Consider the following 72089-nt stretch of genomic DNA (forward strand, 5'->3'; position numbering starts at 1 on the left):
TATTTTCAAGGGGTTTACTGTTAACGGTCTTTTCTTTCTTTGTTAGTTCTTTTATTCAAGGCTTTCTTTACTCACTTCATAGATAAACCAGTTCTAGAGTACCTATTATAGATTATTACATTTTTCTTGCGGAGTTATTTGTGTCTTTAATCTATGTATTCATATCAAAGTTTGTTTACTATTTTTACTGATATAATATACATATGATTTTCAAATTTTCTGAGACATATTTTCGAATTAATATTTTTACAGTTTAGTGCATTTATATTGTTTTTTTATTGGTTCCTATTTAACGAAATAACTGTGGTATTGCATTCTTTACTATTCGTTCTTCTACATTAGTACTGCTTTCTTTTAAAGGCGGGTTGACATTACTAGTGAATAACGAACGTGGCTCACGCTTACGTAGTTGGCCCGTGCTACACAACTAATGTAAATAGATCTTCGTGAAGCACGATTGTCTCACGAATGGTCTACGCCACGCCACGATAGACAAAACAGACATGTTAAATATTTCACGCTCTAAAGACAGTCGTAGAGAGTTTGTATTTGATTAAGCACGTGCTTTTACCCTCAACAAGGAGCATCTGAATAAACGGGAGACCGTTATATTATGTTAGATTTGTAGAATTGTACGAAAATGATCCTGTACTCTGGAATTGTTGCTCAGCTTGAAATTGAAAATTTTACAGCAAAATCTATACTAGAGAAATAATAGCTATTATTCCGCAGGTTCAGGTTGTAATAGTAGCCTCTAATACAAATAATGATGATGCCATGTCCACTAACACATAAAACTCTCGTGCCCAGTGACAACACAATAACGTTTCTCACTAAACGTATAGCACAGAATAGCACAGAAGCGTGGATGACGCTTGTTTTTTAGTGAGAACCACGTTCGTTATTCACTAGTAATGTAAACCCGCCTTTAGAGATTTTTGTATAGGTAGAGCGTGGAAGGCACTTATGGAATAAAATTATTTGTGTCTTTGTTAATAATAATATAATAGTTAATTAAATTAATAAAATTATAAAAAACGCTTAGACACGTTGATTTTTATCTATACACCTTGCGCTTTTTAAACATAAATTTAAATGTACAGGATGATTCACTCAAGACTAGCATAGTAGTTCATAACCATTATTTTTGATAGAACACGCTGTATATTTTTAAATTTTTAAAAAACTCCGTAACAAGCTGACAACGAAATATATCATGTAGGATCTACTACGAATATTAAAGGGTGAAATTTTGAAATCATACACTGTGAAAACCACTTATGAAATAAAATTGTTTTGAGCCCTTATTTTAGAAAATAATAAAAAACGTAGGCACACGTCCACATTTAAATTTAAATTTGCACTTTTTAAACATAAATTTAAATGTACAGGACGATTCATGCAAGTCTAGTACCCTCCATCATCATTATTTTTAGTGAAATACCCCGTATGTGTATTTATGTTTTTAAAAGCTCCTTCACAGCTTGATCTTAAGAAACTATTATTACGTAGGGTCTATTATGAATATACAAAGTGAAATTTTGATATTATTTATAAATTTCTTTAAGATATTAAACACAAAACCCAATATTCAGAACAATTAGTTTAGAAAGTAATTATTGGTGTCGTTATTTAGCTCATTTAAAAATTTAATTATTTTATTTAAAGTGCGATAAATTATTAATTTAAAAATTTGTATTATTCATAATAGACCCTATGTAATACACCTTTTTGAGATGAAGATAAGTAGCTCCTAAAAATATAAAAAAATATACAGGGTGTTTCATTAAAACTAAAGATCGTGTACTATGGTATACTTGCATGAATCACCCTGTATATTCAAATTTATGTTTATAAAGCGCACATTTATATTATTTAAAAGTTGACGTGTGCCTACGTTTTTTATTATTTTCTAAAATAAGAACTGATCGGGATCTGTCACGATTTATAGGGTTTTTCATCGATTGTCATTTGTTTCGAGCTTCTGTCATATCTTGTATAATCTGTGTATAATATTAATATACACGGATTATACGACATTTGACAGAAGCTCGAAGCAAATGACTGTGAATGAAAAGCCCTATTGATTACGGTCAGATAGACGATTACTTTCTGAGATAAATGATAGGATGAAATGGATCAGTGTGATGGCCATTTACTTACTCCTCTAGAACCCATCGTAGATCTTGGCCGACTGTACTATCTCCTCTATTTCATTCAGTTCATCTCTAAGCTCATATTGTATTGAGATTTTTGGTCGTCCTAATGGTCTTCTTCCTTATGGATTAGACTACGTGCTAGTTTCGACTATGGGTTTTTCTGGTTCTCGTTGGATGTGACCTGCCCATCTTTTCTGCGCCTTTGCCTTGTGTGCCTTTATCAATAGTTGACGGGTCACATATTTTTTTGAATACTTTTTGTTCAAGCACCGTATATTTTTATGTGGCTTTTATTAGTGTGCAGGTTTCGCAACCTCACTTTACTATCGGCCTTATGACACTATGGTCACCCAAATCACAATTTCTAGAGAACTTTTACTTCTTTCTTTGAAATCATATAAAAAAATACTTACTTACTTACTCAAGCCGTCGTCTTATACCTTACGGTGTCGAGGAGATCATATGATAAAATGAAGTGTATAAAATACTTACAGTTACAAATAAAAGTTTGAAACAAATATAAATATTGGGTGATTTAAATGATTACAAAAAAATATAAGCGAGAGGGTATCCCTGCCATTTCGTTCGTTCTGATCCGAGAGTGGAGGCCGGGGATTATTTTGGTTCAGTCAGAGAACCCTGCATATGCACTCCCTGACGAAAGACTGATAAGTTTCGAAATCGGTAGGGGTGCTTGCGGCCTCTCGGAATGAATTAAAGTATAATACTGTTTTGGTTTCGTTTTGCAATGAAATGAAAATGGTTATTCATTTTTATTTGTATTAGTTTTACTCCTACTGAGTGCGGGGGATCCATCTTTCGTTGGAACTTTTAGCGCTGAGCAGATGGGACGTGAATTGCAAATTTTAGAATTCCCTCATCTTCTTTAGTCTCAGCATCCGTTTTGGCTTGCATTTTTAGAAGCCTCGGAGGTGTAACCAGAAAGATGGTCCCAGTAGGTTCTAATCTGGTGGATTCTTCTTCTTCTTCTTAGCCTTCTATCGTCCACGTTTGGACATAGGCCTCTCCCAACTCCTTCCATCGGTCTCTATCCTGAGCAACATATTTCCAATTCGTTCCGGCTACTCTTTTAATATCATCAACCCATCTCATCTGTGGTCTTCCTCTCGGTCGTTTACTTTGGTAAGGTCTCCAATATATTGGTGGATTATAAAATAATATTTTTTCTCAAAATTTCACGACAAAATGGCTGTTGATTGGACTATTAATATTATTAAAAGAAGTATCCGAGCAAATAATTTACGAGTAAAAATATGTTTTTGTCGATAAAAAACATAAAAGTGTAGCTCACGTAATTGAAATAGTACGGAATTTTATAATATACTGAAGACAGATGGGCGGCGTTATAGAAAGGATTTTATTATTAAGAACCGACAAAATACCCCGTATGTAATCACCCATAATTATCATAAGTACTTAAAGTAATAAAACGAACAAAAATAAACCCTTTTAAAGCGAATGATCTTGCAAAATATTTTATTAAAGTAAGATAACAACTAAGTGAGATAGTTATTACAATCAATAAAGACAGTTTCGAACCGTCCAAAGCTACATAATACTAAATTCGTCCAATTTTGGAACAAAGCAAATCTCCAAAGGAAATCTCGTGAATTTACGGAGTCAGTTAAATTTAAAATTTTGATTTCTAAGAGGACCAACGAAACCTTAAGAAGTATACTGCAGTGTGTAGATGCACCTTGGGCATCAGATAGCTCAAGGACCATTCGTCGTTAACATATTCGTGTTCAGTGACCCCAAAATTTTTGGAATAATGACTATCGACTTATTTAGATTAAAATTAACATGAAACTACAGGAGACGAGGTCCACCTTAGGTACCAGATAGATCAGGCACCATCCTTGGTATCGTATTTGTGTTCAGCGATCTCGAACACCCTCCCAGTGATGACTGTCGACTAATTTAAAATGAAATTAACATAAAACTCCAGGAGACGAGGTACACCTTGTGTACCGGGTTGCTCGAGCACCATCATCATTATCATATTTGCGTTCAGGGACCTCGAAAACCCCAAGTAATCAAATTGAACTCATTCCTGTCGATATTTTTCGAGTGGCAAATTTTCCATTTTCTATGTATGCACTTTAGAAATGTATTTTCCTTACTTTAAATTTCATTATTTTCCTTTAATTTTCGTTTTACCACCCTGAATTTTGTTCACAAACTTTCGTGACACTTTCCTGAATCGAATGCAAAAAGTTGCATTGAGATTCATCTTGCTGCAGAAAATTAGGAGGTTTAGTGCTTTAGTGCTTCAATGCCTCGCCTATTAGTCTACAAATCTCTATAATGTTTATTTGAATAAGTTACAGGGTGAAAAAAAGAGAAAATTGAGTGTAATTTTTAATTTCAAATATCTTATTAAAAAAAAACCTTTTGTTTATTCTAAGGGACTTTTGGCCCCTCGGTAATAATGTAATCTTTCAATCTGCGTTTAAATTTTTCAAAAATATTTATTAGTTTTTTAAGATTTGAAAAAAGGTGAATGCATTTAAAAAGCATTGCAAGCAAATTTTGCGCCTATGCTCTTTTTTTTATTTAGAAATAACCGCATTAACCACGAAGGTCATCAGCGGGGTAACGTGAATACAATTAATAAGTTTACAAAAGTATGAAATTGTGTACAATTAAATCTTACTTGCTAGGTTACATTTATTAAGGAATTGGAAAAGAGGTTTACAGTCGGTTTGCAGGTTAAGAATGTCTTTCATATTGTTTGAATAGCCAGATATAGATTGTTTGTAAGCGGCAAATTCGTCACATTCTGTTAGCACATGTTTTACTGATACTGGTATATTACACCTTCTGCATTTTGGTGCTTCGGTATGGGTAATGAGATGCTCATGAGTAAGTTTACAGTGTCCTAACCGAAGACGGGATAAGATGACTTGGTTCGATCTGTTGATTGTATGTGGATTCCATGGACCAGTATCTTCTTTAACGTCTCTTAACTTGCTCGTAGATGTTTTCCATTTTTCATTCCATAAATTGAGAGTCATTGATTTTAGTAATTGATTTGTATCTGCGGCTGGAATTGATTGTTCTGCCAATGATGGTAATTGCGCAGCTGTGTAAGCCAAACGATCAGCGTTTTCATTTCCCTCGATTCCAGAATGAGAGGGAACCCATAGAAAAACTATTTTTGAGTCTGTTTGATGCAGACTGTGCAATATTTCTTTGATTAATATGACTATAGGATTTTTCGTAAAGGTTTGTTGTATGAGTCTCAGTGAATTGAGTGAGTCAGATATTATTAAGGAGTGTTTGGTTTGTGCATTGGAAATGTGCTTTAACGCTTGTAATATGGCATAAAGTTCACCATTTAAGGTACTGTAGGAGCTGGAAAGCTTAAATAAATATTTGGTTTCATTGTTTATGTATACTGCTGCTCCTACGCCTTGTGAAGACTTAGACGAGTCAGTGAATAAGTGGGTGTAATTTTTATATTTTGCGACTATTTGTTTATAATTTTGATATATAAGACGTGGATTGGTATCGTATTTATTATATTTCGTCAACTGGGTGTTTACATGTGGGGTTTCGATAATCCATGGAGGAATGCTGTGTTCATTCATTAACCACCTTCTGGGAAAATTTTGGAGATTTAACGTTGATATATACCGGTGAATTCTAACATAAAAGGGTGGTGGAAATGTGCCTATGCTGTTAAATAACATTTACAAAAGTTATAATTTTACCCTTCTGACTTTAATTTAGGCAAACTCGTCAGTCAGATTGGTGTAGTCTAGTGGAGATAGATAGGTGTAGCAGCTAGTGACAACTGTATTGAAATAAGTGCTAAATTTTTTAGTTTTGTTTGTCTCACGGAGCTTCGTAAATAGTTTTTAATTTTGAAAAACTCCCCACTAGCTACCAAGATAATGAGTGTTAATAAAATTCTTAGTTTACAACTACATTTGGGTATAAAGAAATTAGGTCATTTTGGCACAAATAGTTCAAAACCTCTAAAGATTTCATGGAGTATGGTATCATTTGAACTATATCACGCAATTTTTCTAGAAGATCATCAGATTTTTTTTCTTTTTCTATTGAATGTATTGAATGAAGATTAGGTTTGTTTCATCACCTATTTCCCTCAATTTAAAAATATCATAAAATATAAAAATTTAAAATTTTTATTGAGTTTCTAGAAGCGAAAATCGACTAATCAAAGAATTAACGGCAATGTCTAAAAAATAGATGAACAAATTTATTTTAAATTTAGGTTAATCTGTTAAGAGCTCGTCCATAGATTTTTCGTAGTCAAATAAACGCTTTTTTCTCCTGGTTCGAATTTAATTTTCAGCTGTAAATTCGGAACTTCTATCAAAAATTTCTGCAATTTCATTAAATTTGCATTTGGTCATTAGCCATATTTTCTGTAACTTTTTATTTTTTTTTTTCTATAGTTTCTGACACCTTTACACAATCTGACAATTTTTTTTATTTTACCGATTATGCCGCCCCCTTGTGATGCCGCCTGATGCGACTGCCTCGCCGCATCATAGCACGGCACGGCCCTGGATCTAAATATATATTTTATGATATTTTATTATTAAATTTAGTTCCCTTTATTCGTTGATATTGCATTCCAGCACGCCATTCGTTGCTAATTATCATATTTTTATTTTTGACAATGCAGCATCAAAACAGGTTGGTTGAGCTGCAATTACACAACCGTCGTAAACGATTCAATCAGGAAGTACATCTGCTTTCGTTGCTTCTTCTGCCTTCTTTTTAGTTGTTGCGATTCTTACCAACGAACAGATATTATGTAATTATAAGATACTGTAATTTTCCGGTGATACAGTATGTGATAATATTATTGTTATTGAAAGCTCTTTAACTTTTGTTAGTTTATGAGTAATGAGGTTACATGTTATTCAAAATTTCTAAAAAGGCATGAAACAGGAGAGCTAATTTATAGATTGTTTTCACCCATTTTGAAAAAATGTGAAAACGTTGAATTATTTATGTCTGTGTGCCTCAGAGACCTTCGTAAAGACAACTCTTCCGTCATTAGACCAGACGACCAAACCAGACCAGAATGACAAATGAGGTGTCGAATGAAAATTATAGCTTAAGGATGATATTAAAGGTGAGAAATTTGAGCTTGGACTTCCGGTTTTAGAGTTGTAACCGGAAGTACTATTTTAAAGTCGCCAAAAGCCTACAAGCGATATACTATTCGACGCGTCCTAACAAAACGAGGGCAGGCATGAAACTCCCGGTTTCATGCCTGCCTGTCTGTCCCATCCGCGAATATAACTTCTCTGTTAAAGCAGATATAATGACAAATGAAGTGTCCAATGAGAGCTTATAACCAAGAAAAAATATTAGAAATTTGAACTTAAACTTCCGGTTTTACAGTTGCAATTGGAAGTACTGTTTTAAATAGTACAAGCAGAAATAGTACAAGCGATATATTTTTCGACACGCCTTAGCAAGGTGAAAACAAAAATATATACTTCCGGTTTCATGTATATCTGTCCGCCCGTCTCTCTGTCCGCGAATATAATTCCTACGTTACTAGAACTGATAGAATAACAAATAAGGCGTCGAGTGAGAGCTTATAACTACTCAAGGATGGTATTAAAGCTTAGAAATTTAACCTCCGACTTCCGGTTCCAACCTTAAAGTCGCCGAAATAGTTCAAGCGATATATTACTCGATGCGCTTTACCAAGACGAGAACAAATAATATATACTTCCGGTTTATATATCGGTTCCGGTTAAAAACGTGTAACTTGGAAGTGCCACATTATAGTAGCCGAAATAGTAGGTACTCCTCCTCAGTCGTTTCCTCATTGCTGAGTGTCGTGATTCCCTATAATACGAGCAACTATCTCTTTCTATCGGCTTCTGTCCTGAGTTTACCTCAAAAATTCAGAGAAGGTTTTTCCACTGGCTTTCTGTACTTGATCCGTCCATCGAGTAGGTGAGCGACCTCTACTTCTGCGCCCTTCAACGTTTCCCGAAATTATTAGTCTCTCAAGATTATCATCACTTCTTCTTGCAATATGGCCGAAAAATTTTAAGACGGTGGAGAGGCAAATAGAGGAAAGTCGAGTCTGAATATTAAGCTCTTGGAGGATTGAGTGATTTGTTCTGTGTTCCGTCCATGAGATCCGAAGCATTCTTCTCCAGCACCACATTTCAAAGGCGTCAATCCTTTTTCTGTCGTCCGATTTCATTGTCCATGTTTCGGATCCGTAATTAAATATGGGAAAAATTAAGGCACGTACTAATCTTATTTTGGTGTTCTTCGACAAGGAGCGATCTTTCCAGATTTTCGATAATCGACTCATAGCGTTTTTGGCCATGCCTATTCTCCTACGTATTTCTGTTTTACAAGATCCTGTATTACTGATGTAGGATCCTAGATAATTGAACTCGTTAACCACTTCAAACTGGTCTAAGGCTCCTGTTGTCTGAAGTGAATTTGAATAATCTACTATCATAATTTTTGTTTTTTGTTTATTGATCTTGAGACCACATCTATTGCTTTCGGCTTCCACTAGCTGCAGCAGGCTGGACATTTCTTCTTCGGATGCAGTTATTAATGTTGTATCATCTGCATATCTGAGATTTGAAATCTTCTTTCCTGCGATAGAAATACCGCCATTCCATTTGTCGAGTGCTTTTCTCATTATATATTCACCATAGAAATTAAAAAGACTTGGGGATAGAATACATCCTTGTCGGACTCCTCTACCTATTTTAAAAGGATCGGACTTACGGTTTTCAATTCTTATTCTGGTTTCACTGTTCTCATATAGACTTTTCGCCAGAGCTGACAGATGATCAGGAACCCCCATCTCATAGAACTTTCCACAAAACTGTCCAGTTTACACAGTCAAATGCCTTCTGATAATCCAGAAAGCAAATGATCATCGGAATTTTGAAATCTCGTGCTTTCTCAATGAGTTGTCGCATATTAAGAATTTGCTCCCTTGTGCCTTTACCCTTCACGAAGCCTGCCTGTTCTTGTGGTATTTGTCTATCCAGGTATGTCTGCATGCGATACTTGATGATTCTCAACAGAATTTTACTTGGGTGTGAAATTAGTGAAATGGTTCGGTAGTTACTACATTTTATGGTTACGCCTTTCTTATGAATGGGAGTAAATAGTGCGGTACACCAATCACTGGGCCATTTGCCGATTCTCCATACATGATTGCACAGTCTCCACATTAATTGGAGACCATGTTCACCCATGTTCTGTAAAAGTTCTGCCGTGATATCATCGCAACCAGGTGATTTATTTCTTTTAAGGGGTTTTATGGCTTCATCGACTTCAGACCTTAGAATATCTGGTTCTAGGGTTGTTGTTGAGACTTGCAGTTGTGTTATATGATTAATGTTAGAGGTTTCAGCTTTATAGAGTTCTGTGCAGTATTTCTTCCAAGTCTCCAGAACCGCATCTATATCGCTTACCATATTACCTGTCTCATCCTCTATACCGTAATTTCTGGGTTTGAATTCCCTAGCCAGTAACTTTACTTTCTGAAAGAGATCTCTTGTTTCATTTCGATGTAAGTGGATTTCTACTTCCTGGCAAATGTTAGACACATATTTTTCTTTATCTTTTCGGCAATTTCTTTGGATTTACCTTGATAAGCTTCGATAGTCGTTTAAATCAAAACTGCAAACTTTAAGTTGCCTTCTTTGTTCTATAATTTTCCATGTTTGGCCATTGATCCATGGTTTACGACTGTTGTTTTTTATGAGTTGGGGACTTTGCTTAGCTGTATCTAATATATCTCTTTTAAAACCTCCCCAGAAAGTCTCGATATCATCTATGGGTCTACTTGTCTCAGTTAACACTGGGTTTATTCTTTCTTTTAAAGTTAAAAGTTCAGTCTCTGTAAACCTGAGAGTTCTAGGAGTGGGCTTGTATTTGTTTCTAAAACGTATTCAGAATACAGCTACAAGGAGTTGGTGGTCACTTCCACAATCTGTACCTGGATAAGTTTTTGCGTTAGTAACTGAGGACTTCCACCTTGAATTGATCATTATGAAATCTATCTGATTTCTTGTTCTGTCGCCCGGGGATTTCCAAGTGTAGAGTCTTCGTGGGTGGTTGTACAATAAATATATTATACACGGCTCACTAAAATAATTAGTTACGCCCCTGTACTACTGATTACTTAAAATTCAAGTAGTATTTATGTAACCTTTCTGGAAACTCCAGGTTATTGTTGAGACTCGCATTTGAACCCCTCGCCGGGGCAGATCGTCAAAAGCTTCCTAACGAGAATCATCTCTAATCTATCGACGCTCCCGCTATTCGTAAAAAGGCCGCATTTTACCGGCTTTTTTTGCTATCGTTTTATACCGCTCAGATAATTCAATCTGCTCAGTATTATCGACGATGATTTATTTAGCGTATTAGTGAGTGCCTTACAAATGAACCAAATGGATTATGGAATTCAATCAGAGCTCTGATGTGACACGTCATCAAGGAATAAAACTGTAAGTACTCTACATGTATGTGAACATAACTTATTAGTCGTGATACTGTATGCATTTTGAACCATATACCTCTCGTAGCAAATATTCTTTGTGCCATTTATGCAGATAATACTTTAAATTACATATGAAAAATCGTTATCTACTCTTAACCAGCTTACCTATGGGAATATACTCTATAACCGTACAATAAGTATAGGTTACTATTGTTAAGGATACTTTACGTATTGCCTAAACATTTCTGTTCCATCGAGCCGTATCATATTAATTATTTATTAATTAAATCCTCAAGGTCCTTCGTATTTGCATATTTTGATAATCTCTATTCTGAGAATAACGGTTTTTCATTTATAGTGTCTTTCTGTTGCATTTGGAAATTTCCAAGCCACGCCGCCCCGGCACAAAAATAAAATATTCCTCTCTTTCTGCACTCAAATTCTCAGTATTTAACCCAGCACGTCTCTACAATAGCTGGTAGGTTGTTAAGCCCGGTCTACACGTGCAATTTCAGAAACTACTTGCTTTGTTCAAATAAAGGAGTCGTTTTGTTTGTATGAAAAAATATTTGCATATATTACATTATTTTATTTTCGTAAATATATTTTTCTGTTTATAGTATACAAAAAGTGTACTCATTTCTTGGCTGATAGTACGGGTGTTATAATTTTAACATTGTTTGTTCAACCTTTTGATTTAAATTAAATTTATAATTTTGAATCCGATTAAGCCTGGTTCACAGGTTACAAAAATTATTAAAAATAATTTTGTTTTCTTGCATAAATTGTAAGTTTTTGCTACATTTAGCTTCGCTTAAGCTCATTTTACACTTCTAGAAAACTATAGAAAATAAATAATTGTTTTTTCCTTCAATTTAATTAATTTAAATACTTGTTAAGGGTGTCTCACACTTGCTGAAAAATACCCATTTTGGAAAATTGCATATATTTTGAAATTTTATAGTTTTGCATTTCATATACTAATCTGCGCTCATACAGGGTGATACTATTAAGCCAATCTCACACTATTAAACGTGTAATATATAATATATTGTACATATTCTCTCATTTTCGCATCGATTTATAGGTTTAGACATTTGCAAATAATCTATCTAATCTCACATTCTCGCAACATGGCTGACCGATCAAAATATAACCGACAGAGGCTCACCGCAAAACTTGATATAACCAAGTTGGCTGATTCGGTTCCCACAACTCTTAATTCTCTAAACAAATATAAAATTCGTGAAATAATTTCACAACTCAAACATTCTTACGGACTTTTCCGCGATGCTCAAAATGTGCTGGAGACGATCCCCGAGGAACCTACCCCCTCTACTGATTCCTCTGTGGTTTTTGATAAATATTTGGATACAATTTCTCTATTGGAAGAAAGGTTAGAGGTCATTGAAAGTTCTAATGTGACTGCTACCCCCTCCCTCCAATTTGACCCTAATTCTTCTCTAACCTCACAGTCTATGGCTAGGCAACGAACAGTAAACCTCCCTCGTATTCAGTTAAAACCATTTAGTGGCTTAGTTACTGAATACAATTCATTCATTGAGACCTTTGATACAATAATAGGATCTGATACTACATTAAGTGATCTGGAAAAACTCATTTACCTCAAAAGTTTTCTAACTTCCGAGCCTTTGACGCTTCTCGAGCATATCCCACTCACAGGTGACAATTACAAAATAGCCCGGGATAACCTGACACAAAGGTACGCCAACTCTAAATCGCTTATCAAAACTCTCATCTCTCAAATTCTTGATGCGCCTCCTATTTCTGGAAACGCAAATCACTCACAATTAAGAAATTTTCATACGGTCATGTCAAATAATTTCAAGGCCCTATTGAACTTGAATAGGCCCCCTTCAGATCTCTTGCATTTACTTCTCATACATATCGCTACTCAGAAACTCGACGCACCTACCATTAGGGCTCTTGAGTTCCAATCCGGTGGTAGCCAAGCTACCCCTGATTTTGTCCATTTTCTAGGGGAAATCGAGACACGCGTTGTTCATCTTGAGAATATTCAATCTCAATCAAAACCAAAATCGACTACTACTTCCAGACACTCTTTACACCTAGCCTCAGACACTTCTACCAGTAACCTTTCGCCTCGCTTAGGTCCTAAGAAATGTTCCTATTGCAACGACTCTCACTCGATCTACTCTTGTCCTCAGTTCAAGCAGTTGAATTCTAAAGAACGTTTTAGTTTTGTCAAACAAAATAAATTTTGTATTAATTGTCTTGGGTCTCACATGCTCGATCAGTGTAAATCCAAATTCTCTTGCATAGTTTGTAAATCTCGTCATCACACGTTGCTCCATTTCGACAAAACGGGTCATAGTAACCCTTCCGCGGCTGTTGGCCAACACAACTCAAATAATCATAATAAAACCGCTATCTCAAATAACTCCCATACACAGGGTAATTCACAACAGGGGCCCTCACATGTTAGAGCTCCTGAAACGGAAGTTAATCTTCAAAATTCGACTCCACATTCAATGGCTCTATCTGCAGCCTCGCTTGATAATCATTTGGTGTTATTAAGCACACTCCAGGTCTATCTTGTCGCTCCTAGCGGCAAGAGGGTCTTCGCAAAGGCACTCTTAGACTCGGCCTCACAGGTTTCATTTATTAGTGCTGACCTCGTAAAGGAACTGTCACTCACCACTAGAGATGGAAAATTACGGATCAATGGAATTAACTCCACCTCATCCTCGTCTCAATCTATTGTAGATACAACAATTTTCGCTGTCGCTAACGACGTTCCTTTTGACATCTCGTGCTCTGTACTCCCAAAGATAACAAATCCGCTTCCTCAAATTTCTATTTCGGCGAGCAAACTAAACATACCCTCAGAGATACCATTAGGTGATCCGATGTTCCATGTAACATCCCCAATTGGTATCCTGCTCGGTGCAGACCTGTATAACGATATCATTCAACCTGAAATAATTCGTTTGGGAAAAGGTCTTCCCGTTCTTCAACGCACTCTACTCGGGTACACGATATCAGGGTCAGTTCCAGACTTTGCTCTTAAGTCGAAAAATACTAAAAAGGCTTTGGAATTTTATTCAAACTCTCTCGTTACTTGTTGTTCTCATAACACTCCTTCCGCCGTAAATGAGCCGGTAGTGTCCAACGAGGAACTATCCGATCATTTACAAAAATTCTGGGAGCTGGAAGAAGCCGCTCCTCAGAACACCGATCTCATTAATGATCACCCCGCTGAAATTAATTTTGTAAAACATGTTAATGTTCTCCCCAATGGACGATATGAGTCCACACTCAATCTCAAACTCCCTATCGAAGATATAGACATGGGAAATTCGTTTCTCTCGGCAAAAAGACGTTTTCTCAGTCTCGAGAAACGTTTTCAACTCAACCCTGATTTATTGGAAAAATATCAGGACATTATATCGGAATATCTCAATAACGGACAAATAATTCAAGTGCCGTTAAAAATGCTAAATGACTCAGGTAAACCTAATTACTTTCTCCCTCACTTTCCCGTTTTCAAATCCAACTCTACTACTTCCACTCGTATAGTTTTCGATCCAAACAATAAATCGTCTACGGGAATCTCCCTCAGTGACGTCATAGACAAAGGTTATGTCGTCCAACATGAACTTTTTGACATTCTCGCTAAGTTTCGTCAGTTTAAATTCGCACTAGTAGGCGACATCAAGGCTATGTTCCTACAAATCGCCATTTGTCCCACTGAAACATTTCTGTTAAATTTTCTCTTTAGGGACAATATTCAGCAGCCTTTACGGTGCTATCAATTTCAAAGATTACCCTTCGGGCTCCCAAGTAGCCCATTTATCGCTCAAAGAGTTATCAAGCACATCGCTGACAACAACAAACATACCCACGAACTTGCTACTAGTGTTCTGCAAGAATCTATCTATATGGATGACCTGATCAGCGGTGCTGACAGTCTTCATGAATTAAGTTGTCTTTTCGAACAATTAACTTCTTTGCTAGAAACCCATGGTTTCCTCCTCCACAAGTGGAACTGCAGTTCTTCAGAATTTCTGTCTCAACACAATTTAAATCCCGTCTCTGAAGTCAGTCTTAACTTCACGGGATCTGATAAAGTCTTAGGCATATTCTGGGATTCAGAACGCGACCACTTTTCGTTTAAAACTCCTATCTTCAAATTGGCTAATGTTGTTACTAAACGTACTATTCTCTCCTACATTGCTACTTTGTATGACCCGCTAGGATGGTTATCCCCTGTCCTTGTGAACGCTAAGCTCTTGATACAGGAAATATGGTCCCAGAAACTGGACTGGGATCAACCCATTGACTCACCCATCATTATGAAAAATTGGCAAAACCTCTTATCGACATTCAAAACTATAGAAGAGGTCAAGGTACCTCGATGCTTACTTTTACAAAAGAAAGTTGTTGATGTTCAATTAATTATTTTCACCGACGCATCGGAAAAAATATACAGCACTTGTGTGTATCTCAAAGCGACATACTCAGACTTTTCTGTATCGTCGCGGCTTATCGCTTCTAAAAACAAAATTTCTCCGCTAAAAAATAAACTCACCATCCCCAAATTGGAACTTTGTGGAATAGTGTTGGGAGTCACTCTGGCTCATAGACTTTTTCACATCTTCAAGAAAAATTTGAGTATATCTTCATCTCATCTCTTTGCTGACTCTACAATTGCCTTGTCTTGGATACTTTCTAAAAAACACATTTGGAACATTTTTGTACAAAACAGAATTCAAAAGGTCAATTCCTTGTTGGAAACTTTTCCTTGTGATTTCCATTTCGTCAGAAGTCACGAAAACATCGCTGACCCCGCTTCCAGAGGGATAAATGTCTTTGATAATCCCCAGACCACCGAAGACTGGTTATGCGGACCTAGCTTTATTAGAGACAATCCCATCGATTTTTCTCTTCATCAAATTCCTCATTTTCAGGATGATCTTCCTGAATTAAGGAAGTTAGTTGTCTCAAACATAGCAACAAATCACGAACTCAACGACACCTTTGAAAATCTATTCGCTAAATCTTCTTCTTTTCGTAAAATTCAAAGAATTGTCGCTTATCTTTTTAGATTCATCAGTAATATTAAAAAGAAAATAAATAACTCTCCACGAGATACGGATATATTGACGCCACCCGAAATGGAGATCGCTGATCACGCGATCATCAGGTATATCCAAAGTATCTACTTTAAAAAAGAGATTCTTGAATTGAAAAATGCTAAACTCGTGACCAATAAAGCCATTCGTAAACTCAACCCCTTCCTACAACATAATGATGGGCTGATTCGTGTGGGAGGACGTCTCCGACACGCCCCCATATCGTATAATCAAAAACACCCCATTCTACTTCCTTCTAAATGTCGAGTTGTAGAACTAATCTTGACTCAAGCTCATCATAAGTTATTACATTCAGGCGCGCAAACAGTACTTTCGTATGTCAAAATGAAGTACTGGCCAATTGACGGATTAAGACAGATTAAACGCTTAATTCGTAAGTGTGTAAACTGTTTCCGATTCATGACACCCAATTCTGTTCAACAGATGGCAGATATGCATCCCGATCGTGTACTCCCCACTAGACCCTTCCAAGTCGTCTCAGTGGACTATGGGGGGTTCTTCTTAATTAAGTCCTCACATTTGAGGAAGGCACCGCTTTACAAAGCATACGTAGCCTATTTCATTTGCATGAGCACTAAATGTGTTCATATCGAACTCGTCACAGGATTAAGCGCAGAAGCCTATATTCTTACTCTGAAAAGGTTTATTGCCAGAAGATCCACGCCCAGTATTATTTGGAGCGACAATGCCACAAATTTCCATGGGGCAAAAAATGAAATGCGCGAATTCTATGATTTTTTCTTAAATCAAAATAATTCGGAACAGATTAAGGAATTCTGTACTCAAAACTCCATAACTTTCAAGATGGGTGTTCCCCGCAACCCCCATCAATTCGGCCTCCATGAGGTAGGAATAAAGAGTGTGAAGTATCACCTCTATCGAATTATAGGAAATTCCCACTTCACCTTTGAAGTGTTTAACACAGTATTATGCCAAATCGAGGCTATTCTAAATTCGAGACCCATCACTAGGATGTCGTCTGACGCCAATGACTTCGCTTTCCTATCTCCAGCTCACTTCTTAGTTCAAAGAAGTTTAACCGCGCCCCCTGAACCAAGTGTTTCAGAGATACCTGAAAATAGGTTGAATCTTTTTCAGCGTATTAGTAAAATTCAACAGCAATTTTGGAAATTGTGGAAAAAAGACTATCTCTGCCTCCTGCAGCAAAGAAATAAATGGACCGACCCTACTGACCCTGTCAAGATCGGGGATTTGGTTCTGTTGAAGGAGGATGGTACTCCTCCACTCTTATGGCCAACTGCCAGGGTAATAGATGTATTGCCTGGTAAGGATGGTCTAGTTCGTACTGTCAAGATTCACACTACTCACGGTGATTTTCTTCGTGGTATTACGAAAATCGCTGTGATTCCCCTGGAAGATTAAAATCTATCCCTAGGGGGAAAACTTATCGTTTTCCTCCATTTTATCGTTGTTACCCCTTGTGTATATAAACTCTAATTTCTTCAAACATTTCTTATCGTTGTGCACATCTTTGCCAATCCCCTCTCTTCGAGGTGATATAGGCCATCTCTCTCGCCTGTCGCCCCCGGCAATATGTACAATAAATATATTATACACGGCTCACTAAAATAATTAGTTACGCCCCTGTACTACTGATTACTTAAAATTCAAGTAGTATTTATGTAACCTTTCTGGAAACTCCAGGTTATTGTTGAGACTCGCATTTGAACCCCTCGCCGGGGCAGATCGTCAAAAGCTTCCTAACGAGAATCATCTCTAATCTATCGACGCTCCCGCTATTCGTAAAAAGGCCGCATTTTACCGGCTTTTTTTGCTATCGTTTTATACCGCTCAGATAATTCAATCTGCTCAGTATTATCGACGATGATTTATTTAGCGTATTAGTGAGTGCCTTACAAATGAACCAAATGGATTATGGAATTCAATCAGAGCTCTGATGTGACACGTCATCAAGGAATAAAACTGTAAGTACTCTACATGTATGTGAACATAACTTATTAGTCGTGATACTGTATGCATTTTGAACCATATACCTCTCGTAGCAAATATTCTTTGTGCCATTTATGCAGATAATACTTTAAATTACATATGAAAAATCGTTATCTACTCTTAACCAGCTTACCTATGGGAATATACTCTATAACCGTACAATAAGTATAGGTTACTATTGTTAAGGATACTTTACGTATTGCCTAAACAGTGGTATTAAAAGTAGGTATTCATTACAGACAATTTTCTTTGACCACAGAACTCTATTAATCTATCGCCTCGTTTATTTCTTTCCCCACGACCAAAAGGACCCAAGGTGAATCTCATATGATGATCAAGCTGAGTTCTAGTAGGTACATGTGATACTTATATCAATCATCGTGTATTGAAAAGTCGAGCTCGAATATTTAGTTCTAATTTTGGTGACGCAAAATTAGTGAAATCCTGTATCAATCGACGAAGAGTTCAAATACCGACTTCTAACTTCCGGTTCTACTTTCGATCAGGTTGGAGGAAAACCTAGGACTTACGAAGTGCAATTGCTTGTTAAATTCATCAAAAAATATGTATGAAAAATGCCAGATATAATTGATCACACAAGGAGAACTTTTGTTGTTCTTACATCAATATAATATACTCTTTTAATATTTTCATTGATTATTTTGTTGTGATAACAATTTTCCCTATTGCGGTTTTTTTCGGATGGCTCTAGTATGCAGTGTATAGATGTTTTTGTGATTTTCTACTATTTATACTCTGACAGATCTGATTGTTTTTGAGCTAGTAGGTTTAAGAGCTGTTAGTAATAAGTACTATGTATTTCAAGAAATTAAATTTTTTAGTATTTTCTAGGTGAGAGTGAGGATTTTATTACGACTATTAAAATTTAAATATATAAAACATGCAGTAGCGATTAGATCTCAACTTTTAGTAGATATATCTCGACTTTCTATTTTCTCTATCGCTCGATAATTTCTGATGGGTCATTGGATATTTAGAATGTATTTTTTGCTAATAATCATTAGTTTGTGTTTACGATATATAAACCGGAAGTATATATTATTTGTTCTCGTCTTGGTAAAGCGCATCGAGTAATATATCGCTTGAACTATTTCGGCGACTTTAAGGTTGGAACCGGAAGTTGGAGGTTAAATTTCTAACCTTTAATACCATCCTTGAGTAGTTATAAGCTCTCACTCGACGCCTTATTTGTTATTCTATCAGTTCTAGTAACGTAGGAATTATATTCGCGGACAGACAGACGGGCGGACAGATATACATGAAACCGGAAGTATATATTTTTGTTTTCACCTTGCTAAGGCGTGTCGAAAAATATATCGCTTGTACTATTTCTGCTTGTACTATTTAAAACAGTACTTCCAATTGCAACTGTAAAACCGGAAGTCCAAGTTCAAATTTCTAATATTTTTTCTTGGTTATAAGCTCTCATTGGACACTTCATTTGTCATTATATCTGCTTTAACAGAGAAGTTATATTCGCGGATGGGACAGACAGACAGGCAGGCATGAAACCGGGAGTTTCATGCCTGACCTTGTTGTGTTAGGACGCGTCGAATAGTAAATCGATATTGGTTAATAAAACTTTTAAGTTAAATATTTGTAATTCGCGATGTTAAGTCACAATAACGACCTCTCGTGGATTTCCGCTGAACTAATATCGAGGGTGTTTTTCTTTTTTTTTCTTTTTATTGGTCTGATATAATGGGGGTTTTAACGTCAAATCGTTGTCAAATTTTGAAATCTCAAACGCGCGAAAAAATATTCATTGTTTACATTAAGGGCCGGTTGTTCGAACGCTAATCAAAAATGATCATTATCAAATATTTAATTACTGTCACAACTGTCAATGTCAACTTTGATTGGGTTGCTGAAAACATAATTATTGATTACAATTATGAAATTAGTTAATCAATTATGTTAATAATTGTTATGTTATTTGATTAACTAATCTCATAATTATAATCAATTATGTTTTCAGCAACCCAATCAAAGTTGACATTGACAGTTGGTGACAGTAATTAAATATTTGATAGTGATCATTGTTGATTAGCGTTCGAACAACCCTAAGGGCCGGTTCCTACTAAAAGATAGTTCATTCGATTACATGGAAAATAACAATACCATATATAAAAGGACTATCCGAGAAACTTATAACAATAGGAAATACATTCAACATTTCAACAACATTCAAAACAACAAACACATTGAGATCTATTCTATCTAAAACTAAACCTAACAATGAACAAGAAAGAACAAAGAATTGCTTTTATAAAATACCTTGTGAATGCGAACAATTTTATTTAGGTGAAACATCAAGACCATTAAACGTTAGAATAAGTGAACATCAGTCTTATATTAAAAATAGAGAATTTGATAGATCTCAAATATGTCAACACGCATGGGATAATGAACATAGAGTTCAGTGGAGAGATTCCTGAGATACCTAGAGATCTGAAAGAATCAGATAGTAAAAAGAGAAAAATCAAAGAAGCGGCTCTAATTATGCTAAATGAAACCAATTGTGTCGCAAATTCCTCGGTAGAATGCAGTAGGATGTGGTTACCCATACTGAAAGAGGAAGTCAATAGAAAGAAAATACCACGATTAGTAAGTCAATAACATATCGAATTAGTACAAATTTTATATTTTAGTGTTACTTATTGTATATCTATGTATTATTAATATTATTTATAATTTAAACATATTAAAGTCAGAATTTGGTATTAGTTTTTTGAAAGAAAATTAAATGTAAAACCAAATACTTACGATGTCGGGATAGTATCACGAGGTTTTTTCCTGGTTTTCCCTCGTGATTTACTATGGAATCTCTAACGCGAGAATTTTACTGTCATCGTTGCATTTGGTTGTCTTTTTAAAGACAGATCACATGCTATGATTTTTTGTGACGGATATTCTTGAATTGGGATTGATTTCATGTAATCGAATGAACTATCTTTTAGTAAAGTCGTCCCAGTAACGCAACTCATAAATATTGGCGATATCATTTTAAAGTCTTCTACTTTAAAATGTATAATATACGTCTGAATTGCCAATATAAATGAGTCAGATTAAATAAATTATTAGAAGATTTTTTTTTACTTAGCAACAACATTTTTGTTTATATTAATAGTATTTTGTATTTTGACAACGGCACCCGATTTGGGCTTCGAAACGTTAATAAAATCATTTTTTTGGTAAAATTGTGGCTTATTTCCCATTAAAAATAGTTGATTATAAAAATGCCACAAGGAAATAGCTTCAGAACAACAGCAGATAATATAATAATAATAAGGTAGATAATATAATCATAAGGTAGATAATATTACACCATTAAAAGATTTTTTTATTTCCAAGCAACAAAATGAAATCGTTTCTAAAATTTAGTAAAAAGTAGATAGAACATTGTAAATATAAAAATGCCAAAAAAACTTATTATATTCTTAATATAATTTTCTTATTTTGTGGAAAATAAAACACTACAAAATTAATTTTTTGAACGCTTAAAAACGCATGGCGTTAAATATAAAAATGCAAAGTGTTTTTTCTTTAGGTATTTAAACATAGATAAAATAATACCAGAACAACCATGGGTAAATTCTGCCATATGTACTGAAAGTTTGTTAATAACCACAAGAAATAAGATATAACTCAGAAATGTACTTTGAAGTACCTTGTCCTGAGTTTCACTATTTGTCTTATTTAAATATATTGTCTGTGGCTTCTTAAAAATGCCTTGAACTAATAGGATCCAATCGAATCTAGCCCTTAACTACTGACGTGGATGTTACTGGACGTAGACTCTGGCATGCGGCATGTCATACCGTTGCCTATTCTTCATTAATGAACTTAATGGCAAACAAAAATCTCACAAAAATATCTGTCTAAAAATAGAGGATACTAAAATCACAGATTCGGATATAATATCAAATAAATTTAATAATTATTTTATAAATGCACCAGAAGATTTAATTAGTAAAATAATTAAACCAAATTTTAATTTTCAGTTATCCAATGATTTTGTTCAAAATAGTTTATTCCTATCTTATATAACAGAGGAAGAAATCTTAGACATAATTAAATATAAAATTAAAATAAAGCATCGTGTGGTTTTGATGAAATATCAGGTATAGTAATAAAGAAAAGTGCTTTTCACATTTTGACTCCACTTGCTCACATTATAAATGCTTCTTTCAGTACTGATGTTTTTCCTAGTATGCTGAAAACGTCCATTATTTCACCGGTATTAAAACAAGGGGATTCTGAGTTAATGTCAAATTATCGACCATTATCTGTTCCATCAGTGCTATCTAAGATTATGGAATATGCAATGCTAAACCAACTTTTGTCGTTTTTAGATATCAACCAAGTTATCACAAAACATCAACATGGATTTCGAAATAAATTTTCTACTTCCACGGCCATTAACAATTTCTATGAGGAAGTTTTAATTTCAATTGAAAATAGTGAAAATCCGACTGCCATTTTTTGTGACCTCAGTCGTGCTTTTGATTGTGTACAACACGATGTACTCCTCGATAAATTGTACAGATACGGCGTTAGGGGAGTTGCCCATAGTTGGTTTGAATCCTATCTGAAAGACATACACCAAATAGTTAAAATAAAACATGACTCCAAAATTTCAATGTCTGATCCGATTGTCAATAAGAATGGAGTACCACAGATCTCCATATTGGGCCCGATATTATTTATCTTGTATATTAATGAACTACCATATGTAATGTCTGATGCATTTGTATCACTTTATGCGGATGACTCTACAATGCTATATCGTAATAAGGACATAAATTTTTTGCAACATAAAATAACAAATTCACTGAAGACATTCTCTGACTGGTCCAGTAATCAGTCGCTTCTGTTTAATGTTCAAAAAAATAAATTTGTATCATTTACATGCCGTGCAAACTCTACTAAACCTGATCTAAGTGTTGCCATCAATGGTGAGAGTATTTTAAGTTGTAGTGATGTGAAGTTTTTGGAAGTGACCTTTGACTCTCATTTATCGTTTAAGACTCATTGTTGGAATGTATGTAAAAAACTCAGCTCTAAGTGTTATCAATTGAGAAACTTGAGTAGAACACTTAGTCAGCACCATCTTCGTCTTTTTTATTTTGCTGAAATACAGTCCACAATGAGTTATGGTATTACTGTCTGGGGTGGCTCTCCTAGTATAAAGGATGTTTTCAAAGTCCAAAAGCGTATTGTGAGATGTCTTGCGGGTGTTTCGTATGGTTGTTCATGCAGAGGCCTATTTAAGGAGTTAAATATATTAACAGTGTATGGAATCTACATTTTCGAGTTACTGCTGCTGATTCATAAGAATAAAACAACTTTTTTATGTAACAGCGATATTCATTCACATAATACACGAAATAAGAGACAATATGTTGTACCATACCGACATCTAGAATTAAGCAGGAAGTCATCCACTGTTTGTGGTTTACAATTGTTTAATAAATTACCTCAAAAATTAAAAAATATAAATTCAACTACGGGGTTTAAAACCAAAGTTAAACATTACTTAGTGACCATGTGTCCGTATACACTGGGTGAGTATTATGATGGTGTGAATGCTCAAGCTGTAACACAATGACCACAATTACTTTAATTATTTTAATTTGTGTTACGTTTTCTGCTTATATTGTATGTCTTTGTATGTAATTTTAATGTTTTAAATACTTAATTTTGTTTGTTCTATACTTCTATATAACTATTTACTGAATTGCTATAAACATTATTATGTAACTTATAGCTAAATAAACTATCTATCTATCTATCTATTGTTTTCAATATGAATTTGTCTTATATCACTGTATTTGTTTTTTTTACATCAACCACAGAATTATTCTTCACACTCCTGTAGAATAAAATTTTGCTCCAAATAAAATAATTTATTTTTTCAAGAAATTATGAAGATGAAGGCATGCATAAAATTAAAAAAATGGTGGAGGTTCCTACACAATTCTTTATAAACTGAATTACAAAAAAACTTAAGCATTGATAACTAAAAATAGTAAAATATGTAATGTTGAAAGCAGTTGAAAGTATAACAACTGGATGAACGTTCTGACATACTTATAGCGAAATAATACACTGGACTGTTTTTAACTATAGAAACGTAAACACTGATATGCGGTACTTACTTGATGCCGCAAGAAAACTTTACGTCAACGTAGATCAAAGACTAAACCATACTAAAACCAGAAAACTACGAACCACAGTTCGATTGTTTTGTATATAATATTAGTCGAGGAAATGAAGCTGAAAAAATGGCAAAACCTCGCAATTTTTTCGTCCAGCATCGATTTGTACAAAAAGTTGGGAGTAGGTTTATTATACCCTCTAGTTCATTTTCTATATTGAGCCGTTGTACGCTTTTGGTTTTTTAAGGGTGAAAACTACCCCTAATTGTAAAAAATTATAAAATATCATTTTAAACTTTAATATTGTCAACATTTGGTTCTTATTAGTTACATAATGATTGTTTTATGCTTTAAGATATACTATCATAATATTTCAACCCTTAAAACCACCCTTGTTGGAGCTATATATAAAAAATTTACTTATCCTTAAAGAATAATTTCGGCTTTCATCGATTTACATAAATATTTGGTATTAGGATCATATTCCTCCTGTACTTCATATTCTATATCATACTCAAGTACGTTGATTATTTTTAGGGGTGTAAACTACCCCTTATTGTCAAAAATTATATAAAAACATTGTAAACTTCAATATGGGTAAAAATTGGTTTTGATTGGTTAAATAATGATTGTTTTATACTTTAGGACTTAGAATATAATATCGTAATATTTCAACCCTAAAAACCGCCCTTAATAACATTACAGTTTTTATAAGTAGATATTTTAATAGATCTATACAAAAAAAGTAGAATTAAAGAATTACAAAAACATTTATTTACACAAAAATACGAATTTACAAATATGTAAAAATACAAATACAAATAGATATTTAGTCATCTTTCAGTATACGAACCGGTTCTGTGGTATTATATATACATTGAAAATTATCCATAAGCGGACTATCCGAATTTTTCGAAAAAAAAATTAGTTTTATAAACATAGCTCCTTCATTTTTGGTGATAAAAAGTTTTTTTAAAAATGACTTTGTAGCATTTTTGAAGAGTTATAAAACTGTGTAAACTAAGTTGCATAAGATCTCTTAGTTTTTAATTAGGGTGGGTTTAAACGGCTCGAATAAGGGGGTGTTTGCTCGTAAGTAGAGGTTTTAAACAGCTATATCTCGCTAACTGTTGACTGTAATGAAAATCTATGCACAAGGGAATTTTAGTTGTAAAAAAGCTACAATTTAGGAATTTACCATTTTTTTCGTATCTCTAGTTCTTTCGGAGATATTTTGAAGTAAAAGGTGAAAAATGGAAAATTCCAAAAAATTAATTTTTCTTTAAACTTCAATTTTTCTAAAACTAGGCATTTTAAATAGGTAAAACTTCTTGGGTGTATTGATAATACAAATATAAAAGGAATTACAGAAAGATGGAGACCATTTTTTAATTAGGAGGGTAGGTAGGGGGTTGTTTTCACTGAGTTTTTCATAGAGAAAAGCAGGTACCGAACTTTTTTGGTCATAAGTCGCTTAATTATCAGGCCTAAAATTTTTTGTTATTATTTTTTGAAAGGCCTAACTGTATGCTTGAAAAAATATTAGTTAAGTTTTCCTCGAAAAATGCAAAGTTTTTCCGTTATTTTACTTTGAATATTTCAAATTATGCATTTAACGAAAAAAGCTAACTTTTAACATGCCGTATCTCAGTTTGTATTGGCCTTAAAGATACCTCAGAACAAGAATTTGGTTTGTGTTACTAAAAGATACAATTTTGATATCTGCAGGTTTTTTAATTAATTGCATATTTTTCGAGATATTCTCAAAAAAACCTCTAAGAAAGTCGATTTTTTCATCGAAAAACTGTTACTTTCAAGCGCGAATAACTCGAAAAATATTAGTTTTACGAAGAAAATGTAAAATTTTTTTTTCTTAGAATCAAGTTTTACATCAATTTATATGGTTAAAATGTAATAAAAAATTCCCGCCCCCGAAAAGGGGTGGCAACCACCCCCAAGGTGTTAGAGTACAGCGGCATGATATAGAAAATGATCCTTGGACTATTCCCTACCTTCTGTGAAAATTTCAAGTAAATCCATGCTGGACGAAAAAATTGCGAGCCAAAATGCTTCATTTCCTCGACTATATACATTAATTTTATTTTTTTTGGTTAGCCCTGGTTTTTGGTTAGTTGGGTTCATATCCCTGAGTGATAAGGGGAGTTCCCCCTAACATTTTGTAATGTTAGGTGGGGTTGTGTGTACATAACGTACTCTATAAGACTACGAGTACATACAAATTAAAAAAATTATTATCAAAATCCATCAATAAGTTCCAGCGATATTAATCGCAGCATATGTTTGCAGAATCAGTTTCATTTTTTGAGTGCACGTATTTTAGTAATTCCCCTCCACCGACCATGAATTAATTCCGTTCGGACGCCATTTTTAAAGCTTTATTAACCACTCTGTTGAGGTTCAAAGTTTACTCAAACTTTTACACATAACCTATATATCTTCAACTTCAAAATGGCTCTGGTTAGGTTGCTTAATTGTTATAAGCAAAGTAGCCGTCAATTAAATAAAAAAAATGGCTAACTTTGACCGTAATTAACCTAGGATAAAAGTTTTTCTTTGAAAATTCGTATAAAAATACCAGTTTTTTAAATTCCATTGTAGTTTTATCCTACAGTCAATATTAACAAAGTTATTCAAATTGTTTATAAGCCAAAAATGACTAGTAAAATATTTTCTGAGTGATAAAAATTACTTTTTAATGATTTTTTTTAAATGCGTTTCTTCTTTCTTCTTTCATGTTGTTTTCACAGAATTGCTGTATCATTATTATTTTCTCAACAATAACATTGCGAAAAAAAAGCTCTTTGGGATAAACAAATTGAATAAAATTTAAACTAATTGACACATCGTCTTAAAATTTTTTGTGCATTGTATGGACTGTTTGACTCCACTTTTCGTGCATTATGAAAGTTCCAAATTCATTTTCGCAAAAGTTATAGCAAATTTATTATTTTCGAAATTTTAGTTTTGTTTTGCAATATCCGAAGCAACAAATAATCGGACCAAAATTTAAAAAACCCTATTTTAAGCCTTGGCTCATTACATCTACTAAAAGAAAAATATTATAAATAAGACATTTAATTACCCTATTTTTACCTGTAGCGATTTAAACGAAAAAACTCTCACTTTTGATCCTTATTTGTTAATAACTAAATTTCTCGTCCAAACTGTGACGGGCATTTTTGTATTTATAATGTATTAGGTATATGGTACCCAAAAAATCCATTTGAAACCTGGCTGCTCAAGTGTCCCGAACATGGTATATTTTTGCCTTATTTCCCTGGTGTAATAGTAATATGTACCTTTAATAACATAAGTTATTTAATGAAATAAGGATTATTATAAATATTGATATAGGTAATTAAATACATTCTTTTCGGTCACGAAAACAGAAGATATTCAAGGAATTTAAACAAAAAACTACTTACGATCCGATAGATTGGATCATTAAGTATCATCAGTAACATCAGTCATCAACCAAATAAGATATTTTGTAATTAATTTAATTTAAAAGGTCTTTATTATTTTAATACCTTTACAACATTAACTATGTTCCTGATATAAATTATTGTTAAAAAATAATTTTAGGTTACTTGGTTGTTATTACTCTTTTTTCTGTCTGCTTTGCCCATCTTTTAAGATAATATTTTAAAGTTCAATGACCAGCGCGGAGACTAGTGGTCAGTTTGATATCTTCGTTACTTATTTTGAGGAGGCATTTAACCAGTTTTGGTTTTAAAGATGCGATCATAACAAAAATAACATTTTATGATAGGAAGATAAAATTACTGGTTCTGCATTAAAAACATTATATTACGCAACTTTTTAATTTATCACTTGAATTATACGATCATTATCGTAAACAATATAATACTCACTTGTGATTTTTTTTTAATTAACTGCCATTTTATTTATACTTGTAATTTTTTAACACTTTTACGACAGATTCTTTTTGTTGACAATGGCAATATTGGACATGAGTCGGCAAGATCATTGCTGAGACCTAAACCTTTCATTAAGTTCTGCCCTATCTGAAGTATCGCTTCACCTGATATTAGAAGATAAGTTGTTAGAGATGTGGAAGGAAAGAAGTAAATCTAAAAAAAATTCCTGGCAAGATCAATCCATCTACAAAATCCACAAAATCAAAAAGTTTAATATCTAGTCTAGACTATAAGTTGTGCTCACAACGAGGCGCCGACCCTCGCTCCCTGATATCCCTCGTACTGCTCGTACTATATTATCGATCGCCAGATGCATTATTTTAAATGCGATCGTTCACGAAAATGAAGAGTAGGATACTTTGCTCCAGGCTAGGATACGATGCGATGGTCTCCGTAGTGAACGCACCCTAACTTCGGCAAGAACTCTCACTTGGTAGCAATGCTCCCTATCCTGTCAAGGTGGAAATAATTTTGTTCAGGGGCGCTGATTGGAGAATACAAAACTTTAATTGGTACTTACCAAAAGCCTACTTCTTAAAATGAAACTCAATCCTCTTGTTTTTACAAGAGAAGAACCTTTCCATTTCTTTCTGCAGAAATTTCTGCAACTAAAGTTTTTTCGATGGACAACCTGGCAAGCTCTGTTAGTCTTTCTTCCGACCGACGTCTTGATACATTTCAAAATAGAGAAACATCTTTCAGTTTTTGCAGTTGTTATTGAGATTGTTATTAAACAATCAAGTGTGTGTTTTGTGTTTTATTTGCACTGGTTTTCACAACACTTGCCATTGAATTCCATAATGATTTTTTAGCCTATAAGTTAGTTTATCACTATCTCAGGGAAGTAAATTTTAGTGTGTCTGTTGTGCAAATGTCTTGTCTTGTCTCAAACGCTTATTGAATCAGAAGTCCCTCAGGCGATTAAAAATATTCAAAACTTTACTTATTTCACAAAATGTTTAAACCAAACTATATGACACTATTAAATTTAAAGTACGTAAGCAACCGCGTACATTTTAATTTTCTTGTATTATTTCTGGTCGCGAGTAAAATATTTTCAATTCCAGTTTCAGTTCATATTTTTCAACCATGGAAATGCATTGCAAAAGATATCATCTATGTCTTCTAAAGGTAATTCCTTTCCAACATGTTCACATTTTTCAATTTGAACCAACTTTGCACCATATCTGATGATTTTCAAAATCAAAATAATCACTTAATTTGAAATATAATATTGTTACAAGTTTATCTGTAGAGATCATCATCATCATCATTAGCCCATAGTCGTCCACTGCTGAACATAGGCCTCCTCGAAAAACTTCCATTCAGATCTATCCTGCGCTGCTGCAATCCAATTGGTACAATTCCTCTTTATGTCGTCAGTCCATCTTGTGGGTGGTCTTCCCGGGTTTCGTCTATCCGCTCTCGGTCTCCAATCCAAGATTTTTTTGATCCACATATCATCTCTCATTCTAGCGACGTGTTCTGCCCACTTCCATTTAATTTTGGCTATGTGTTTTATTATGTCTTCTACACCACTTCTTCTACGAATTTCTTTGTTTCTTACCCTATCTCTTAACGTTATGCCCAACAATGATCTTTCCATTCTACGTTGCGTTACTTGCAGTTTTCGTGCAGATGTCCTTGTTAGGGTAAGTGTCTCTGCGTCATGTATAAGAACATGCAGGACACATTGATTAAAGGCTCTTCTTTTTAAGCTGATAAGTATATGTATCACCTTTAAAAATATCACGTAGCCTTCAATATGCTGCCCATCCCAGAGTTATTCTTCTTAGCAGCTCAGTAGTTTGATTATCTCTGCTAATTTTTACCGTATGTCCAAGGTATATGTAGCTCTAAACAACTTCAATTTCGACGTCTTCTACCTTTAAAGGAGGGCTCGGAACTAAATTCGTCATAATTTTGGACTTTTGGTAATTAATATTTAGACCTACTTTACGTGCTGCATCGCGGAGTTCATTCAACATATCATTGGCAGTTTTTAGGTCATCTGAAATCAGAACAATATCATCTGCGAATCATAGATGACTAAGCATCTCACCATCGATATTTATTCCTCTATTTTCCCATTCCAGTGATTTCAAAGCATGTTCAAGTACAGTAATAAACAACTTAGGCGACATAGTGTCTCCTTGTCGAATACCTCTCCTGATATATATCTTATTGGTAGGACCGTGCAGATGTATAGTTGTTGTAGCATTTCTGTATATATTTTCTATAATATTGGTGTACATATGATCAATTCGACACTCTTCCAATGCCTTAAGTAGTGCGGGTAGTTCGATAGTATCAAACGCTTTATGGAAGTCTATAAACGTTAGAACTAGAGGTCTATTGTATTCAATTGATTTTTCAATCAAAACTTTGATGCACTGTGTGTGGTAATTTGTACCGTAGTTGGGGTGAAAACCAGCCTGTTCTTTTGGTTGGTACAGCTCACATTTTGCTTCCAATCGATTGGTTATTATTCTGGTGTACAATTTGTATAAATGGTTGAGTAGAGAAATTGACCTGTAATTCTCTAGGTTCATGTTGTCACCCTTTTTATGCAGAAGAATTGTAATTGAGTTATTCCAAGGTGTAGGAATTTTTTGACTATACAAGCAGAGATTGAAGAGGTCTTGTATTTTTTTCAGAAGAGAAGTTCCGCCAAGTTTTATAGCTTCTGTAACTATTCCATCATCTCCCGGAGCCTTGTTGTTTTTCATTTTTTGAAGTGCATATTGTATCTCATCTTGAGTAATTTCTGGAATACCCTCAGATCCCTGGTTTTGTACCTTGTGTCTATTTTCTAGATTTATGACATTGTTAACTTGGTTTGAGTATAATATAGTGTAGAACTCTTCGACTATTCCTAGTATTTTCTGTCTGTCTGTTGTTATCTCAACCTTTTTATCCCTAAGCTGGAAAATTTCAGTGTTGCCATTTTTCTTCTCATTACCTTCATGCTCCGGTTTTGCTCTATAGTCTGTACTATTTTTTCATATTTAAATTTCATTATATCTCTTCTCGCAGCTTTCGATATGTCTTTATTGAGTGCCCTAATGTTTTGTGGATCAATATCCCTTTTACTTTTTAACTGTCTTCTTTCTGTTATTTTGAGTTGTGTTTCTAAATAATTGATCTTTTCACTCATTTGGTCTTTGGGCAAAAACGTGCTTGTGCCAGTTTAAGTGTATAAACTATTTGTTTGTTCAACTCATCGACATCATTTGATATTATGGTCTGATCAAAAGTGTTATTAATGTAGTCTCCAAATGCTGTTTCGTCTTGTGGGCATGTCCAGTGAAAGTATTTCTTTTTTATTATATGGCTTCTATCTAAATGAGTTGGTATCTTAAAGGTAGCTCTAACCATTCTATGGTCAGTGTTTGTCGAGAATCTATTAAGAACGGTCACATCTTTAAATATATATTTTTATCTGTAATAAAGTAATCTATTTCTTTGCGGGTATATATTGCCGTCTGGGCTCCTCCATGTCCAGCGTCTGTGTAGCTTTTTGTAGAAAAAGCTATTCATTTGATAAAGATTATTCTCTAGTAGAAATGACAAAAGCATTTCACCTCTCTCATTTCTACCCGGACTTCCGAAATTTCCCAGAGATATTTCCAATGCATCTAACTGTGTTCCCATTTTTGCGTTGAAATCACCACCCATGACAGTGTAGTGGGCATTGTTCTCTCTTATGGCTTCTAATATATCTTCGTAAAATTGTTCTACCTCTTCATCATGATGGGTTGATGTTGGTGCATAGACTTGTATGAACTTAACAGTACATCTTTTATTCAACTGTATATTTATATAAATTACTCTCTCAGATATTGTTTTTACTAACACCACATTTTTGGAGAGTTTCTTGTGTATTATAATGCCTACTCCTCCTACAGAGATATGTTCACTTCCCATATAATAAAGTAGGTGACCAGAGTTTAGTGTTTCGAGAGACTCTCCTCGTCTTCTTACTTCACTGAGTCCGACTACGTCCCATTTAATGTTCTGTAGTTCGTTTTCTAATTCCAGTAATCTGTCTTCCGACATCAAGGATCTAACGTTAAGCGTTGCAACTTTCATCGTAAATCGCTTTTTGTTTTTCTCAGGTTGTGTCAGAACAGACTGATAGATCAGTGTGAGACTCTGGGTTTTGAACCCTACTCACCTGGAGTAATTTTCCTTTATTATCTGACATTTCATTCTTCGAGGGAAAATGTCAATTTAAAACGCCGCGCTTGCCATGTGTGTTGGCGAGTGAGGAGTTGTAGAGATTCTCTCAAATAAATTCAAATTCTCCTCATTTCTTACACGTCTCCTGGGCATGCCCCCTATATTTCCAAAAACAGAAAATATAGGTGAGAATTATCAGTAACAAGCGAGGAAGGGCAGTAAAGAGACTTGGGTAATTACCTTATTAAAGTATAGAAAAAAGAAAGCAATAAATATAAAAATCCAACAGTACATATCAACAAAAAGCCTGGTAATAAGTGAAAGCCTGGGTGCGGAATATTTTTTAAAGATATTAACTAAGATATTAGCTAAGTTTTAGGTTTCTTGATAGCAAATAATACTAGAATTCTAGATCAGCAAAAAATCGAACTGTGGTCTGACTTATTGGTTCTTTCAGGATAACCAATGTGACGTTTTAACGTGTTCTGAAATCTATACTTTATTCATTATACTCTGTTTAATTTCTTAAAAGTCTGTTGGCAATGTCCACATGTAAAAACATCGAGGGGTATCGGTATAAGTCGCAAAAAGTATTTTTAATAACGTGTTTCTGTTCTGTTCAGTATGTCTTCATGTTCACTAATTAAAAAATAGCTTGCTGATATCAGATTTGGTGTTGCTATATTACAAAATAGTCCAGTCGTTAGAGACGAAAATGCCACTGAACCTCTAAAAATCACTCTGACAAGGTGAATTTTGCTGAGAATGTCAATTTTAGAACCCCAAAAAAAGATGCAAAAAGTTTGCCCTTGCTTGATCGATCTACGAAGGATATGTACTTCGTAGAAATAAATGTTGCAAACAAGAAGTGTAGCTGAGATCATTTTGAACAAAAATGTTTATTAGCACTTTTTGTGTAGAATATACCGTTCACTCAGAAACAACGTTTGAAGCGGCCGTCGAATGTCGATTTTGAATGTAAGTTAGGCGCGCTAAACCAATTTTTTAAATAAAATTTATATAAACTCGACGGTAAAAATTCGATATCTTTTGACCAAAGTGTCCTATTCACAAAAATCAAAATGCGTTTTAAAGAATGTGCAGTTTTCGTATGCAATTTTTGTAAATTAAGTCAGTTTCTGTAAAGCTGTTAAATAAATAACCGTTACGCGATTTATGATATTTTTTACGATATTCATGAGATTAATAAAATTTATCACTTCCGTTGACCAGTCACTACGATATTTCAATTACTAGAGCCTAATCTTAAAAAATTATAATGTGAAATTCCGAGTTTGAGTTTTGGAAACAAAGATGAATTTAAACTTTCACATTACAAACGATCTAACTTGTTTAAAACTGCGTCTTTTATATTGCACAAGTACCTTTCTCGATACTACACAACTTTAACTACAAATTACACCCAATACCATCTTCGTAGAAGTATATCCCTTGGAAGTGATATCGTTTGTAATATGAAAGTTTAAATTCGGTGTTTTTAGGTATTTCAAATGCCTCATATTTGTTGCTAAAACTCAAAATCGAAATTTCATAATATATGTTTAAAAATTAGGCTCTATAAATGGAAATTCAACAGCGACCGGTTAATGGAAGTGATACATTATAGATCTGATGAGAACCGTAAAATATGACAAAAATATATATAGTTTAGCTCTCCATGCCTAGAAGGCCCATGGCTTGGTTTACTATTTCTTTCCAATCTCTCCTATTTGCTGCTTTATTTTTCCAATTTGTGATTTTCAGTTCTTCTATGTCTTTTTCAACATCTTTCTTCCATCTGGTTTTCGGTCTACCTTTCTTCTTCTTTCCTCCTATTCCTCCCGTTAGTATTCTTTTGGGAAGTGTCGTGTTTGGCATCCTTTAAATATGTCCCAACCATCTCAGTCTTTGTGATTTTATGATCCCTATTATGTTTGGTTCACCATACATCCTCTCCAGTTCTACATTTGGTCTTCTTATCCACATTCCATTCCATATCTTTCCGCCAAATATTTTTCTTAGGACTTTTCTTTCCCACACTTTAAGCATGACTTGCTCGGATTTGTTCATCGTCCATGTTTCAATGGCATACAATACTATAGGTCTTATCACTGTCTTGTATATTCTTATCTTAGCCCCTCTAGATATGTTCTTATTTCTTAATAAGTTGTTTAGAGCAAAGATACAATGATTACCAGCCATAATTCTCGCTTGGATTTCTTCTTTTATATTTGGTCTCCTAGTGAATGTCGCTCCTAGATATTGGAATCTTCTACTTCTTCGAATGTATATATTTTTGTCTCTGTGTTTATTGTCAGATATTGTCCTTGTGTGTATTCTCGTTCTGTCCATTCCATATATTTAGTCTTTTCTTCGTTTATGTATATCCCTTTCTTTCTTCCTATCGCCTCTAGTCTTTTTAGTATTTCTTTTAATTCTTGTTTACTTCTGGCTATCAGTACCATGTCATCAGCGAATGCCAAGCATTGGTGTTTTCGTTGGTATACAAGTCATGTCCTGTTAATTTAAGCTTCTCTGATGACCATTTCAAGACCATGACAAAAATAACGCAACGTTTTTTTATTTAACTGATTTATGGAAACTGACTTCATTTGCGGCAAAATGTAAAAAATGCATGGGTACGCAAGCTGCTTCACTTTTAGAACGCTTTTAGATTTTGGTCCATAGGACACTCTGATCAAGAGTATCAAATTTTTACCGCCAAGTTGATACAAATTTTATTTAAAAATTGACATCGCGCACGTAACTGACAGTCAAAATCGCTGGTCGTTTCAAGCGTTGTTTCTGAGACAACGGTTAATTCTACACAAAAAGTTACAATAGACATTTTTGTTAAAAATTATCTCATCTACATTTCTTGTTTTAAATATTTTTTTCTATGGCGTACACATTTTTGGGAAATCGATGTTTCTCGTTTCCCTCTCCCTACGAGGGTGGTTTTAGTGGGAAGCTCAGAGGTAGGAGTAACAAACATTTTTGCATCTTTTTTGGGGTCCCACAATTGACATTCCCGGCAAAATTTAGTCAATTAAATTCGTTATAGAGATCAAATCTCTGATGATTGGAATAAAACTAAAGCAGTCCTTGTATTTAGGCAATAAACAATAAATTGTAGTCCAGGAAAATAAGGTTTATCTCATGACACCGAATTATCCAGATAGCTGATAACTTTTTAGTTATTGTAGACCTATAGAAAGAAAACTTGCCTGTTTCCTGCCTAGATTTCGGGGCTGTTTTTTAATTATTAACAGTTTAGTGCAAAAAACGCGATTTTTTTAGATTTAGCTCCAAAAGCTAAATAGTTAAATACATAGCATAAAATTACACAATTTGATTGTTTAGTTAGAACAAAGATGAAATTCAATTTGTTGCTTCGCAAACTGCAAAATAGGTGAAAATTGTTATTTGTTGATAACTTCTACTAAAACTAACGCAGAACTTTCGTGTTTAATCCAATGTTGTGTTCTTGTGTACTTAACAAACCCTCAAAATTTTAATTCCGATCCATTAATTACTTTTAAAGGTATTATACAGTATGCGGCAAAATAAACAGTACTGAAATGCATATGCCTCAAATTTATATAGTCCGTCTAGAAAGTATCCGGAAAAAAGAAAGCATAGTTATAATTTTACGGTATTTATTTCTATCACTTGAAATATAAAATTTCAACAAAAAATTCATCTCATTTAGTTATACAACCTCCATTTAAATCTAAACACTTAACTAAACGTCCAGGTACACCCGAAACTAGGTCAAGGCCATAATTTCGGTAATGGTGTTCCAGGCCTGTAAAACTGACCGAATAAAACCTCCTTTATCTCGTGGCGCTGCTCGTTCCACTTCAATCTTCATCAGTCCCCATATGTTTTCAATGGGGCTAAGATCTGGAGATACTGCTGGCCACGGAATTGTTGCCAATTCGTGTTCTTGCATCCAAGCTTGAGTATAAGCAGAAGTATGGTATCTTGCATTATCTTGCTGAAAACAGTGAAAACGCCACCCCTCTGGATATGAAACATGAGCCGTTTCAAGAAGAAAACCATTTAGGATGTCACAATATTTCGCACTATCAAGAGTATCATTAACTATACAGAGAGGTGTAGCACCACGCTGAGATATTGCTCCCCAAACCGTTATTTTAGTGGGAAATTTGGAAATTTGAACGGTCTTATGTCTTATGAACCACGCATGTCTTACATTCCGGTATTGCAGATTAGAATTAAAGTTTAACATCTGTTTTATCAGGAACGTAGTCGTGAATAATGTTCGAAGGCTATGTCATGTATACTAAATATACAGTATGGTGCAAATGAAAGGAATAAATTCGTTATTTCGTAAACCGGCGACATTAAGGTGATACAGTAACGATCAACAGGTAGCCAAAACGCGTTCCAAGATTGCGGCTGTAATTTTGAATATTTTTTCGAGATATTTGGCACACGTATTCGTAATATAATAAAGAATGGCGGTACAGGGCCCAATTTGAAAAATATGTTAATATGTGGAAATTACTCTGTAATTAAATAAAATATTAAAAAAACGAGCCTGCACCGCCATTAAGAAGAACAAAAAAATACACTTTATTCAAATAAACTTTTTTATCCGATACCTAGATTTTGTGTCATTTTGGAACTACTAATGAAATAAAAAATTTTAGTAGTTCCAAAATGACACAAAATCTGGGCATCGGATAAAAAAGTTTATTTGAAGAAAGTGTATTTTTTTCTTCTTTTTAATGGCGGTACAGGCTCATTTTTTTAATAATGTATTTAATTACAGAGTAATTTCCACATACTAATATATTTTTCAAATTGGGCTCTGTACCGCCATTCTTTATTATATTACGAATACGTGTGCCAAATATCTCGAAAAAATATTCAAAATTACAGCCGCAATCTTGGAACGCGTTTTGGCTACCTGCTGATCGCTACTGTTTCCTCTTAAGGAAAAATCCCGAAACAGGTTGATTTTTATTTTTAGATTATGGTATTTTAGCATTATATATTACAAGTGTGACATCATCTATCTGGGCGTGATGGCGTAATCGAAATTTTTTTAAATGAGAATAGGGGTCGTGTGCTAGCTCATTTGAAAGGTTATTCAATTATCTATTCATCAGTGTAAACGTTAACATAATTCATTATAGAGGGTGTTCAAAAACAATTTTTAAAATTAAAATATTTGACAAAAAAAGAAGAGTACATACACTCTTTTTACACCATTTATTTAATACAAAATACTTTTTACTGTTATCAGAAAACAGAAAAAAAATGTTTATTTGAAAAATAAACATTGCTTTTCGCTTAAATTCAATGTTCAAGCCAGCTCCCGCTAGGCACCTGCTTTTTGGAAGTTTTAACAATTAATTAAGGCGAAAAACCATGTTAATTTTTCGATTAAAAATTTTTTTCCTTTATTTTGACAGTCGTAAATATATTTTGAATAAAATAAATTACATACATTCTTCTTTTTTTGTTAATTAATTTAATATAAAAAAATTGTTTTTGGACACCCTGTATAAATAACGATGTTAATGTTTATATTACTGAATAGAGAATTGAATAACCTTTCAAATGAGCTGACACACAATCCCTATTCTCATTTAAAAAAATCATCCATTACTTCATCACGCCCAGACTGATGACGTCACTTGTGTGATATGTATGCCAAAATATCATAATTTAAAAATAAAAATCGACCTGTTTCGGGATTTTTCCGTAAAGTCGCGGGTTTACGATATAACGAATTTATTCCTTTCATTTACACCATACTATATAAATAATCATACACATTTCAATATTCATTTCAGTACTCTTTATTTTGCCTCATACTGTAGTTTGTTTATCCCAGAGACCTATTTTTTGCAATAACATAAGACAGAAAATAATGAAGATATGGCAATTCTGCGGATGCCAAGTGAATGTAGAACTTGTACTATTAATATGTGTTAAAAAAAGATAAAATTACTTATAGTCAAAAATCCTAATGACTAATTTTTAAAATTTTGTAGTTTATAAACATTTAGAATAATTTTCGAAATATTGTCTATAGAAAAATCTTCATATTCGCAAGGCATTTTAATACGAATTTTTAAACAGAAAAATTTGGCCTATGTCAATTTGGGCCAAAGTTAGCCATTGTTTTTCTTAATTCACAGCTAATTTGTGGATAACAATTAAGAAACCAAATTAATGCCGTTTTAAATAATGGGGTTTGTATTTTTTGACAACAAATTTGCACAAACATTGTATAGTACCCTCGGAGATCCGTGGAAAAAATTTACACCCAAAATAACAAAATTCAGTTTGGCAACACTGTGTGAAAGTTGATAGTAACATATCCTTTTTAAGATAAGCACAACTGTAATTTAGTCCAAACAAATATATTTTTTCGCCAACAAAAATGAGATTTTTCAACCAAATAATGTTTCAAATATGATGTGCAAAATAATTTTTAATTAGGTTCTGCTAATGGGCTTTCTTTTTGTTGTCATTAAAGTAAAAAAAAACTAAATTTCACTCATTAAATCATTATTGTCCGGTTATCGTCTTAATTATTTTAACTGTACTAATATCCGTCGAGTAATTCTGAATGATTAATAGGTTGTTAAAACATTTTATCTGTAGCGGCTTCTGGAATATCTTAAAAATATCGAATTTCATTGATAAAATGCACATATCCCACCGATCTTCGCTTCGACATTACCTTCACATCACCCTCTACAAATTTTCAAAAATTTAGTACAAATGGTGACTAGGGTGCACCTATTACAAACCCACCGAGTTCAAATACCGAACAAGCAATTTTAAACTACATACTAAAATTTTCTATTATATCTCCGGATCTATTCGATGGATTTTGGTCTTTTTTATTTTGTATGTAATTTCTACGTACATTACAAATATGAATTTTTTTTATAAAATCAATTAATAAACAGTCTAATTTGTTTAAACAATTTTTGAAAAAATATTTTTTTCAAAAATCTATTTTCTAATTAGGTATAGTATTATTAATAGCCATAGAAAAAGTTAAAGTACACTTTAATAAATAAATTATTATTAAATAAGAATTATTTATTGAAGATAATTTATTTATTAAAGTGTAATTTAACTTTTTCTATGATTAGTAATGATAGTATAATTAAAAAAATAGATTTTTAAGAAAAAATTATATTTACAAAAATTGTTTAAACAAATTAGACTGTTTATTAATTAATAAATGTCTAGACAAATTGCATATTTGTAATGAACACAAAAATTATACAAAAATTTAAAAAATAATGATTATAATCCATTGAGTAGATCCCCAAATATAGAAAATGTTTTTTTTGTATGTAGTTAGTTGCTTTTTTAGTTTTTGAATTCGTGAATTTGTGGATTCCCGCCTCGCTCTTCGCTTACCATGACTATACCAGCTTTTCGAATACCTATATAAAAAGATTTTTTCTACGGACAATATTTTTAAAGTTATCTAAATGTTTATAAACTACAAAATTTCAAAATTTTGGCATTAGGATTTTCAATTATAATAAATATTTTTTTATCTTTTTAATATAATTTGATAGTATAACGCTTCTTTTCATTTGGGATACTAGTCCAATTAATGAAGCTTAAAATAGGACAAAACCTCGCAATTTTTACAGAATGGATCGATTTGCTTGAAAATTTAAGAATAAGTGGTGGATAGTCCAAGGATCAAAATCTATATGATGCTGAAAGGCGCTTTTACCATGGGGGTGGTTGCCACCCCATCTTGGAGGTAGAAATTTTTTATTATATTTTGACCACAAAAGTTAGTAAAAACATTCATTCTAAGCAATAAATGTTCTATACATTTTTTTGATAAAATCAATAGTTTTCGATTTATTCGCTATCGAAAGTTTTAGTTTTATATCGAAAAAATTCAATGTTTTTAATAAGTTTTCTGCTAATAGCTCCAAAAGTGTTCGTTTTATCAACCTAACAAAAATGTACCTTTTGAAAAAATAAACAATACCGTTTTTTAATTTGTTTATGACCAATAGTAATCGAGCTATACTTTATTATATGTTAGCTCTTGTTCGTCAAATGCTAAATATTGTAGTTTCAAAGTCAAAATACGGGAAAACTATGCATTTTTGGAGGATAACTTGTTCAAACTAATTTAGTATTTAAAAATATCTATCTCCAGAAATAAAAATTAAGCTCAAAAATTAAGTGACTTTTAATAAAAATAATGTCAGTCCCTATTTTTTCAGCGAAAAAGTGATCGGAAGCAGCTACCTAATCACCACCCTAATTAAAATTAGTCATAGACCTTGTTTGGTCTTCTTTATGTATGTATTATTAATCGGTTCTATTAGTTTGACTGGCTTGAAATGATTAGTTTTAAAAAAAATGGAGTTAAAGTGAATAACGAATTTTTGTAGTTTGGAAAAAAAATGGCTTTTCTTTAGAATACAAAGATTAACATCAGAGATACGAAAAAATGTTTAAATATGAAATTGTAGCTTATTTAATTCCCAAGAACCTTGTTTGCAAAATTTTTTTCTACAGCAAAAATTGAGTGAGATATTGACAATCAAAACTTGTAATAATATACAAAAACCACCTTTACCAACCCTTTCAAAGTTACCTCTTTTTGCGACTGAGGATTTTAAAAAGATTTAATATTCATGGGCTTATAGATCTTGTAAATACCTACAAAATTCTTTTTTACCAAACTTTCTAAGATAAAAAATAAAACAGTTACGGTTAAAAACTCAATTTATGTAAAAATAAGGGGGAACTCCAATTGGAAACATAATAATGTAAGTTAGCGGTGTTTTTAGTCATTGGCTTTACTTATTCTTCTTTATTTATGTATTATTAATAGATTCTAGAAGTTTGACTAGCTTAGAATAATTATTTTTTAAAAAACTAGAGTTAAAAGCGAATAACGAATTTTTGTAGTTTAAGAATAGAAAGTTTGTTCTTCAGAATAGAAAGATTAGAATCATAGATACGAAAAAATGTTTTATTATGAAATTGTAGGTTATTTAATTCCCAAAATCTTGGTTTGAAAAAATTTTTTCTACAGCAAAAATTAAGTCAATCGTAAATGAGTATATCGAAAAACATTGATTTTTTCGATATAAAACTAACACTTTCGATAGCGAAGCGAATAAATCGAAAACTATTAATTTTATCAAAAAAATGAATAGAACATTGTTTGTTTAGGATGAATGTTTCTATCAACTTTTGCGGTCAAAATATAATAAAAAATTTTCACCTCCGAGATGGGGTGGCTACCACCCAATGATAAAAGCGCCTTTCGCCATCATATAGATATAGATTTTAATCCTTGGACTATCTACTACTTATTCTCAAATGTTCAGTAGTAATTGCACAAGAGCTCTAAAATTCTATATCAATTTTAGAGATCGAGTGCAATTTGTTGCGATTATTTCATGAATAAAACTGTTCAAAACCAAAATTTTATTGTAATTTATTTACCTATGTAAGTACAAAATAGTGCAATTAAACACACAGTTGTTATAAATATTTTACGGTTGAAAGTCATCACTTTTATAATTTTTAAAACATTAATTGTCATTAATGTCACTGAATGTATTTTTTCATAGCAACGAAGGGCATCTGACTTAATATACTTGACGACGGGAAATTATCAAAAATTATCAGTCTAATTTAGATTTATGTAGCTTTCTATTGGTCAGAATCTCCTATGAATGAAATAATCAAGCAAATCGATCCATTCTGTAAAAATTGAGAGGTAAAAAGCTTCGCTTTCTGGACTATACGCAAAATTTCCCTTGTTTCTGTCTTATGTTATTGCAAAACGAAGATCTCTGGGATAAACAAATAGAATAGATTTAGTTTGTTAGATACGCCAATACTCAACTTTGGGTGAAATACCAAAGTTCTACGTTAATTTTAATAAAAGTATAACAAACAATTTACGAAGCAACAAATTGACTTTTTAACTGTCGTAAATCAGCATTTTGAAGCCTTTTCAATGTTCTGAAAAATCAAATTTTGTAATTGTATGTCAACTCTTTAGTATTTTAATGGGGTGCAAAAAATCGAAAAAATAGCGTTTTTGCACTAAATTGTTAATAATTAAAAAACGGCTTCGAACTCTAAGCAAAAAACAGGTCCATTTTTTCTTCCTATAGGTCTATAATAACTAAAAAAGTTATAAGACAACTGGAAAATTTAATGTCCCGAACATGGTCTATTTTTTGCTTATTTTCCTGGAATAATTGGTTTATTAGTGAGACTCTTCTATTTAAAAAATACACTATTTTCCCAAATCATTCACTATGTCTTACCTGTATATAATTTTATGGTGTAGTTATTATTCATTGTAACTACAGATTATAGATCTTTAAATAATATGGTAATTTGTTTCCATGTTTCGATTTTCCTGTTATTTTATTTTTGCAATTATCATTAATTTAGCTTTTTACCGTACAATGTTAGTTCACTTTCTTTACTACTTTCTACAACGTGACTTCAGAGTATCTATAAATCATTTAGCAATTGTACGATCATCAAAGAATGAGCTGATATTGTTATTATAAGGATTCTGTTAACTTTTCATTAGTCAGTTATTCAGATGCTTTCTAAAATACTTTTTGGATTGTAGGTTGAAGTAGATTCATTAAATGATATCCGTACCTTTGGGGTAGTTTTACAAAATTCTAACATGATCTTTCTATTTAGAAGCTTTTCAAAATGAAATAGTAAAATAATGAATATCGCTTTGGTAGTGACACAAATAGTATATTTGAGGCTATAGCGTGAAATAGATGCATACCGGTTGTCCCAAGTTAGATTTTGTATCAATCGAAAATAATTATATTCAAATATATTTATATTTCATAAAATTGTTGGTGATATACATATTCGTAACGGACAGTTCGTAACATTTAACTTTTTTGGCAAATTTAGTAGAACTGAATATATACAAAAATGCATTTTGAATACATTCATATACTAAAGGTAATGATATTTTTTAAGCCACTTCTTTTTACATTCTATTCTTGATAATATTAAGTATAACTAAAGAATTTATTTAAATTTTTTATCTTGAATTATCACTTTAAAGCAGTAAATCAAAGTGTGAAAAATAATGAAACAAATAGAAACAGTTTAATAATAATGTATTTACTATAATAATTAATACAATTTACATTACTATATTTATAGATTACTTTTATTTGAAGACATAATTTTAAAAGTTTATCCTGATGCTGGTTCGTTTAATAGCGTTCGTTTAATATTCGTTTAATAGTGGAGTCACTGAAGGTTTTCACCTCCGATTTCGTTGAACCTTCATCGATTTTCATGAAAATTAGTGAGTAATACTTCAAGGAACAAAGGTGACATGATGCCAACTTGCGCTTTTACCCTGGGGGTGGATGCCACCCCTTCTCGGGGGTGAAATTTTTTTTATTAAAAATAATACCAGAAATCGATAGAGGGGCAACTTCTAAGCAAAATTTGTTATATAAAGTTATTAATATAAATCACTACTTTTTGAGTTATTAAATATCATTAAAAGATTTTATTTTTTCTTAAAAAAATGCATGTTTTAAAGCTGTTTTTCACGTATTACTCAAAAACTAGAAGCTTAAACACAGAGTTACTCTGTGGAGTATGAAGGCAACCATTCTCGTTGGAACTTTACCGCGCTGAGCAGATGGGACGTGAATTGTAAATTGTAGAATTCCCTCATCTTCCTTAGTCTCAGCATCCGTACGGCTTGCAAATTGTAGAAGCCTCGGAGGTGTAACCAGAGAAGGTTCCCATTGTTTTCATTCTGGTGGGATGTTCTATGTGCCATTAGAGTGAAAACTTAGTCTTTTTAAATTAAAATGTTTTTGCGATCAATGATCCCCGATATAAGTATGAGCTCACAACAACAAGCCGGGCAATCGTGGTTATGTGTGGATCGTTGTTATGTAGTCTATCCACTATCATGATATTTATCTTCGATATATTTAACTGCAGACCAAATATTTGACTTAGTTTTCAACCGGTCATATGAGATCAATTAACTCTTCTTGACTATTTTCAAAAAGGGCTCCAAAACGTGGGTTGGTTATTTTTTTTTTCAAGGAGGTGGATGGCCCTTTATCTCATCTTTCAAGAGCTCTTCTTATAATATGCTCCCCACGTATGTTAAATAATTGCGGAGGCAGTATAGATCATTCTCCGGCAACTTGTTCTGAATGAAATTCGTGTGAGAGTGTGTAAAGTATTTTAACTGTTCCAGCAGTGTGTTCTTATAACACAGTTATGAATATAAGCGAAATTAAGTGTTGTAATACGCTTACTTCTTTTAAAATCTGCCTTTTTTGTAGCCATTTAACCCTGTCGAACGCTTTGTGATAATATATAAAACAAATGTATAGTGGGATATGGAATTCCCTAGCTATTTTCTATTATTTGTCTTAGTCTAGTCGCAACATAAGGGGTCCCGTGGGCAGGGCCGCCGAGAGGAATGAGCGGGCCCCGGCAAGAAGTGGCAAACGGGCCCCCGACAAAAAGCGAAGAGCGAAAAAAATTGTTCAACTTTTATAGAAATAAAATTATCAATAGTAAAAATATGTAATAAGAAACATTTCAAATATAAATTTTATTAAATTTTGATTATACAGGGTGAGTTTTTAGTGCGGGATCGGTCGATAACTCCATTATGGTATAAAATATCGAGAAAAGTTATTTAAAAAAAATGTAGACAATGATATTTTCCACGCTTGAAAATATGTCCATTTTTACAGGGTGATCAGTAACTGCGTGGTATATCAAACATATAATTTTTTAAATGGGACACCCTATATATTTTTTCATATTTATATTCCCCTCATAATTCTTGTTCATATAATATATGGTTTTGCATTACTATACAGAGTATTTAACAAGTTATGACCATTTTTATTTCGAAATCACTATGAGATTAACACCCTGTATATAAAGAAGTAATTCGTAGACAATAATTTCTTTTATGTAATAAGATAAACAATATACTGTAGTTTTTAAATTAAGTCCAATTCACGTCATTGACGAATATTTGTATACAGGGTGAACTACAAAACCAAATTACGATTTTCTGTATTTTTTTAAATGGATCACCCTATATTTTATTTTTCAACATTATTGTCTTTAATAAACTCTTTCATTTTTATATAGCATTCCCTATATCTAAACTGATTACTTTCCGAGATATTTTTAGTTTTCCTTAGATTTCGGGAATACATTCAATTTTTCTAGTAGAAATAAGTTAGTATTGAGTGATAATTAAACAAAATTATTTTTATTAGATAAATAACTAGCACAAAATATAAACCATAGCAATATGCAGTAAATATACCAATAAATGTGATATTAAGAAATTATCATATATCCCTAATATACAAGAATCGTAAAATTCCTAAAAAAAAATTTTTGTTGTATATAATAATATAACAAGATAATTTTTTTCAATAAATAACTTACATGAAACATAAATCAAAGCAATATACAACTGATGTAACAGTTTTTAGATTGGTATATCAACAGCATTCTAAGCCAAGAATTTTTTAGTAGAACATTCATTTTTATAAGCACTTTTAAACTACAAAACAAAATTACGATTTTCTCATTTTTTTTAATAGATCACCCTATATTTTATTTTTTTTTAAATATTGTATTTATGATACTCTTTCATTTTTATATAGCATCTCCTATACCTAAACTTATTAGTTTCTGAGATATTTTTAGTTTTCTTCATTTGCCGGGAATACATTCAATTCTTATAAATATAAATAACTTAACAAATAAGTATTATGTAATAATATAACAAATATTTTCATTCAATAAATAACTAACAAAAAAATAATAAACCATAACAAAATTTAACGAATGTATCAATTAATGTGATGTTAAGGATATAAGTCTAAAGTACATGTTGAAAATGACCACTTTCGACGTCTATGCAATTTTGTAACCGATATTCAAATGACCGAGCCAGATTTCTTTGCAAGTCAATATTATTAAAAGCTTCTTTTATTCTATTTTTAATATCATCAAGCGTTGTTGGATGCTTCTGGTATACAAGGTTTTTTTATATAGCCCCACTTGAAAAAAATCAATTTTGGAAGAACTGGAGTACCGTCGTATAAAAACCTCAACCGTCAAAAAATGTGGACCAATCACATAATCTCTAACTATATCACCTTAAACATTTATAGATCATCTAGTTTGAGTTGAGTGTTATCAAAGTAGGGATTTCTTTATGCATATTAATGAAATTTAACATGAAAATTATATTAATAATAACCGCGGGTTACAATCTGCAATTAGGAATGTGTTACTAAAAACTTCTTGGCTTAGAATTCTGTTGATATAATAATCTAAAAACTATTAAATTAGTTGTATATTGTTTTAATTTATCTTTTGTGTGAGTTGTTTATTAAATAAAAATAGTCTTGTAATTTTATTATACACAAGATACCTATATTTTTTTTGTAGGAATTGTATGAGTCTTGTATATAGGGAAATATGATAATTCCTTAATATCACATTTATTGATACATTCATTGCATATTGCTGTGGTTTATATTTTGTGTTAGTTATTTATTGAATCAAAATAATTTTGTTTAATAATTATTATTAATAATTATTATCATATAATACCAACTTATTTCTCCTAGAAAATTTGAATGTATTCCCGAAAGTTGAAGAAAACTAAAAATATCTCCGAAAGTAATAAGTTTAGGTATAGGGAACGCTATATAAAAATGAAAGAGTATAATAAATACGATATTTTAAAAAAATAAAATATAGGGTGATCCATTTAAAAAAATAGAGAAAATCGTAATTGGGTTTTGTAGTTCACCCTGTATACAAACATTCGTCAATGATTTCAATTGGACTTAATTTAAAAACTACAGTATATTGTTTATCTTACTACATAAAACAAATTATGGTCTATTAATTAGTTCTTTATATACAGGGTGTTAATCTCATAGGGATTTCGAAATATAAATGGTCATAACTTGTTAAATACTCTGTATAGTAATGCAAAACCCTATATTATATTAACAAGAATTATGAGGGGAATATAAATATGAAAAAATATATAGGGTGTCCCATTTAAAAAATTATATGTTTGATATGCCACGCTGTTATTGATCACCCTGTAGAAATGAACATATTTTCCAAGCGTGGAGAATATCATTGCCTACATTTTTTCTAAATAACTTTTTTCGATATTCTATAACATAATGGAATTATCGACCGATCCCGCACTAAAAACTCACCCTGTATTTATAACACTTAGTGAAAATATTAATACGAGTTTTCTGATTCGAAAAGATGTCTATAATGTTGTTCTGAAGCTATTTTCTTGTGGCATTTTTACAATTTTAACTATTTATAATGGGAAATAAGCCACAATATTATTAAAAATTGATTTTTATTAACGTTTCGACGCCCAAATCGGGTGCCGTTGTCAAAATACAAAATACTATTAACATAAACAAAAATGTTGTTGCTTAGTAAAAAAAATTCTTCTAATAATTTATTTAATTTGACTCATTTATATCGGCAATTCAGATACATAATATGATACATTTTAAAGTAGAAGACTTTAAAATGATATTGCCAATATTTATGAGTTGCATTCCTGGGACGACTTTACTGAAAGATAGTTCATTCGATTACATGAAATCAACCCCAACTCAAGAATATCCGTCACAAAAAATCATAGCATGTGACCTGTCTTTAAAAAGACAACCGCATGCAACGGTGACATAATTCTCGCGTTAGAGATCTCATAGTAAATCACGAGGGAAAACCAGGAAAAACCTCGTGATACTATCCCGACATCGTAAATATAATGTAAATACAACGCAACTCATAAATATTGGCAATATCATTTTAAAGTCTTCTACTTTAAAATGTATCATATTATGTATCTGAATTGCCGATATAAATGAGTCAAATTAAATAAATTATTAGAAGAATTTTTTTTTACTAAGCAACAACATTTTTGTTTATGTTAATATCTAGTATTTTGTATTTTGACAACGGCACCCGATTTGGGCGTCGAAACGTTAATAAAAATCAATTTTTAATAATATTGTGGCTTATTTCCCATTATAACTAGTTAAGATGTGTATAACTTTCGAAGAATCGCATGATTTTACCAAATCATTCTCAATGCACAAAGTTGATAGGCGAGTTACCCAATCCTGTTCTATCGTAGATATCACAGCATTTTTAAGAGGGAAAGAAAACTAAAGGATCTTTTCGCTTCTGCGACTGTCACCGGCAATGTGCAAAATATTCTTAACGCAATAACGACGTAAGGAAATAATTGAAATAATAAATCTATTGGAGAAATTGCTGGGAAAGATTCAAGGAAGGCGCAGCATAGGTAGAAGAAAGATGTCCTGACAGAGAAATCTCAGAGAATGGTTCCTCGCCTATCAACTTTGTGCTTTGAGAATGATTTGGTAAAATCATGCGATTTTTCGAAAGTTATAGACATCTTTTCCAATCAGAAAACTCAAAAAGCACCTGTATTATAAATATTTTCACTATTATAAATATAATCAAAATTTAATAAAATATATATTTGAAATGTTTCTTATTAACATATTTTTACTATTGATAATTTTATTTCTATAAAAGTTAAACAATTTTTTTCAGCTCAACTGAACTCTTTCAGGCTGTAGTGTCAAAAGTTAGAATAGCAATGATGATTGTCAACCTTCGTCGCGGAGATAGCACGTAAAGAAGAAGATTGGAGTAAGTTGAGATTTACCAATATTATCCTTGTATATCGCTCTTAAATGAACAATTTCATCTATCAATTTTTCACTGATCTCTTCTTTATAAAACTCGCGCAATATATCAATTTTTTCCTTAATATTCTCGTCATCGTCATCGCGGAATGTCCACAAAATGTTAAATAGAGAATGAATTTCCTTTCACTCATTAAATATTCTGGTTAAATTGCTTATTATTTGACAATATTAAATAGTTTATATCAAAATATTGCGTAGGGCTCAAAATTATCAGTCGCACCACTACTGGGTCCAGGCAATCATCAAAAAATCTCACTGCCTTCTTGCGCCGTTTTTCTTTATTTTATGTAAATTCTGAATTTACTCCATAATTGCTGGTAACTAATTTAGATTCTTCAACAATGGAAGACCTGATCCCTTTAGATTCTGACCCTTTATATTCTTCAATCAATTTCTGATTTTTTGTAAATCTTCTAGAAGCCCTGATATATTTTTAATCTCCATATCCATAGTTATCTGACTTCACTGCAGCATTTGACTTCTGTGATTTATTGCTGTTAAAATTTTACAGCAAATGAACTAAAGGTCATGTTAAATATAGTAGAGGATTAATTAAACGTATTATGGACATTAAGTAAAGAGCAAAAAAAACGGGAAAAAAAACGTCTTTGGTCTGGTCGACGCCGGGCCCCTTACATCGCCGGGCCCCGGTAAAATGTACCGGCTGTACCGCCCTCTCGGCGGCCCTGCCCGTGGGAAATTCTAGCTCGCCTTGACTTGATGGTGGTATTATAGGTTTTTTGGTTCGCTGATTCAATATAAGTGGTCTGCAAGCCCAAATGTGGTACGTTTAATTGTTATTAACAAATTATGGTAAAATTAGGTATTTTTCTTCAGGAACTATTAGAAGCCCAGTAAATAAAATGATAGTGTTCAGGTCTTCTCTGGTGTATTTTTGGTCGCCGAATAGAATGCGACTAGTCGCGATTACTCAAAATATGTTCTTATTTTGTTAATAACAAAATAATGATTTATTCGCCGAAAAGCTAGAAATAACGCGCTATCTACAGCAAGTTTGTAGTATTTTTCATAGTATTTTTATACGCTAATCGATTACAACTAGTCGTGATAGCTTAAACCAGTTTAGACTGTTATTAATAAATCATTGCTGACCCCTCCGTGGCTCAGTGGTAAGAGCGCCTACCTATGGATCGAAAAATCCGAAAGGTCGTGAGTTCGAATATCACCAGGGTCAGAAATTTTTCGTTTATTATAATTTAATAGATGAAAATAATTTCTGTCCTTGTGGGATCGGTACTCACCGGAGGGACCGTAAACGTTCGGATACAATTAGCGTCTCTTTGCAAAGACAATGACGTCGACTTTGTAAAGTAACAAGATACTTACTCAACACACACACTACACATGACACTACGTATCTAACTGTAAAAATTAACCGTACCTACTATGCCAATGGCCATTAGTTGTCGAGGCATTAGCTAAATAAATAAAAAAAATCATTGCAAAAATAACGGTTTATACTACGTTTACTCACGGATTTTGCTCTAAATTTTAAAAAACCACTTGGATTGACATGAAATTTGGCATACAGGTAGCTAACATGTCAAACAAAACAAGTGATATTGTGCCGATGTGTACTTTTACCCTGGGGGTGAGTTTCACCCCTTTTGGGGGCGGAAAAAGTGACCTTTACAATAAGTCCGGAAGTAGATAATCTGATTAATTCTAAGCAACTTTTGTCCTATACAGTTTTTCACTAAGTAATTACTTTTCGAGTTATTTGCGAGTAAATATGTTCATTTTTTCAAAAAAAAACACACGTTTTAAGACGGTTTTTCGGAAATAACTCATTCGGAAAGTAAGTATTTTTTCGAAAAAAAATTTCCTAGCACCAATAAAGGCTATAAAAAAGTGAAAAAAAATGGTGTAGGTATGTGTGAGGTCTGCAGATCAAGTGGAAGCGAAGTTCAACATAAAATAACCAAAAAATAAAGCACTTTTTGGTGAAAACTCATTTCAACTTTTTTAAGGCTTAAAAGAAAACTTTATTCTTATTTTTTAAAAAAGTATCTAGTATCAAAAATAGGCAAGTTACACTCAAAATAAAGTTGGTCCCTTTTTTTTTGTTAAAAAAACGGGAAAATTACCCCCTAATTAGCATCTTAAAAGTGAAAACTGTATAAAACTAAAGTTGCTTAGAGTTAATCAGTTTACCCACTTCCGGACTTATTTTAAAGGTTTTTTTCACCCCCCTAAAAAGGGGTGATAGCAGTGGCGACGCGTGACTTTTTCTAAAGTGTTACCAAAGGCAGATGTAAAAAAATCCTATTTAAAAAAATATTTTGAACCTCCCAAGTATAAGTTTTTGTTTTCATTCCTGTGGGATAAAATTAAACAAATCACTATTCCCAAATTATATGTATGTAATTATGTATATGTAACAGTTATAACAATAAATAATAAACAAACTAAGCATATTATTCTACCATAAAATTAACATAAAAAATGAACAAATAGGAAAAAGAACAGATGTTGAAAACTATTGTTTATATTTTAATTCTTCCATTTTCAATAATATCATTTTTTTCTTTAAAATAATATATAAAAAATATACAAGTAGAATGACTTTTCAAGTAGTTGATCAATTACGCAATGTTTAAATGCACGCACACTGTAATCTGTAGAGCTCGGGAAATATGCAAAATGCATATTAAGTGCATATTTGCATATTTTGGATAACTTTTGTAAGTGCATATGCATTTATTAAAATTGCATATTTTTAGACTTTTTTGTATTTTATGCATAGATGCATTTTAAAGAGAAATGAGAAGTCCCAGATCTAAACTATAAATCTGAAAATTCTCGTGGAACCACTTTCTGGTAACATCCTTTCTCTGCCTTTTACAATTTTTAAGGCGACGAATAAAGGAGACGAAGCAGACTCTACAATATGCAATGCACTCACATTTTGTTAGTGAAAACATTTTGTTATTGTTAGGTGATGCTGCGCCATATGACCAAAAGTGGACAACATTTAAAAATATTTTTTCAAATTTATTACTTGTCTAGAGCACGCTTCTACTACAAATAGAGTAGCAGGAGGCTAAAAACTGTAAGGATGGAATTTCCAATGATTAATACCCTTCTATCAAAAATAAAAACATAATTTTGAAAGCCCTTCTGCGAGTATAGGTGTATAAAGATCGTTTACCTAATGTGCCTTTACCACCTGAACCTGTGATAACTAGATGGAGAACATGGTTAAATTCTGTAAATTTCATAACCGATATTTTGAAGGAATTAGAGACGTCAATTTGTAGTTTCGATGTAGATGTAACTCAGGTGCTATGAAAAATGTGTGGATGTTTTAAAAAAATAATTTTGTAAATATTGCTTAGCTAATTACTAAATTAGAAAAGCGAAACTTTTCTTTGACCAAAGTATTGAAATTATCAATTCATTAAATGAAATAATTAAACACCTTGGTGAAACCAACAAAATATATCAAAAATTCTGCACGGCGTTAAAGAAAAATGAGGAATATCACAAAATAATTAAAAAAAAAAATATTATTATGATGGGGAAATGTGAAGATAATTTAATTTTATAGGTAGAACCCTCAACTAAACAATATTTTAAGTAAGCTTCTTTAACTTCATGTGAAGTAGAAAGAATTTTTTCCGTGTATGCTTAAACAACTACAATCAGATATACCTACGGCTGTTTTTCTGTAGAAAATTTAGAAAACGTTTTAGAAAATAATGTACAGTTTTAGTAATCATTGTAATAATAAATAATAAAGAATGAATGAATATAATGATGTAGGTTATAGAAATTTCAATAAATATTTTTTATGACTTTAGCATAAAATAAATATTTTTTTATTTAGCTTAAATGCCTCGACAGTCCATTGGCATGAAATAAATAATTAAATACCTTCAAAACAAGGATTACCGTGTTGTTTATTTATATGCATTAATGCATAAAAGCATATTTAAGTGCATATTTCAACTGTTTTTTGTGCATATTTGCATGCATATTTTAGGGTTTTTTTAAGTGCATATTTCCCGAGCTCTAGTAATCTGTAATAGGTACTAAACATACTAATTCAACGTTTTACCAATCTTCAAAATGGTAACAATACTGATATGCACCAGACCAGCGTGCCCGCGCGCCGTCTCTAGACCCGTCGGTCCTTCAAAATTTTCAGAGCTAGTCCCGAGCGATGGCGAGGTTTCTCCTGCGTTACAGTTACCAGTGCCAGTATTGGTAACGGCATATGATAACGTGTCATGGATTCACATATCTCGCCAATATTTTCGTGCGTCTAGTTGGGTATTTACTGAATTAGGTACTATATTAAGTATTTCTGTTGGTAAAAAATATAAATGGAATTATTTCGTAGAAGTCATAAAATATTTATTTGCAAGATTTGTAACTGTTACCAATGGTAACAGTGGTTACATGGACGCTTCGCCACTGGGTGATAGTATGGTGGCTCCTGTCTTCTGAGCCACCCTGGATACTTAGGGGTGGTTACCCCGACTATGAGGGTTGATGTAGTAAATATCGTTCGTTGTTAATACATTTATTTACACGTTAAATATATCACAGAAAGTAACTGGTGGTATAGTATTTACTTGAAATCGATGTTACCCCCTGGAATCTCAACTGCTAATTGATTTATCTGTTCTCGTAAAAATATAATTAAAGTCGATTATTGTTTATTTACTGTTTTGGTAAGCCAAGGTGAACGTGATTCAAAAGTGCTGACTGTTAATAAACACCCACTGAATATTATTGCAACTCGACCTTGTATCAAATACTAGCATGCATCGATGCAAAAACTAGGTTAATCGTATTTATTAAAAACAAACATTACCACGGGCATTTAATTATTAAAAGGTTTATTTTTAATATGCTGTTTACTGAGATGCTGTGTATCCCAATTCATCTTCCCCTTCCCCCGAAAATTTTCTGACTACGGAAAAGGAAGAAAATTTTTCTAATAGTACCACTAATTACTTGCTGCGTTTTACGAAGTACAATATATACATTTTTCCTATAAATACTAATTAAATAGAAAAAAATAAAAGTGAAAATGTTCGTTATCTACACTGTTCCCGTTTCACTTGTCACTCACGGTGTTCTCGGATTGTAAGCATATAATCTATTCTTATGTATTTCCTTGATTTTATTTTTTTCCGATCTGATCTTTCAATTAACATTATTTACCTCTGTTATTGTGAAAGGCCCTACATAAAGACTACCAAACTTACCATTCTCTTCCCTTGTTACCAGGACTAGGTCTTCTATTTTAAAGTGTTGTGGTGTTGCTTTGAGCTTATTCTTTTCTTGTCGCTCTTTTTTGTGCTTTAGTAAGAAGGTTCTAGCTCTCTCGTGTGCGCTTTGTAGTTTGTAACGTAACTCATTGTAGTAAGCATCTATATTGTAACATGGTTGAATCTCCTGTGTAAGGTCTTCTGGTAGGTTAACCTTCCTGCCATATAATAGTTCAAACGGTGTGTAACCATGATACGCGTTAGGGGTTGTATTGTAGCAGTATGTGAACATCCTGCAACACACATCCCAATTTTCTCTGTCTTCATCTATGAATGCTCTTACGTACTCGTTTAATGTTCTGTGTAGTTTTTCGCAACTTCCAATGGACTGTGGATGGTATGCCGTTGAGAAGTTGTGATCTATTTTTAATAGCTTTGTTAATTCCTGCATTACTTCATATTTATATTCTGTGCCTTGGTCTGTTCTTATTTGCTTCATGAGTCCGTATGTTAGTATGAAATGATCAAAAATTCCTCGAGCCGGTTTAATTCCTCTGTTTGTGCATGAGGTGTCCTATAGTTTTTAATGTTTACCGGAGTTTGGTCTTTAACTCTCAGTTTCTGCTCGTAGAAGTTGTTACATGTTAGCATGTCATGCCTTAGGGCGAATATATCTGAATAATCTTCACATAAAGATACTAACTTATCGCGTATGTATTCTGGAATGTCTAACTTCAATGATTCCCGTAATTCCTTTTTCCTATCCTTGCTGTCGTTAATCAGTCTATATATGTTGAATAATTTAATGTCTAATGTTTTGATTTCGTTTGTCTCTACTTTTACTGTTTCGTAGGTTGTGTTCAAAATTTTGATGTACGGATTATTACTTGAAATAATTGCTCTCGCTATGAATATTCCTGGTTGTATTTCTTGTTGTTCCACTATCCTGTCGTTCTTCAGCGTTTGAAAATTTTTTACAACTCTGTAAATTTCACATCTAGGCGGTATTATTATCGTGTCATTATCTATATTATCCAAAATGTTTGTACTAATGTAACAATCGTTGTCCTCTTTAATGTGCATTTTAAGGTTAGCGTAGTCTAGTATGCATTGAAAATTTGAAATAAAGTCTCTCCCAATGATTCCGTCGGTTGGAATAGGAAAGCTAGGTTCCACTAACTGAAAGATATGCTCAAATCGAGATCCTCTTACTTCTAGCGTTGTTTCCACTTCTCCCATTGTTTGTAATTCTCCTTTAGTTACTCCTTTTATTTTCGCTTTTGTGTTTGGTTTCACATGTTCCTTCATAACATCTTGTGAACACTTCAGTATTGAAATATCAGCTCCTGTGTCTATGATAAAGGTATTTGTGTTTTCTAGGATTCCTGTTTTCATTTGTACAAAATTCGTTAGGTTTAAATCGAAGTTGTAAATATTATATTCCACTTCTGACTGTGTACTTTCCTTGTTTCGTTCATTCAAAACCCCAACTGCTGGTTTTCTGTTTCCTCTTGTCTGTCTTCTAACTCAAGTAGCCTTACGTTTCTGTTTCGTCCTCGTCTCTGGTTTCCTCTGTATGTTTGGTTGTTGAATTGTCTATATCCTCTGTTGGAATAATTCCGTTGGTTTCCTGTTTCTTCTCCTTCGTTCCGTTGTCCGAAGTTATTTCTTCTTCCTCTGTCGTATTTGTTATGGTACCCTCTTTGGTATTGCTGTTGTCCTCTCCTATTTTCATAATTCGTCCTATAATTGAACACTCCTCCTTGTGTGTTCTCCTCTGTCGTATCAATCGATAAAAATTTAGATACTACTTCCTGCGGTGTTGTGAAATTACCTGCCTCCAGTATTAACTTTGCTCTATCCGTATTAACGTTTCGCTTCATTGTTGCTACAACTGTTTCCGTTGTGTATTTTTTCGCTAGCTACAATGGCATTCCTTCCGCTATGTATGCTACCTTCAACTGTTCCGCTAATTCCTCTACTTCGGATGCGTACACTGTTGCATCTTTGTTTCCTTGCCTTTTCTTTGCTAACTTGTCTATTATCGTTTTCGGATTGTCGCCTCTTAATTCCTTCTTCAGTGCCGCTGCTATAAGTGGGATCGTATCCTCTGTGGTTATCAGGTTTCTAGCCTTATTAGTCAATCTTGTTTTTATTAATGTTATTGCTGTTTCTTCATGTCCTTCTGCTATTTTTCCAAGTAACTCTAATGCGTCTAAAAATGGTTGTAGTTTCCCTGCGCTTCCATCAAACTCGTTGGGCAATACCTTGCTTGCAATATTCAAAAATTCGTTGATTGTCAGAGCTATGTTTAATATTTTTATATCTTGTTTTATGTCGCTTTTTCCCTCTTTTATTTCCTCGTCAATTTTTTCCTCTATCTCCTCGTCACTTTTTTCCTCTTCTACTTCTTCGTCGCTTTGTTCTTCCTCTATTTCCTTGTCGATTGGTTGGTGTATTGAACTTGGAACTACTGTTCTTAAGTTTACAGCTTGAAATGAGCGTATAACTTTGTCTCTTATTTTTCCGAAATATTTGTTGCACGCTTCTCTTTGTTTGTCCGATAGCGCTTCCCAATTTTTCTTCGTTAAATGTGTGAATTTGTTATACAATTTAATTAACTGTGTCGTTACTTATTCTTGTATATCCTTAGATTTAGGTACTTTCTTCTTCAAGACCCTTTTGCTTTGCGTTGTTACTTCTTGCGTAATCTCCTCAACTATTTTGACGAAGTCTTCCCAAGTAACTTTGTTGCTACTCATTTATTCATAATTTTCTTATTCTTGTACCCGTAACAAACGCATAAATTTGACAGTCTTACGAGGTATAGTAAATATATATGAAAAATATTATGTCAAAAATAGTAAAAAATATAGTAAATTGCCATAAAAAAAGCAGTATATCGCTCAATATAAATCACCATTAAAAGCAGTAGACCAATAAAAATGTAATAAAAATCAGTAGTCCAATAATAAATGGATAAGAATCAGCAAAGATAAAATATGTTGGTAAATATATAAAAAAATCATATAAAAATCAGTATCGAATAAAAATGTATCATTAAGTCCTATAATAACTAATATCGGGGTTAAAAAAAAATTCTGTATATTTTGGTAAATATTGGTATCATAAGGAAATTAAAATAGAATAATTAAGTAAAAATAGGTAAAACTTAAAACGTTATGTGCATCTTAAATTATAATTACGTTAATATTACTTTATACTTTATACTTTATATTATACGAATCAGGAAATACCATAAAAATAGCTAACATGGACTTACCACTTTTACGTATGTGTTCGTATCACCAAAAAGTCCTCGCTGCACGTTCCATAGCATTGTCCATTGTCCATTGTCCACACGAAGTTCCATCTCCATACCATTCCATTCAGCTCCATGTCAGGCCTGATGTCTCCATCCTTTTCTGCATACCACACTGTTCTAGGGTGGTCGAGGTGCAAGATCCTCAGCCATAGACGTTTTTCCCATTTCTCGTTCTAGACTGCTTGTTCCTTACGTTCTCGCCTGGTCTTGGATCGCCATATGGTGGCTCCTGTCTTCTGAGCCACCCTGGATACTTAGGGGTGGTTACCCCGACTATGAGGGTTGATGTAGTAAATATCGTTCGTTGTTAATACATTTATTTACACGTTAAATATATCACAGAAAGTAACTGGTGGTATAGTATTTACTTGAAATCGATGTTACCCCCTGGAATCTCAACTGCTAATTGATTTATCTGTTCTCGTAAAAATATAATTAAAGTCGATTATTGTTTATTTACTGTTTTGGTAAGCCAAGGTGAACGTGATTCAAAAGTGCTGACTGTTAATAAACACCCACTGAATATTATTGCAACTCGACCTTGTATCAAATACTAGCATGCATCGATGCAAAAACTAGGTTAATCGTATTTATTAAAAACAAACATTACCATGGGCATTTAATTATTAAAAGGTTTATTTTTAATATGATGTTTACTGAGATGCTGTGTATCCCAATTCAATAGTCACCCCAGGGTAAAAGCACACGTCAGCACATAATCACTTGTTTTGTTTGACATGTTAGCTACGTGTATGATAAATTTCATGTCAATTCAAGAGCTTTTTTAAAATTTAGAGCAAAAACCGTGAGTAAACGTACTATAAACCGTTATTTTTTAATGATTTATTAAGAACAAAGTCGGAACGTGGCTATCACGACTAGCAATCGATTTAGCATATAAAAATACTATGAAAAAGACTACAAACTTGGTGCATATAGCGCATTATTTCGAGCCATCCGGCGAATAAACAATTATTTTGTTATTAACAAAATAAGAACATATTTATTTTGAGTAATCGCGACTAGTCGCATTCGATTCAGCGACCAAAAATACACCAGAGAAGACCTGAACACTATCAAGTTCTTTACAGGACTTCTGACAATACCTGAAAAATACCTAGTTTTACCATCATTTGTTAATAACAATTAAACGCACCATATTTGGGCTTCCAGACCACTTCCATTGAATTCAGCGACCCAAAAAAACACCACCATCAAATCACGGTGACCTAAAATTTTCCACGGGACCCCCTATGTTGCGACTAGACTATCTCATGTTCGGAAGTTATTCTTGAGTGCTTCTACCTTTGGTAAATCCACAATACCTTGGGATATTTCTCTTTGTAGGAAAGTTTTCAGTCTCTCATTGACTATGTGTAGCATTGTTTTACTGGTATGTGAGATAAGGGAGATAGTTATGCAGTTGTCGCATTTATAGAAGCTGATTTTTTTATATATATTTTCGTTATTGTAGATTTTGTCCAGTGGTCAGAATATTGATTAGAATGCCATATTTTGTTACAGAGCAAGTGAAGCAATAATTGTATTCCTGTTTCGTTTGCGGTTTTGAGTAGTTTGCTATTATTATATCTTGACCTTGAGGTCGGCAATCATCGTAGCTGTTCAGCCTTTAGAGACGGCTGCTCTTAAAGATCATTTGATGTACATTAGTACCATTGCATCTCAGGTTGCGCAGCCATGGTTTTCTACGTCTCCCTATGCCCCTATGCTTATTTTTCCTTGAATCTTTCCCTGCATAATTAGTTGAAGCAAGTTGTATCTCTCTCGACCTGCAATATGTCCAAGATATTCCAATTGCCTTGTTTTAATTGTATTTCCTTCTATACACCCACAACTAGAATGATTCCAATTTTTTCATTGATGCCGCATTTAAGGTCCAAGTTTTCATTCCATAAAACAAAGTCGAAAAACCTAGCACCTAACCAACCTAACTCTTAACTCTAACTTCAAATCTCTGGTGCGGAGCACTCTTCTCAATTTGTTAGTTCCCATGTTATAATATTAAATATTAATATTATTAAATAATGTTATTTCCCATGGGATCCCCCAATTGTTTTATATTTCCGGCTCCCAAAAAAAACTAGAACATTATTTTATTCAACCTCTGGTGTTCCAACTGAGCATTCAATTTTACAATAAAATGTTTATGAATGTTCTGAAACTGACATAAATACAATGCGTCCATAAAGTAACGCATACATTCGTTATTTCGTAAACCGGCGACTTCAAGGAAAAATCCCGAAACCGGTCGATTTTTATCTTTAAATTACGATTTTTTGGAATATATATCATACTAGTGACGTCATCCGTCTGGGCGTGATGACGTAATCGATGATTTTTTTAAATGAGAATAGGCGTCATGTGATAGCTCATTTGAAAGGGTATTCAATTTTCCATTCACTAATTTAAACATTAACATAATTATTTATACAGGGTGTTCAAAAAAACATTTTTTTAATTAAAATAATTGAGACAAAAAGGAGAATGTATGCAATTTATTTAATTGAAAATGCGTTTTACTACTGTCAGAAAACAAAAAAAAAATATTTGACAAATAAACATTGATTTTCGCTTAAACGAAATATTCAAACTTAAGAGGCAAGTGGGTGGAAGCTTTAACTTTGAATTTAAGCGAAAAACAATATTTATTTGTCAAATAAACATTCTTTCCTGCTTTCTGACAACATTAAAACGTATTTTTTATTAGATAAATTACATACATTCTTCTTTTTGTCTCAATTATTTTAATTAATAAAATGTTTTTTTGAACACCTTGTATAAATAATTATATTAATGTTTATATTATGGAATAGAGAATTTAATACCCTTTCAAATGAGCTATCACATGACCCCTATTCTCATTTAAAAAAATCATCGATTACGTCATCACGCCCAGATGGATGACGTCACTAGTATGATAGATATGTCAAAAAATCGTAAATTAAAAATAAAAATCGACCTGTGTCGGTATTTTTCCTAAAAGTCGCCGGTTTACAAAATAATGAATTTATGCATTACTTTATGGACGCACATAGCATAAGAGCTGTGAGACATTTTTGAGTAGGTATTTTAGGCAACCTGAAATTTTTCCAGGTGACTCTTCCATGATATCCTAATACCAAAATACCGGTCTGGCTGGAGGGTAGCGGTTATTTTCCCCAAAAATCCCGCCCAAAGTGAAAAAAAATAATAAACATTGTTATTACAAAAAATATCATTGACGTGAATTTAAACTAAATTTAAGTATTCAAATATAAAGAAAATAAACAGGCCAGGCGATTTGAGGGCGATTTTAACTCTGCAAGATACTTGCATGGGCGCCCCAGGATTATTTTCAGGGGGTGCATCTGAACTTCAGAAGATTTCATCTGAATCTTTACATACTATTAACGAGTATAAAATATAAAACTATACATGCCTAGCTATGTACATTCCTTCCGGACAGGGAGGTGCAATTGTTATTTTGACAGGGTATTTTTCAATATTAAAAATAAATATTCAAAAAAGACAGGTTTTTTTGCTGAAATTTTTCAACTGCCAGGTGATTAAACAAATTACGCTTGCATGTAAATGAAAACCGCTCTAGGTAAGCAGCAGTGTGAGAAAGAGCGTATACCGATAGCTGTTTGCATCCTATATTGTAGCTGAGCGAGTCCGTTGGCTCGAAAAAAATCACGTGACCTGGCGATACCCATGTTGTTGTGTCACGAAACGTTAGAGTAGAGTAATTATTATATATTATAGTTTCTTAAGTAACTTTTTATTAACTAAAGGAAAATAATACGTACTTTACAATAGATTTTGCAAATATGATAGAAAAAGACAAATTTATTATTATAAATATATAGGTGGAAAAGCAGAAAACTATAAACTAAATTAATTATGTGTCCAAATCTTTTACTTCTTCTTCAAACTCCTCATCTAAGCTTAAACATTAATTCTCTTCTTCTTCGTCAAACTCCCCTCGAGACTCAGATTCCTCTTCTACATGATCTGTAATTAGTTGTAATATATATTTAGAATTAATTAAAAATTAATTAGTGATTAATTAATTACGTTGCTACGTATTCTCTATCCTTTTATACGAAGCGGACAATACAAGTCGAAGCCTGGACAATCACGGGCGCATCTGAAAAAGACTTGCCATTGTTGAGAGGTGGTGTTATCGAATAATGTAAAAAATATCATGGACACAACACGTAACAAACACGGAAACATTAAGAAAGATAAAAAAGGAAAAAGAAATACTCAACACTATGAAGGAAAGAAAAATGAGCTACTTTGGTCATATACTAAGAAATAAAAAATGTGATGTGATTGGTTATATAAGGAAAAGTGCAAGAAAAAAGAGAACCGGGAGGACGATGCATATCCTGGTTGAAAAATTTAAAGAAGTGGAGTGTTAAAAACAACAATAGCACTCTTCAGAATCGCTGCAGACAGAATAAAATGGGCCGTGATGATCGCCATTGTCATGAAAGGATGAGGCACACGAAGAAGCAGAAAATTGAGTTAACTAAAAAAAAGATTTCAGTTATAAAAAGAGCTTACCTTCAGCAATATATCTGAAATTTTCTTTGGCTCGCTGATGAACTATAGCATCATGAACTGATTGAGGCAAACAATCTCCCTCAAACCAATTAAAATCTAATTTATCCATATTTAGTATCCATCCATTTTCGTTAGGTGTTAAAGAACTGGGGACTTGCAAATATGCGATTCGTAAAATTCTCGTGATATACTGAGTTCTTAGCAGATGTTGTCTCAATTCGGTTTTGCACGGAGGCAAAGTAGATGGCTCACACTTTTTCAATATTTTCTTGAAAGGCTCATTTTTCTTATTAGACTTATAAGTTCGGCAGAATGTTTGAAATCGTGCTTTGTTGATATTTGATAAATTTTTTGTACCATAAATTTCGCACACAAAATCTTTCAAAGTTTCGAAAATTTCATCGCGCGTACCGGTAACATGGACAACTCCATGATGCTTTCTGATAAATTAATTTTTTTTAATATTTTAAACGGTCTTATCTTGCCCTTTTGGAAAAAAAGACGAATTATAATCACATCCGGTTAATGCGTGGAAAGCAGGCAAACTCGTACATAAAGATGGCTCTAATTCCGTATGTAGCTTCGTTATATTTATGTACCTTTTAGAATTTCCAGTACCATATTCCATAAAAATCTCCAGATCGTCACTTTGGAGATGATCCATGTTTCCAGCATAATTATTAAAACATCTGTATCAGAAGTTTTAATAAGAACATTGGTCTTTGCTAATGTATTAAGCTTACATACGTGGTGAACTATCTTCGTGTCGGCTTCGTCGTGATTTTCACAGGTCATGTTATCGTCGATCGACATTTCTATACCATCATTATTTACAACATACGGATCACATAAATCATATTTTAAATTTATTAGTAAATTACCAATAAAAGGCACCATCTCATCGGTAGACCAATGTTCAATAAAATTTTTACAAAACTCTGCTTAAATTTAATATTTTTTAATTCCTTGGCAAAATCTGTTAGTATCCATCCATTTCCGTTAGGTGTTGAAGAATTACCTATAGCTCTTTTCATTCACACGCACGCGTAATTTGTTTAATCACCTGGCAGTTGAAAAATTTCACCAAAAAAAAACCTGTCTTTTTTAGCATATTTATTTTTAATTTTAAAAAATACCCTGTCAAAATAACAATTGCATCTCCCTGTCCGGAAGGAATGTACATAGCTATGCATGTATAGTTTTATATTTTATACTCGTTAATATTATGTACAGATCCAGATGAAATCTTCTGAAGTTCAGATGCACCCCCTAAAAATAATCCTGGGGTGCCCATGCAAGTATCTTGCAAAGTTAAAATCGCCCTCAAATCGCCTAGCCTGTTTATTTTCTTTATATTTGAATATTTAAATTTAGTTTAAAGTCACGCCAATGATATTTTTTGTAATAACAATGTTAACCTCTTTTTTAACTTTGGGGGGATTTTTGGGGAAAATAACCGCTACCCTCCAGCTAGACCGGCATTTTTGTATTAGGCTATCAAGGAAGAGTCACCTGAAAAAATTTCAAGTTGCCTAAAATACCTACTCAAAAATGTCTCACAGCTCTCGGACCATTATGTTTATATGGTATTACGCCACAATTAATTGTAATGAAACTTACATTTTATAATTATTTGACGTTTTGATTTCCACTCTTGAAATATATTTAATAGTTATTTATGACATAAGTGTTAAAAGTACACGTTTAAGGCACGCATGTGAAAGTTTGCAGAATGAGCGATAGCGAGTTTTTTTCACATGAGTGCCTTAAAAATGTACTTTTTAACACGCATATCATACAATATTTTTTCTACAAACGTAATTACAGGACAATATCTACAAAAACTTTTACTTGAACTTGACTGACATTCCAATTTTATATTTTTTTGACATTACATTAAAATTGCATATACGGTCAATACGAACTGCAGTGCCTTAAATTTTTTTTAAAGCACTAGTGCCTTAAAGTAGCATTTTTAACGCTCGTATGGAGTGCTAAAAATTGAATTTTTAACAGGGTTGTAGAAAAAAAAATATATTTAAATAGTGTGATGTTGTTATAACTAAGCTTAGTTGGCGGTTAGTGCTTTCCAAAAAATTTACGGTTGACTTACTTGGTCTCGATTTTGGCGGCAAATATCCATTCCTCTAGTTGACAATTCTGAAGATAATGCCCATACCGCCAGGATGCTCATTATGTGTTTATGTATTATATGTTTAAGTACTATATATTTAAATATTGAATGGGTTGCATATGTGAGTCCATATTAAATATAGTAATGAAACACAGACTTACTCACAATCATTTAATTATACTTTGACGACCGGTTTCGATCTCTACAATATACAGATCATCTTCAGGTCGGCGTTACAAGTAGTTAAATGCTACAATAAGAGAAAACTTGTGTTAGACCAGTGTTTGATTTAAGAGATGTTAATAGAAAGCCAAATTTAAAAAATTTTTTTATTATAAAATTTTTTTGAAATAAAGGTTTGCAACTGTTGACATTTCAGAATATTGGTATATACAAAGTCAAACCTATGAGTAAAAATGCTCATAGGCATGTATGTGCAAATGGGTGCATACAGTTTGAATTTGTTGAGATTAAAATTTTTAACCATTAAAAAACAAAATAAACATAAACTGACTTTTAATAAACATATTTAAGTCAGTTTATGTTTATTTTGTTTTTTAATGGTTAAAAATTTTAATCTCAACAAATTCAAACTGTATGCACCCATTTGCACATACATGCCTATGAGCATTTTTACTCATAGGTTTGACTTTGTATATACCAATATTCTGAAATGTCAACAGTTGCAAACCTTTATTTCAAAAAAATTTTATAATAAAAAAATTTTTTAAATTTGGCTTTCTATTAACATCTCTTAAATCAAACACTGGTCTAACACAAGTTTTCTCTTATTGTAGCATTTAACTACTTGTAACGCCGACCTGAAGATGATCTGTATATTGTAGAGATCGAAACCGGTCGTCAAAGTATAATTAAATGATTGTGAGTAAGTCTGTGTTTCATTACTATATTTACTATATATTTATTTATTGTGTGTTGTATACGTATTATATATAATTGTAAGTGATGTATGGGTTATGTATAATTGTAGATTATGTGTCTTTGATCTTCCATTAATCAGCTAATGTTTGTATGTTCTTGTTGCTGACTTCATCTTTCAGTAATTGCAACAAGATCTTGATGTATTATGCTGATGGGTTTAATACAGATTTTTCTTCATTAGGTAATATGGGAGCTGCTTCTTTTATTTTTATATTTGTCATGTCTCTTTCTTTTATGACTGTTGAAGTCTCTTTCCATTGTCGTTGCTCTTTGCGCGTCCGAGGCATGTATTTGTCGAAGTCTCTATTTTTGATAAATTTCATGTTCATTTATCCTGACACTTAGTGGTCATGCGGTTTCTCCTACATCAAAATTATTGTATTCACAGGGTATTGTATAGTCCCAGTTCTGTTGATCTCTCCTGTGTGTTGTTAGGTTTGGCTTTAAACCATGGACGTATAAATAAAGACGTCTTTATTTATACGTCCATGCTTTAAACAAAATAGATCTGAGTGTTGGTCGTTTTTAATGTTATTGTACTCATTCCTATGTCTTATCTTTTATTTATTTCATCATCATCATCATTTGGCTCTACAACTCTATGTGAGTCTTGGCCGCGTTTACTATTTCCCTCCATTGTTGTCGATCCTGAGCAGCTGTTTCCCATTGTTGTACTCCCATTTTGCGTAGATCACTGGTTACTGCGTCCTTTCATCTCTTTCTTGGGCGACCAACTGACCTTTCACCATCGGGCCTTTTCTAGAATGTGGCGTTCTTTTATTTATTTCCTATCCTTTATTTATTTCATATCCTTCATTTTTATGATCAGCCCTTTACATACGGTAGTGCTGTCACCTTTGAATCCTTTATTGCGAGTGTTTCTGGATAGTATGTGGTCTTTTGTTTCCTGTCTTCAATTTTGCGAAATTCCTTGTTTATAATGTGCCAACGGGTAATAATTGTTTGTTAGAATATCTCTTTTCACTAGAGCAAATGTTTTGGTCTCTATTCCTTTTTTTTTATATTTATGTTGTGGCTTGATAATGGCAATTTAAGTATCTGTTGGTATGGGTTTGTTTTCTGCAAACTTTGATTACATATTCTGTATCTTTTTTCCCTGGAAAATTTGATTTTCTTCTTTACTCTTGATCCTGTTGTCCATTAAATATGTATTCAATGCTTCTGGTCTGTGAGGTCAAATAGAAAATAGGTACATCATTTATTTACATCTCCACTCACGATACTGTAGTTGTTGATCATATATTTGTGCACACTGTTTTGTTCGAAATTGTCCAGGAAAATATCTGCAAATAACAAATATAGATATAAGGATGAGTCCATAATAATTATTATTTAATTATAATTTTTAAATGCTACTGTTCTTCAATGAAAATTAGTTTAAAAGCTGTAAGCTAGTTTTTATTCCACAAACTACTTAATATTCAGAAATGGATCTTACTTCTTGATCATATTTAGTTGCAGTGATAAAAGATGATTTATTCGCGTTATGAGTGTCAATTTTAGTCGAAAATAAGTTATACTAATTTCGATCCATAAACTTTTATAAAAGTTAATATTAGTTGGAATTTCATTTTTATTGAACTTAATTAAAATTAAAATTTTAATTTGGGACAATTTTTAAGGGATGGAATACATGAAAAAAATTTTCAACATAATTTAATGTTAAGTTTTCTAAACAGAAATTATTCAAATTTCAAACAACAGTTACGTATATGCAACATTTTATTAGACTTGATCTTCTTCTTAAAGTGCCTATTTGTTCCGGATGTTGGCGATCATCATCTTTGTTTACCGCAGCGCGGAACAGTTCAGTGGTAGTCGTGTTATACGACTTTCGTAAATTTTGAAGCCAGGAAATGCGTCTTCTTCCCGGTCCTGTTTTACCATTTACCTTCCCTTGGAGAATTAGTTGGAGAACGCCGTAACGTTCTTGATTAGTGTTATTAATTGTTTGAGTTTCCCATTTAATATTATAATAATATACAGTATGGTGCAAATGAAAGGAATAAATTCGTTATTTCGTAAACCGGTGACTTTAAAGAAAAATCCCCGGAACGGGTCGATTTTATTTTTAAATTATGACATTTTGGTATGTATGTGATACTAGTGACGTCATCCATCTGGGCGTGATGACGTAATCGATGATTTTTAAATGTGAATAGGGGTCGTGTGCTAGCTCATTTGAAAGGTCATTCAATTCTCTATTCAGTAATATAAACATTTACATAATTATTTGTACATCGTTTCCGAAAAAAAAATTTAATTAAATCATTTGACAACAAAAAAAAGAAGAATGTATGTAATTTTTTTAATTTAAAATGCATTTTACTGTTGCCCGAAAACAGAAAAAAATGTTTATTTCACAAATAAACATTGTTTTTCGATTAAATTCAATGTTCAAGCCAGCTCCCGCCATCCACCTCCCTCTTGGAAGTTTGAACATTTAATTTAAGCGAAACCAATGTTTATTTGTGATATAAATATTTGTTTTCTAATTTCTGACAATAGTATAATGTATTTTGAATTGAATAAATTATATACATTCTTCTTTTTTGCCAAATTGGTATCACTAAATAGAGAATTAAATAACCTTTCAAATGAGCTAGCACACGACCCCTATTTACTTTAAAAAAATCATCGATTACGTCATCACGCCCAGATGGATGAGGTAACTAGTATGACATATGTCAAAATATCATAATTTAAAAATAAAAATCGACCTGTTTCGGGATTTTTTCTTAAAGTCGTAGGTTTACGAAATAACGAATTTGTTCCTTTCATTTGCACCATAATATTGTATAATACATAAAATGTATACATATACAGTGGGGGCAAGAAAACAGTCCACCTCGATATTTGGCAGTATTTAGGTATTAGAATTTAAGGAAATGAAGAAACATGTCGATTTTTGATCTAAGGGGGACACAACCGTATTTATTATCTGTCGTTGCTTAATGGATCAAGCAATCCAAATACATTAAAAAATACAGGGTGATTGATTAGTAGGGTAAAGCTCAATAGCTCCGCTATAGTAATAGATAGCAATAAAAGTTAATAACAAAATTTTAGCCACCTTTGATCTTCACATTACAAAATTAGCTAAAATGTTACAGGGTGTTCGATAACACAGTGGCAGACCTAACTTTTGTTTTTTTAAATGGAACACCCTATATTTTATTTTATATTCGAAATCCTGTTAACTTCTCCATCACAAAAATATATAGGTTTGTAATGTTATACAGGGTATTTACAAAGTTATAACCAATTTTGTATGAAAATCGTAACAAGTTCAACTCCCTGTATAAATAAAAATAAGCACAACAGCAATGGTTTATTAATGCCATATTTTTTTATTTAGTGTCAAAATTTTTAAAAATGGTTGATATTGCTAATTTTCTTTATATCAAAAAGGAAAAGATGGAAGGACAGTGTATATGAAGACTTGAAGAAAAGTAACATTTAGAGATGGAAAGAACTAGCATTGGACAGAAGGAGATGGAGAGAGGTGGTGAAGGAGTGTATAAAAAGATTGAAGTGTGTTTAAATAAAATTTATAAGTTTTATAAGTTGTGTAAGTTATATTAAGTTGTTTATTATATTATTTATGTAATCAGAAATGTAAACATTTTAGCCCTAGGCCTACAAGGCCTGTTGCGCTTAATAAATAAATAATTTTCTTTATATCAAATACAGGGTGAGTCAAAACGCAAGTACATTATTTTCTCAGTAATGTTAAATGGAACACCCTGTATTTTATATCATTATTGAAAAGTAACATTAACGTACTTTAATTTTTATATAACATTCCCTATGCCCAAATTTATTAGTTTCAGAGATATTTTCATTTTTCAGAGCAAATTATTTTAGGTGTTTAAATTTATCTAAATTTATCTAAATGACTGAATTGACAATTGAAGATTACCGATTATCAATCCGGTAATCAATGTAACACTGTAGCAAATAAAGAAATAAAAAAAAATTATTAGTAATACATTTTACAAACAAAAACACAACCACTACATGCAACATTTTTGAAACAATTAAAAACTATCTTTTTATGTAAATGCAACAAATAAACAAAGAAAATTAGTAATAAATTTTACAAAAAAACACACAAACACAAAACACAATATTTTGTGAAGACAATTAAACACTACTTTTGTATGTAAATGTAGCAATGTAACAAATAAAGAACGAAACATAATTTATCAGTAATACATTTTGCAAAAAAAAATGTTTGAAAAAATTAGAAGCTACTTTTAATAAAATATTTTTAATATTTAATTACATAAGGTGTTCAAAATTATCTCCTAACACATTTATGTACGCCTAAAAACGATCATTGAATGAGCTACTTACTCTACGGAGCATTTGTAAATTAACACATCGAAATACACTTTGTATTCTATTTTTCATCTCATCCCTTGTTGTCTCGAAAACTAATAAATTTAGACATAGGGAATGTTATCTAAAAATTAAAGTAGGGGAATGGTACTTTTTAATAGTGATATAAAATACAGGGTGTTCCATTTAAAATTACTGAGAAAATAATGTAGTGGCGTTTTGATTCACCCTGTATTTGATATAAAGAAAATTAGCAATATCGACCATTCTTGAAAATTTTGACAATACGTTAAAAAATATGGCATTAATAAACCATTGTTGTTTTGCTTATTTTTATTTATACAGGGAGTTACGATTTTCATATAAAATTGGTTATAACTTTGTAAATACCCCGTATAATATAACAAAATTTATATTTTTGTGATGGAGAAGTTAACAGGATTTCGAATTTAAAATAAAATATAGGGTGTTCCATTTAAAAAAACATATGTTTGGTCTGCCACTGTGTTATCGAACACCCTGTAACATTCTAACTAATTTTGTAATGTGAAGCTCAAATGTGGCTAAAATTTTTGTTATTAACTTTTATTGCTATCTATTACTTTAGCGGAGCTATTGAGCTTTACCCTACTAATCAACCCTACAAATATATTAAAATTAGACACGAAATAATATTTCTAAAGAAGAATTAATTCTAAAGTAGAATATTTAAGTATAACGTTATTTAAAAATTATTGTAAAGGTTACTTTTTTGAGAATGAAAGAAAAATGTTTCCTTAATCAAAAATTTCTTTTTTTATAGATTTATAGAATTCATTGAACCCAAACTGTTTTATTCGGCTAGAAAAGGTACTTGTTTTGAATTGCTAAAATGAAATCGGTAGTAATTTATCTTTGGATTTGTTTTAGTAATGCAGGAACTAAACTTTATCTAAATATAACACTAAAAACAAAACACCTTACCAGATTCAGAATATTTATATTCTTTAAATAGGTACTTAAAGTATTTTGAAAATAAAATATTTTTTGCTGCCGTTTCGGTCTACTAATGATTCCGATTATTTCATTCATAGGAGATTCTGACCAATAGAAAGCTACATAAATCTAAATTAAATCGATTATTTTTTGATGATTTTAACTTCCAATCGTATAGTAAGATATTTGATCACGTTTTTAATTCTGTCCAATCAGATTAAAATCATACTGAGAATTATCTACTGTAGAAAATTACGGATAGAATTTTTTTAAGTAGATTGTGTCTGTTTAATCGCAACCAGTTTCCTAGTTTTGACAACTGTCACGTTTAAGAAAATATCCATAAAGGCGGGTTGACCTTACTAGTGAATAACGAACGTGGCTCACACTTACGTATTTTTCCCATGCTATTGTTAGATATTTTATTATCTATTTTTAAACTCAAGCAGTACATTTGTATTTATGCATTGCATACAAATACAAATGTACTGCTCGAGTTTGAAAATAGATAATAAAATATCTAACAATAGCACGGGCAAAATACGTAAGCGTGAGACACGTTCGTTATTCACTAGCAATGTCAACCCGCCTTAATATACGTATTAAAAAATAATCTTACGAATATCACACGACAGTACGAATAAATAAGAAAATAATGCTTCATTTTTACTCAAATTTGGTTGTCATTGGGCAATAGCTACTCGAGCCCTGCGGGCTCTCCTGTCTATTGCCAGACAACAAATTTTTCGAAAAACTGTCGCATTATTTTCAATTTATTCTCACTCTCTTGTGATATTATACCCGATAATTTTTGATAATTTCCCGTCGTCAAGTATATTACGTCAGATGCCCTTCGTTGCTACGAAAAAATACATTCAGTGACATTAATGACAATTAATGTTTTAAAAATTATAAAAGTGATGACTATCAACCGTAAAATATTTATAACAACTGTGTGTTTAATATTGTACTAATTTCTACTTACATGAATAAATTACAATAAAATTTTGGTTTTAAACAGTTTTATTCATGAAATAATCGCAATAAATTGCACTCGATCTCTAAAATTAATATAGAATTTTTTTAGAGCTCTTGTGCAATTACTACTGAAAATTTTGTCACCTTTCTCATAGCTAAGTTTTCCTCCTATGCTAGTAGGTTTTCATTTTAATGGAATGTTGCTCTCTCCTTTCTTATGACCACTTGCTAGTGGAGCAAGTAACTGGGATAGTGAGAGGGATAAGAGATTTTGAAGCTAAATAATAAACGATAGCGTTATTATATTAAAAATAGTGTACAGCTTTGTTTAAATTCATATTTCTGGCATTCTTAAAGTTCATACTCTATAAACTAAGTTTTCTTCTTCTTCAGTGCCTTATCCTGTCCGGATGTTGGCGATCATCAAGGCTATCATTGTTTTGTTGACTGCTCTGCGAAACAGCTCCGCGGAGGTTATCCCAAACCATTGTCGGAGGTTTTTCAACCACGAGATACGACGGCGTCCCGGTCCTCTCCTGCCAAATACTTTGCCCTGCATGACGAGTTGAAGAACTCAATATTTTTCTTCGTTCCGC

This window comes from Diabrotica virgifera, chromosome 8, assembly GCF_917563875.1.
Source record: "Diabrotica virgifera virgifera chromosome 8, PGI_DIABVI_V3a".
Classification (NCBI taxonomy): Eukaryota; Metazoa; Arthropoda; class Insecta; order Coleoptera; family Chrysomelidae; genus Diabrotica; species Diabrotica virgifera.